Source organism: Biomphalaria glabrata, chromosome 2, assembly GCF_947242115.1.
Source record: "Biomphalaria glabrata chromosome 2, xgBioGlab47.1, whole genome shotgun sequence".
Taxonomy (NCBI): domain Eukaryota; kingdom Metazoa; phylum Mollusca; class Gastropoda; family Planorbidae; genus Biomphalaria; species Biomphalaria glabrata.
This window is the reverse complement of record NC_074712.1, coordinates 2,197,447-2,269,535: the sequence shown is the minus strand read 5'-3', so window position 1 is coordinate 2,269,535 and position 72,089 is coordinate 2,197,447. Positions and strand designations below refer to the sequence as shown.

The 72,089-nt window shown below is 37.5% G+C and overlaps 7 protein-coding genes across 7 annotated transcripts; 3 read left to right on the top strand and 4 right to left on the bottom strand.

Moving 5' to 3' along the window:
* The first annotated feature begins 4,885 nt into the window (after nt 1-4,885).
* LOC106058103 (melanopsin-like) lies at nt 4,886-6,043 on the top strand. The gene has a single exon (XM_013215477.2). The coding sequence runs from the start codon at nt 4,886-4,888 to the stop codon at nt 6,041-6,043; it is 1,158 nt and encodes a 385-aa protein (XP_013070931.2).
* A 1,628-nt stretch (nt 6,044-7,671) lies between these two features.
* Nucleotides 7,672-8,688, bottom strand: LOC106058113 (uncharacterized). Its single transcript, XM_013215487.2, has one exon. The coding sequence runs from the start codon at nt 8,686-8,688 to the stop codon at nt 7,672-7,674; it is 1,017 nt and encodes a 338-aa protein (XP_013070941.2).
* Nucleotides 8,689-24,935: 16,247 nt separating this feature from the next.
* Nucleotides 24,936-25,952, top strand: LOC106076552 (proto-oncogene Mas-like). The gene has a single exon (XM_013237377.2). It carries the CDS (start codon nt 24,936-24,938, stop codon nt 25,950-25,952), a length of 1,017 nt encoding a protein of 338 aa, XP_013092831.2.
* An 8,003-nt stretch (nt 25,953-33,955) lies between these two features.
* On the bottom strand, nt 33,956-34,984 carry LOC129924839 (neuropeptides capa receptor-like). The gene has a single exon (XM_056022140.1). It carries the CDS (start codon nt 34,982-34,984, stop codon nt 33,956-33,958), a length of 1,029 nt encoding a protein of 342 aa, XP_055878115.1.
* Nucleotides 34,985-41,721: 6,737 nt separating this feature from the next.
* LOC106051298 (fibrinolytic enzyme, isozyme C-like) lies at nt 41,722-56,292 on the bottom strand. Its single transcript, XM_056018731.1, has 6 exons — nt 56,124-56,292; nt 51,552-51,700; nt 50,256-50,477; nt 47,925-48,138; nt 44,255-44,371; nt 41,722-41,858 (listed from the first exon to the last, which is right to left on the bottom strand). The coding sequence occupies exons 1-6, from the start codon at nt 56,188-56,190 to the stop codon at nt 41,794-41,796; spliced, it is 834 nt and encodes a 277-aa protein (XP_055874706.1). The 5' UTR covers nt 56,191-56,292; the 3' UTR covers nt 41,722-41,793.
* A 788-nt stretch (nt 56,293-57,080) lies between these two features.
* On the bottom strand, nt 57,081-58,109 carry LOC106080010 (tachykinin-like peptides receptor 86C). Its single transcript, XM_013241289.2, has one exon. It carries the CDS (start codon nt 58,107-58,109, stop codon nt 57,081-57,083), a length of 1,029 nt encoding a protein of 342 aa, XP_013096743.2.
* Nucleotides 58,110-63,406: 5,297 nt separating this feature from the next.
* On the top strand, nt 63,407-67,350 carry LOC106064606 (homeobox-like protein HDP1). Its single transcript, XM_056022139.1, has 3 exons — nt 63,407-63,449; nt 63,585-63,796; nt 66,883-67,350. The coding sequence occupies exons 1-3, from the start codon at nt 63,407-63,409 to the stop codon at nt 67,348-67,350; spliced, it is 723 nt and encodes a 240-aa protein (XP_055878114.1).
* The last annotated feature ends 4,739 nt before the right edge of the window (nt 67,351-72,089 follow it).

Genomic DNA, 72,089 nt, shown 5'->3' with positions numbered 1-72,089 from the left:
TATGTTCTACCTCCAGACCCCCCCCACCCCACCCCATCCCCACACAGTTCACAAAAGAGATTTGACCAGAGTACAATGAGATGTGACAGGAGCACGGATTAGAAATATGATTATAACAGCAATACAGCGTCCCCTAATTAAAGTTACTGTAACGACTCTCAATGACGAAAGTACGGATCGAGGTCACCATTCAGACCCAGTGTCCGTCCTGTCCAGAGTGAAGTCGCTCCGGAGCAGAGAATCGAGTATAAACCCGAGATGGTAAGGCCAATTAACTTTGATACGGAGGTACAGTGTTGATACGGCGTTACAGTTTTGATACGGCGATAAAGTGTTGATACAGAGATGCAGTGTTTATATGGCGATACAGTGTTGATACGGCGTTAGAGTGTTGATACTGCGATGCAGTGTTGATACGGCGGTAGTGTTAAGTAAAGTGAAGCATTTGTACAGTCAGTGTTTTGCTAGCAAATTGTATAGTATTGGCTGCTGATTTATTGGACATTAAAGAGTTAATGTTATTTGACTTTGAGCATGGCGTTGTTACGTTCTTTGAGTTGGTAGTGTCCTTTCGTGTTGCAGAGAGCCTGGATAGAGAAAGTCTTTAAAATGTGAATATTCTCTTTCTTTTTGACCAAATCTTTATGTCTTCAGGCACGTACAAACCAACGAAAAAGCAAGTCTACAAGGACATTGTGTTTGAAAATACAAACTCAAAAAACACTGAAGTGGTCCACCCAGGCAGTTAAAAAGGCAGGTTTCTATATTTTTAGAAAAAATATCAGTATGAAATTCTACCAAAGGGAAATGACAGAGAAGAATGGAAAAAGAAGGTTGACAGATCTTGTGTGGTGCCCCAACAATCCAGCAGACCAAGGGATAAGTGAAAGTGAGGATGTAGTTGGATGTGAACCTGGACTAATGTCTTATAATGAATATCTAATTGTTCTGAAAAGGGCCAATCTCTTATTCAAGCCTTAAGAAAAAAACAACATTTTTGTAAAAAGAAAAAAAATTCTTCTTCCTATGTTCAGTGTCTTCTAACATACAGTTCACTCTGTAATATGAAAAACTACTCACTCATTTTTGTTTTAAATTATGTTCCACTTATATGTAAACCTTTTTTTTTTTGTTTGTAAATGTAGTAGTTAATATGACAGAACTTACTTTAACTTAGCAATTCATTTGTACACAAAAATTAAACTGATGGCTAGTGGTGTTTTTATCTACATATCATTAAAGTATTGATTTGCACGAAAAATAAAAGAATTTAAAGTTACTATACAATACACCAGTAATAACTATCGACTACAATTTGCACATTACAAAGAAATATACTTCATGTTTATAGCTCACAAAGCCTGGTTTCCTTTACATAAATTTGTAGTATATAAATTAGGTCATCAAAGTACGGGTACATGACAGGAGAAGAACATCGCTAGGGCTTGTAGAAAAATGCATATTGAATAGACTGTTAATTAAACGACTAAACATCAGTTGAAGTCTTCATAAGTATATTTAATGGTTGTGTCCCTTGGATGTGTCCGGACTCGCGTTTAGAATAAGTGAAATAGAATCAAACAGACACCACACAAAATCCAAGCCAGGACACAGTCATAGAGATACTTGACCTCTATATTCAAAACATACACGGGTCAATTAAAACAACAACAAATGATCAGAACATTGAGGGGTCATTCATAACAACGGTCAAAAGGAAACCTCCACATATTTGGTTGAATTCAATAATATAAATGTACCAAGTTAATAAAAAAAAATGCAACATTTGTGAAAGTTAAAAGCTTTATTACAGAATATAAATAATAATAATAATAATAATAATAATAATAGTAATGACGAAAATAGCTTCAGCAATTCTACAGGTCAAGACACAGACGTGCAATAGTACACAATCACACTTGAGTTCACCAATGTAAACATAAGCAGTACTTTTTGCTGAGCTGATAGGTGGTCGACGTAACAGAGGTGCCCCACGGAAACGCTTTAAAGACCAACTTAGGCGCAACTTGCTTCAAAAGACATCGAAGAGACCACCTGGTTGCAGGCGGTTTCAGAACGAGACAGCCGGAGGTAGCTTACAAAGACCTCGGGATACACATTTGAGACCAAATGAAAATCCGCTGCCAAGGACAGGCGTAGACGGCGAAAAGAAAATCTAGATCAACCACCGGCGGACAATGGTTATGTCTGCGCTGCGTGTAGAAAAATATGTAGGTCACAGCTGGGGCTGCGTAACCAAAGAAAATACTGCAATCCTTATTATTATTAACAAACATTAGGGGTGACAATTGATATACTAACATATTCACTAAAATAGATAATAAATAAGTATGAAGATAACTGACACTCATTAAATTGTTAAGTTAACAATTACTTGAGGGTTCGAATCCCGCTGGCTTTCAACCCATTCCAAACAGCTTTGGATTTGTGCAATACGAGTTGTAGAAAAATAAAATGTCTTCGCTAAAAAGCACACAAAATGTAAAATGTTTTACATGTTTCGGATGTTCCTTCAGAGTTGAAGATAATTACTTCCTAGTCCAAACCTCCCGCAGGACGACGGGGGATGGGAGCGGGCAGGGTTTGAACCCTCGACCATCGATAAATGTGAACGACAGTCCAGCGCGCAAACCGCACGACCAGGCAGCCATCCATTAAACAATGTTTAATACAAGCAGCTAGGACGGATTTTAGGAGTGGGGTTGTCACCGTTCGTCACTTGAGGTTTGCGGGACATGTCCTTCGACAGATTGAATCACGCATTCCCAGAGTTGCTAAGACATGGAGGCCGATACGAGGAAAGCGCAAACAGGGAGGCTCCAGTTCAACACGGCGCCGCACCTTCAAGGGTCAAGGCCACGCCGAAAAGAGGCTGCAGACATTGCTGGAGACAGGTTTCTATGGAGACAGCGCCCCGCCTTATGCGCCAAACCGCTTGTGCGGATCTAAGTCTAAGTAAGATGTCTATCTCGTATTGTTTTTGTTTAGTATCAGAATTTTGTTTCGCTGAGATAGCAATCCTTTTTAGAAATATTAAACACATCATGTGACTTATCATGCCATCTGCGTGGCTTCTAACCGTGATACAAGTTTTATAGCAGCTCTTATCTTTCTAAGCCTAATGTCAAATATTGATTCATTGACACAACAAAGTTTGAGGCAGTAACAACACAAATTTCATAAATTATTGTTTTATGAGGTAGCGATTGTAAATTTCTACCAATAACTAAAAGCTACTATAATTACTAAAGCAAAATTCTCCCATTGTATTCTACGTACTTACTAAACATAATTACAGACATCATGTTTCATTGATCTTTTGTTACTAGATTCCTACACTACTAAATAGTCTACCAGAATAGTTTGATTCTAATGGAAGGTATATAATTTTAAGCTGCGTTCTCACAGAATGTACAGTTACTAAGTTTTAATAACCACCTCAAAGACGTCGTGAACTTAGGAGCCATTTGTAGATAGAGTTATCTTCCTTGTCTTTAACGTACCACACATGAATGCGCTATTATGATCAAAATACTGATAGAAAAGCGGAATTTGAGACTCGGTATTCATGGAAGTATCGATAATTAGAAAGCAGCACCTAGCTGTTAAGTTTTTCTACCGAGATTTTGATTTGTAGGAATGTAAACATCTCGGTCTCTGATTAAATGTGTGTGTGTGTCATAAAACTGTTATAACTGTGTCTCCTGTTATAAACTTGAATTGAGTTAGTTTCTTGATAAAAATTTATATATAATTTACTGTTATTAGCATTGAATGTATTTTCTTTAAAAAAATGTCGCTATTATAGGTGACAGTTTTGTCAGTCTTCTGCTTTTCTTAAAGCAGATTAACAACGGCTAAGTTTTAATACTCATATCTGGGTGTAGGCGTTTTGTCGCAATATTTAAGAGGAGTATTTCATTTCTGATATATACACCTTATATGCTTATTAAAAAAGGAAAGCGTATTTTCCATGTTAATTGGCTACTGTAAAGAGATATGACTATGAATGCATTCAAGTACAGTGAATATAGCTTCTATCTCCTGTTAGATTAGCTATGCTACAGGCTGGACAGCTGTTTATTATAATATACCATTCACTAGAAATGATCTTTATATTCGTCAATATGAGGCAGGGTTTCGTACAATTTTGCTTAAATATTGAACTTTGTTTCAGCGCAAATTTAAAACTCACTTTTTGGTTTTGTGCAGTCATGTGTTTCAGAACCACGCTTAGTGATCTACTTCCTGTAGTGTTGGTCGGAGTTTTTGGCCTGTTTGGACTTTCTAAGTTGACCTTAATTAAAAGTCATTAGGTTAGTGCTTGAGGTGAATCTAATTATTAAGAGTGCAGTCGTGTCAATGATTGACCTCTTTAGCCATATGAAAATAACGGGGAACAACTGGGAATAACTATTTCCAGAGACATAAAATGCTACAGAATTAATAAGAAAACAAAGGTTCTTTTTAACAATCAATTAAATTCAATTCGTTTGGATTTTTACTATTTGAGAATAAAGACAATGGGAGCGGGCAGGGTTTGAACACTGGACCATCGATAAATCTGAACGACAGTCCAGTGCGCAAACCGCACGACCAGGCAGCCATCCTTTGGGAAGTCATATGTGGTCAAATTAATCTGGCATCTGACCTGGTCTTTATACGTGAACTCAATAAATAATAACACTATATGTGTTAAGTTACACATTTTTTATATCCGTTTTTGTTTCAAGTTTATGCTGTTAATAATTTGATTTATAAAACGTAACAAAATGTGGAGACCAGCTCAATATTAATAAAGCCGAACTATTATATAAATTATATATTATGCATTGAAATAAAAAACAACACTTAAAAAGTCACCATGTTTAGTATGGAAAGCTTTGTCAGTAACACTGATAGCTCCAGCATCTATTTCAACACGACTGTGTCTCCAAGCCAGAGTCCGAATAGCCTGCACACACTCCACCAATCAGAACTGATCAGCTACTATGAACGCGTGGTCATTGTCACGGTGAACCGAGTTGGTCTCAGCACTGTGTTGGGGCTGACGGGAGTGGTCTCCAACGTCCTTAACATCTACGTGTTCCTAAAGCAAGGTCTACACATCGTCATGAACATCAGCTTCTTCGTGCTGGCCATTTCCGGCCTTCTCCGCACCATAAACTTCCTCTGGATGACCGTGTGCAACAATCCGGAGATTGATTCCCTAGATGTTCCCTTCTTGTTTCAAGATGTCCAGTTTTTAACTAGCGCCTGGATTAGCGGAAGTCTGGCCAGAATAAGTATTTTTATAACCACATTCATGACCATTCAGAGGTGTATCTCTATTCTAAAACCGATGGAAATTAAAACAATAATCACGCCTCTGAGATCTGTCATCATTCTGTTTTGTATATTCCTAGTGAATAGCACGATAGCCATACCCATATGTTTGTCGTGGTATCTGGATCATAACTTCTACCCTAGCAAAAATCGTACTTTGCTGGGTCTTGTCGTTAGGGATAACTCTGCCGAGGCCCAGAGTGTTGTCTACATTCTACATGCCGCACTGTTTGTTATTTCCCTTGTCGGCTTAATATTCTTTACAGTTGTGTTGATACTCAAGATGGAACAACTCTCCCAGTGGAGGCAGGACGCACTAAGCAAGAACCAGAACCAGGCTATCTCCAAGAGGGATAAGAAAATGTCCAAAATTGTCTCCCTTCTGGCAATCTTCACCATAGTGTTAAGTACGCCAACCGTCACCGTCTCGATCGCCTCGACCTTCGTGTCAGCTTTTAGCGTCTCCGGAAATCAGGTCAATTTATATTTTGCTGTTTGGTCTTTTGCTTACGCGTTTGGCGCCATCGAGGCGAATGTCAGCGTCTTCATCTACTACAACATGAGCTCAAAGTATAGAGACACTGTCCAACACATTGGCTGGTTTTGTTGCACGGACTGCAAGGCCCTTTCAGCCAAGCCTAGGCCAGTGACGGACAGTCGCAATTTGGATCGTACTGTATCTCAAGTTAAAAAGTAGAGGCAGAAAAAAAACAACAACAACTTAATTATTGGTAGTAGCATCTGTTGGAGATTTTCCTGAGAGGCCCATTGATAGATAGCAGGATTTGTGTATGTATCTGATAAGCAGAGAACAGAAGTATTGATAAATTTGACATTTGTTAAACCCATCAATATTTTTTGCTAATATTTAGTGTTGTAGAATCAAGTTAAAATCGAACAAGTAAACACTGATCTCTCTCTATATATATATTTCCCTCTATCTATCTATCTATCTATCTATCTATCTATCTATCTATCTATCTATCTATCTATCTATCTATCTATCTATCTATCTATCTATCTATCTTCCTAGCTACCTACCTACCTACCTATCTACCTATCTATCTATCTATCTATCTATCTATCTATCTATCTATCTATCTATCTATCTATCTATCTATCTATCTATCTACCTACCTACCTACCTACCTACCTATCTATCTATCTATCTATCTATCTATCTATCTATCTATCTATCTATCTATCTACCTACCTACCTACCTACCTACCTATCTATCTATCTATCTATCTATCTATCTATCTATCTATCTATCTATCTATCTATCTATCTATCTACCTACCTATCTATCTATCTATCTATCTATCTATCTATCTATCTATCTATCTATCTATCTATCTATCTATCTATCTATCTATCTATCATGATCGACTCTAAATATTTCTGAACGCCATAAAATAGTGTGTTTCTAACGCTTCTAGTGGTGCAACGTTTTTCCCTTAAAAACTACGGTCTGCGGGCTTTTCAGTGTACGGACCAAAAGTTTGGAACTCACTCCCCACTGATCTTAAACGGACAACATACTACACTACATTCAAAAAGAATTTTAAGACCTATCTGTTTACAACTTTTTTAGATTAGTTTGTCATTTTAGCTCTCGTTTTTATGTTTGTACTGTTATCACAGCCTTGAGCCTACATTTTTTTTAGTTAACAGCACTTTTTAAATTAAATTATTATTATTATTATTAATATATTAATAGAATCAAACAATTAATAAAACGTCCATTGATTTCGATATGTCCCATATGCTAGGACTAATTTGTACAAAAGCTCCTTCTTCCCTAGTGCTATTAGAGCATGGAATGTGTTGCCTGAGCTAGCCAGGAAAACCAGTGACTTGGCAGAATTTAGGCTAAGTCATTGGTTAATATGCATGACTAAATGCATGACTTGTAGGACGTAATCATCTTCTTTTTTGAAGTAACGTCTCTATTAAATAAGATAAGATAAGATGTATAATTCCTATCATTTCAAAGCGACCAATAGAAAAAAAAATTATTCATTTTTGTTAAAACCTGAATTTGGATGAATTAAATCTTAGATATGTAAACAAAAAACTAAACTTTTGAATGGTGGGACTAGAATAAAACCTGTTGTTTAAAAAAAAAAACAACACATTTCCTTTCAATATTTATTTGGTTGGTTGCTGATTAAGAACATAGACATTTTAAAAATTCTAATTTTTCAAAAATATTTTTGTCAATAAGGCCTGAGGAAACATTCAGCTTACACCTAAATGCCAACTATTTTTTTTTTATCTTGTATGATGTTGTGTATGCAGAAAGATACGAACCAAACCATAATTCATTGCTTTTTGCACAACAATTCCCTGAAGGTCTGTCTATATTTGGAAATCATTCCGTAGTAGATAAAAATATTTGCGCTGGCGTTGGTCATCCCGACCAGCATGATCATCGCCCAGGTGTCACGAAATATTTGAAACAGTTTCCCTCCTATGTAGAACTCGGACACAAAGACAGTGACCAGGGACACGGACGTCAACGGAATGTAGGAGATGACCACGAAGGTAGCCACCGCGACCACGAGGACCACCGACTTCCGGTCACGTGAGGTCAAGGTGGGCCGGAGCTTGTTCTCCGCGCTGTTCTTCATCCGCCATTTCGTCTGGCGCCGCAGGTGGATGACGAGCACCGACGTCAGCACGATGACGCTGAAGAGACCAACCACTGTCAGCACGACATGAAGCAGCCACGTGACCCCTTGGGTCTGGTCTCTGTTGCTCCTGAAAGCAACCCCTAGTATTGTTTCATTTCTCACCTTGTTAAAATACCAGTCCAAGTAAATAGATGAATACTCCGGAACCAGAGTGACCGCGTTAAATACACAAATAAAAGCGATAATCGCTTTTGTTCTCGTCGGGGTCATCATATTTTTAATCTTCAACGGAAACAGTATGCAGAGACATCTCTCAGTCGTGACGTAGACTGTTATGTACAGCGTGATCCGGCAACACAAACCGGACGGCCAGCCCCCGGTGATGTAGTAGAGCTCGGCGTAAAACAGCGGCGCCCTGGTGTTGTCGATGTAGGGGTTGAAGCAGATGTTGGCCCATTGGATGAAGAGGATGGTGAACGTGTCAGAAATGGAGATGAAGAAGAAGCTGATGTTGATGGAGCTGCTCAGACCTTGCCTGTAGAAGACGGCCATGTTGAGGGCGTTGGCTATCATCCCGAAAAGGCCTACGCCTGTTGAGACGCAAGAGTTATTCACCAAAGTAAACACAAGGGAGGTCAGTGAATACAAGGCCACGTCTTCACTGGACATATCCTGGGAGATGTCGCCGTATTTTGAGTGATTCATTTCAAACTTTTGTTATGCAGACACAAACTAAAGAAACAAGCAAATATAGAAAAAATCTATTTAAAGATGAAGAACTCCATCCTTAAAACTAAATATACCAATAATGTACAAGTCACAGCACCCATCCGATATCAAACAAAATATTTAATTACCAGTAATTAATTGACTAATTGAGTATTTTTGATCATTGATTCATGTTTCGTTGCTTACAATAAGTAACTGTTTAAAGTATCAACTTGATCGGATAGCGCGTGAGGGAACAATAGCTTTAATAATTATTTAAGGGGACTAAACCCAACAAATTTAGCCACATATGGGACTACTGAAGTATTAGTTTCCCTTGTTGCTATTAATTGTCTAATTGGTTACTTAAATAAAAAATATTCCTGTCTTGTCTATGTTAATGAATAATTGTGCGAAGTTTCAATTTGAACCGAGAATGGGTGTGTGAGAAATAACGTGTACAAACTTTTTACCAGACAGACAGACAGACGGACGAAATGAGCTTTGTAAGAAAAAAAAAGATAAAGTTTAAAAAGAAAGAAACTATCATATCTTTGGATTCTAAAATCAATCATTGTATCATTGTATCATTGTAAATAGTTTGAAGATCCACTTCGATCTGTCCAAAGATCTGTCATTAGATACTAGACCTGCTACCTTAATTTGTAATGAAACTTTGGAAAGACATCTTAACTGTTTCTCTCCGTAATTATTTACCACATTCTGATGGAATCAACGTTTTGTATCGTCGGTTAGGAAAGAAAGAGTTAAGAAGACGTCAAGAACTGCTGACTCCTAGCAGCTTGCAGCATACAAGTGTTAGAGTCAAGATCTAAACTCTGGTCAGAGCTTGTGTCACTTCTGATTCTAAACTGGACACATCAGCTTTGTGGAGAGGGAGGGAGAGCTACTGTGTGAGCAACAATTTCCAAACATAAATAATGCCGAGACTATTTCTGTGTCATTAGAGATAGTCCAGTTGAGGGAGGTCACTCAAATCCACATATATCTTATTTTAGCTTCGTTGTGTGTATACGTTAGTGCGCGTGTGTGTGTGTGCGCGTGAGCTAATGAGAGAGGAACATTTTTACATCTACAAAGATGCTCTCAAATATTTAACAAATCCACATCGAATTTCTTGAATCTTAAACTATTTAAAAATTGAAATTTAATTGAATTCAAGGGAATTAATTCAGCTCCGATTCCTTGAACATATAAATGAATTGCTGTCTGTTCGTGGCTCTCTTTCATCTTGATGACCTCAGGTTTGAACTTTGGCCTTCACCCTCGCCCTCAATGAGGGCTAGAATTTAATAATCTTCGATTCCAAAGGAACATGTAAAAATATAATATACAGTTGAAGTATAAATAAACCCAAAATAAAACCGAGATCCAAGGATTCCGTTAGACTGCGAAACTTTTTGTATACTAATGAAAATCAAAGTTTCCCCTTTCCGAATCCTTGAACATATAAATGAATGGCTGTCTGTTCGTGGCTCTCTTTCATCTTGATGACCTCAGGTTTGAACTTTGGCCTTCGCCCTCGCCCTCCATGCTGCGGGAAATTAGGGCTAGAATTTAATAATCTTCGATTCCAACGGAACATGTAAAAATATAATATACAGTTGAAGTATAAATAAACCCAAAATAAAACCGAGGTCCAAGGATTTCGTTAGACTGCGAAACCTTTTATATACTAATGAAAATCAAAGTTTCCCCTTTCAGGCCTTGCGATAAACAGGGAAGATGATGTTAAGTTCATCTGTTTCTGTGGCCCACGGTTATCAAAGGTGTCATGCGGCCAGCACAATGACCAACCGCTTTACTTTCCCCAACTCATGTCAGGTAATAGAGTTGGATGGACTCAGGGTCGTCCTGAAAGTCCAGAAAATAAAAAAAAAACAGCCTTCATTGAGATTCGAACCTGAGAACCCGTGGTTTGGAAGCCAAGCGCTTTACCACTCAGCCACCAAGCACCGTATTTTTGTATACTAAAGTCATTCCTATTGTTTGTACATTCTTAGGAGTGGTGTGATTTTCATAGCTTATTTGAAGCACATGGGTAGAGACATTTCGTTTTTTTACAAGTTGAATATCATCAAAATATCAAGCATGATGCTGTAAACATCTTATTTTTCCTGTGCATCCACCAAAAAAAAAAAGGGCCGCTTCCAAAACATTTGTGGCCTGAAAAAAATACCAAAAGGCCTACCTTTGCTTTGCTAATGGACCTCATTCACCAATCGTAAACTAAACAACATTTAGCCACGTGATTCTCTATCTCTTCTATACAAATTACGTCATCCATAAAGGCTGTCACGTGATACTTTTTTCCCCCCATTGTTTTATCAATATTATCACGTGGCTAAATGTTGTTCCTTTACGATTGGTGAATGAGGTCCATTATATACATATATACGAGCATGACCTGTATTTTCTAAATTTTTTGCAATGGAACGGTTGGAATAGAAAAAAAGTCTTTTTATTTGACTGTGAGTAGTGAGTGACGAGCTTAACGACTGACGTTGTAGCTTTTACCACAGTCCAAGTAAACGTGTGACAAGACAGAAGCGAGATAGGGTTAAAAAAAGACAAACTTGTAAAATAAAAAATTTTTGAAAAAATAAAAATAATTAAAGCCTCTCTCTCTCTCTTTTTTTTTTTTTTTTTTTTTTTTTTTTTTTTTTTTTTTAAAGGTGAGAACTCCACATTTACAGCTAAATTTCTCAACACTGTAAGATTTATTTCATCTTTGCGATATCAAACCAAAAATCAATTAATTCATTCTCGTGGGTCGAATCCTGGTCAAGACTGTGATTTTAATTCCGGGTCTCTAGGGTGGCTCTGGGTCCACCCAGCTCTAATGGGTACCTGACATTAGTTGAGGTAATGAAGTAAAGGCGGTTGGTCGTTGTGCCTGCCACATGACACCCTCGCTGACCGTGGGTCACAAAAAAACCAGATCGCAACGCCTGAAAGGGGGAACTTCACTTTTATTTACTAGTAGTCAAATCGCAAGAAATTTTTATTTTGAAATTAGTTTTTTTAAGTTTCGCATTTCCTTGTAATTTGCTGTTAGGAATGTTAGTATGGTGCGCAAAGGTGCACGCGTTCAATATAATAAAGTATCATTCTCCGCCATAACACTAATGGTTGTTGTTTGTTTATTGCTGACTGTGAACCTAGATCTTAATTAACAAGGTGGCAGCGGTGTATTAATGATCAGAGGTAATCATTAATCAGTATATAAAAGTTTATTGTTTGCAATAATAAATAGGCAACAATTCAAGGCTACGCCGTGCAATGGCAGCTAGAAATTTCCTTCCTGTACCCGAGCCGCTCGAGGTAGAAGGAAACATGGCCGCTAATTGGCAAAAGTTTCACCGGAGCTGGCGAAACTATGAGTTAGCCATTAAATTGTCGGAAGAATCAGAGGAGGTCAGAGTGGCCACCTTTCTAACAATTATAGGAACAAAAGCGATGGACATATATGAAGGTCTTGAAATTGAGAAGGGAAAAGAAAGAAAGATGGAAGAAATGGTGAACAAATTTGAACGATTTTGCATTGGAAAAACGAATGAAACTTATGAGCGCTATGTTTTCAATACTCGTGAACAGCAGGAAGGCGAGGACATTGAAAAATACATAACAAATCTGAGAAGACTAGCAAAAACGTGTAGTTTTGAACGCCTGGAAGATAGTTTCATTAGAGACAGAGTAGTTCTTGGTGTTAGACATGAATGCCTCAAAATGAAATTGCTACAAGATAGTAGTCTCACATTGGAAAGGTGCAGAGACGTCTCAGTAAGGTCAACTTTCCATAAGGTCAACTTTCCACAAGGTCAACTTTCCATACGGTCAACTTTCGATACAGACAGTGCACGTTCAAATATTTTCGTGTGCTTCTTATATAGGTCCTGTCGCTATGAAATTAATGGCATAACAACTACTTCCGGGTTAATTCTTAACTCTTTCTCTCCTAACCGACGACACCAGCGTTGATTCCACCAGAATGTGGTAAATAATTACGTAGAAATGGAGTTAAAGCTGAAACATGTCTGAAACTTTCCTCGTCCTGAACTCATTACGACGACGTCGCACAATTATTCACTGAGCTTTTCAATTCACACACAAGACAATTTTAAAAGACATTCTTTAGGAAAAGCTCCAATCCATTGAACGAGATGCCAGAACCAAGATAAACATGTCGGATTGATTGACTACTAGTTTTAATTAAAAATTTAATTGTCCCGATATGCTGGAACAGAATTGATTCTTTCTCTCCTGTTTAATTACTACTTCAGAAAACTGTTCACACAAAGATAAACACCGCTAGTATGATTTTTATAATGCATTATGAACCGTCTAGCACTGACATTGATCTGCTCATTAGAAGCAGAGAAGTTTTGAACATTTTTGTTTACTTTACAAAATATACTTCTGAGTGAACATGAACCCTTTTACTACGAGATTTAATTAATAATTTACATTTTAAAAAAGTAGCTTAATATGTGTTAAATATTGAACATAATTGACGAATGCATTAGTTATATAGTTTAATTGAGGTTTTCAAGAAGACCTTACACTGTGTTCTAATATCACAGTCTCTATTCAACTGACGACCTCTTTTAAATAAAATATTTCTATTTATAATGTAAATAAAATGCATATATGTAGATTGCGACACAGCTGTCAGAGAGGCAAAGAAAGGAAAATTTGATACTTGCAAAAAACAGAAGAGGGGAAATCACCCTGAACGCAAAAGATAAATTTAAGAATGGAAACATTTCTGATCCTTTTCGGTCACTTGATAGTTGACCTGGTGAAGAAAAAGAGAGATATAGATCACCAAGATGGTGGTTTAGTGTCTGAAAAAGTAGATATGTTTTGTCAATCGACTGAAAGGTTCTCTTAAAGCGAGGTGAAAAGAAAGAATTGACAAAGACAATTTGTGTACATCTATTACTAGTGAGTGAATCGAACTTGTTGGTCTGCTGAAGGATCTCTGTGATCTAAGCCTCCAAAAGAGTTACAAAGGACAGTATGAAGCAATCCTTCACTAGTGAGTGAATCCAACTGACTGGTCTGCTAGAATCATCTAAAAAGTAATCCCATGGACACATGCAAGCTCTTAATAAGATAAGATAGATAAGATAAGATAATTTTTATTGATCCAGTCAAATGGAAATTCAATTTGACAACAATTGACAACCTCAGCGTAACTACTGTAACAATAACAATATAGATGCAAATACGAGCAACATTCACACACGAAACACATACACACTCACAACTAGTGCTTTATGAATTAGACTTCTATGAACTTCTCGGTGATGACAGATGATCTTGTAACACTGTGACCGACAGTAAGATAAAGGAGTTTTTAAATCTTTCTGTTTTAGTTCTAATGGAAAGGAGACGACCACTTCGTTCAGATCTGATGTAACAGTGGTAACAGTGAGGAAAGCTACATTTGACGTTTCCGAGTTTATTATTAGAAACGTTCTGTTATTGCAAACAGTTCATGCTAGCTGATTCCAGAATATTCAACCATGTATTTGACCTGGAAGTAGAACAAAGAGCGAAGCATGGTCAAGTGTAAACCTTAATGTGAGAAAAATTACATTCACGTTTTGAAGCCTAGAAACTGTATTGGGAATGTTCTGAAACTCAGTTCTTACAAACAGTTCACACGAATTTTTCTTTTTGACACTTTTAAAAAGTGCATATTTCTCTTACTTAAAAGTGCACCAAATAGCATTTTTTTAAAAATATTCGCCGAATATGGCCGGATAGTAACACAAAATATTCGGTTGGAGCCGGATGCCGTACCTAGGACTACCTGTCTAGTAAATAGCTATATACTAAAGATTTTACAAATAGTCCTAATAGCCGTCAGGGGGGAGGTATGGCGAGAATGAATGTTAGTTTGATATTTTGGTATGATTGTTATATATCCTTGTTATGAATGCGAAGTGTTGCACGTGTTATGAACTGAATGATTTAGTCTTTGTTGAGTGTTGAACCTATGCTATATTTTTATTCTACTTTTTTTTGTCACGGTATTGTTTAAAACTCAATCACTCATTGATGAATTAAAGTTGATCAGCATGTATTAACAGGTACGTGAAACTTGTTTGTCGATGTACAATATGTACATGTGTAGTGGGCTAATTTTTAAGCTCCTAAACGTAAAGGGTTGTATAGTGGGCAGATTTATGTGTCCATACATTTCAGACTGGTCATCAGGATCGTGTTTTATAGGCCACTAGCCGCTTCTTGTCCTGACCTCTAGGGACACAGTACATAGTGGCTAAGTACATATCGTAAGTAGTTACCGTAATAACGAGGAGATACAAGAGACTTCTAAATTATTAAAGAGTAGCGTTATGATATTAAAAGATACACAACGCAGTAGCACGATTGGAAGTTTACACGTAAGGAAAGATAACCCATCAGTAATATTTAATTACAGTGTCAGTATGCTGTCTAAGCATGTTGCGTTTATCCAATGTGGCTTACAAATGGTCAAGATCTTTCCATAAATTCAATCACTGTCAGGGACTAAACAAATTAAGTGTAGTAAGTGTTTAGCTCTTACTTTAAATATAACTCTGGTCTGTGTTTCTGCGCTGATGGACACAAATATGGGCCCTGTGCTATTATCTACATGAAAATAGGTTACCGGCTAACTGTGTTTGTTTGTAAAATGTTTTACTTGTTTCGGATGTTCCTCCAAAGTTGAAGATAGTTTACTTCCTAGTCCAAACCTCCCGCAGGACGACGAGGGATGGGAGCGGGCAGGGTTTGAACCCTCGACCGTCGATAAATCCGAACGACAGTCCAGCGCGCAAACCGCACGACCAGGCAGCCATCTGCTATAGATATAGTAATATACTAGTGATTTGTGTAGAGAAAGATCACTGGCGATGGTGTGTGTTGAATGTGTTCTGTAGTCCAAGCTTCTAATGGACCTCTTGGAACTCAATGCTTTGGACTAAAGAAATAAAAAAAGGGGGTGGGAGTTGTTCATCTCTACCTCTGGAGATATACCCGCACAGCTAGACAGACGCCTGGTCAGCGTGACGGTTACCCGTGTAGAGGTGTGAAGTCCAGCCTCACCCCCCCAATTAAGATTTATAATCAAGTAAACAAACTCAGTTCCCTCGGTGTCAATATATCTTATCTTATCTTATCTTATCTTATCTTATCTTATCTTATCTTATCTTATCTTATCTTATATAATACAGACGTTACTTCAAAAAAAGAAGATGATTACGTCCTACGCGTCATGCATTTAGTCATGCATATTAACCAATGACTTAAATTCTGCCAAGTTACTGGTTTTCCTGGCGGGCTCAGGCAACCCATTCCATGCTCTAATAGCACTAGGGAAGAAGGAGCGTTTGTACAAATTTGTCCTAGCATATGGGATGAGGAATGTGCCTTTATCTTTGTGTCTTTCAGAGTATTTTATTAAATTTTGTTTTTGTATTTGAAGATTATGGTTCAGTGTTTTATGTATAATTGCTACTTTACTTTTGAGTCTTCTGTCCTGAAGGCTTTCTAAATTTAGTGATTTTACTAAAGGTGTTACTCTAGTCAAATGTGAATATTCGTTTGTTATGAATCTCACTGCTCTATTTTGTGCCTGTTCCAGTTTCTTAATGTTTTCTTGAGTTGAGGGGTCCCAAACGGAGGATGCATATTCTATTATTGGCCTAACCAAGGTTAAATAACATTTTAGTTTTATGTTCTTATTTGATTTATAACTCTATTTCAATGAGACCTCACTTTCCAAAGCCCTAGATAGAATTTCTGTAGCGGCACTTAATGTTCCCCATGCAAATCAAGAGCATTTGGCTTCCTAGACCTGGCGAATACGAGCTCAGTAAGTCTGAAACAGTGAAAAGAATTTAGAACTGTCAAATCTGATGAAATGTTGAACCCCGATATTCTTCAGGTCTTTAGATGTTTTGATATGTCTTATTAAAAAAAAAATTGAGGTCTTAATGTTGAAGACAATAATACGAAGGTTGAACACCTTCTCTTACTTCTTACTTAAAATATTTCAGTTTTTGAATAAATTGTCATTTAACTTGGTCAATCCTATACTCTTAAGCAAGCAATTCTTGTATATATATATATATATATATATATATATATATATATATATCGATAACGACTCTAACGGTTTTCTTCAAAATTTCAAGGCCTACCTATATAAATAAGAAAAAAATTCTCAACTCGTTGGCCAAATGGGAAAAACTCAAGGTCGACCGTTATATCGGTTTGAAAATGTTTCATTATCAAAAACATAAATTTTGGCTAGAATGTTTTATGAATGAAAATTTTCTATGTGACGTCAAAGGGGAAAAAAACCTTGACACCGCTTATGTCACTAGGCTTAAAGCAGTACACAAAAAACATTTTTTTGCAAACATGAACAACTTTTAATGAATCAATAGACCTAATTAAACATTTGCGCACCATCTTATTAGAGGCTCTATCATCCTTGTCAGCAAAGTAAAAGCCATCTACATGGCTCTCCGCTATTCAAGTGTAAACAATTTATAAAACACTTAAAACACAAGCATATAATCTTATATCTGCAAATATAATTAATAATTTTTTTCTTCCATAGTTACATAATTAATTAATCTACATAAGTGTTTGTGAGAGTCTGTGCATGATTAAAGTACAAAATAAAAAGGATAAATATTTACGAATTGCATCGTAAAACTTTAATAGTGAATATCTTGTTTTATAGCATTCACAGAGCGCTCTGATAAACGAACTTCACGTACGCTGTCCGCCTCTTTTCGTTTTACTATAAACTTTGGAAAAAGGAATGTCAGGTACCAGAAGTCACCCAATAAAATCTACTCAGCGCCAAAAATCATCGCGAATGGACAGGGCTGCCCTTTAACGTCAAAGGCCACTTTAACATATCTGGGGAGCAAAGTTTCAAATGACGCATTACTTTTTAAAGGAGGTTGATCTCCGCCAGTAGTGAACTTGGACGCCTCCAAGGGAGAGTGTGCCGAAATAAATCGCTCTGCCTGCCTACAAAAATCAAGAATATACGGTGGCAAGACTGCACTAGAAATAGCGATGTTGTTGCGAATGCCTGGAATGGACAGTATAGAGCAGCGGTTCTCAGCCTTTTAAGCTCGGTGACCCCTTTTTACAATCCCCAACTCTTCCGCGACCCCCTTCCACACACACACACAGCAATAGAAGAATAGACAATAGCAATCCATTTTTTCGATGGTCGTTGGCGACCCCTGGCAAATCGTCAATCGACCCCCAAGGGGGTCGCGACCCACAGGTTTATAACCCCTGGTATAGAGGGTCTTTTTTTATAGTGTGACAGTTACGCTTGGCTGGACACGTTTCCCGTACGAACATGTGCCAAAATTTTTTAGTGAGCTGAAAGGTGGTCTCCGTACCGTAACAGAGATGCCCCACGGAAACGCTACTTTGCAATACTAACGCAATGTTTTAAGTCTCTTAGGAAAAAAAACTTCCCTATTTTACTTTGTTGCAGAGTGCTTATTGTAGTAGCCAGAGATGGGAAACGAACCGAACCCGAACTGAACGAACCAAACTCGAACCTCACTTACGAACGAACCGAACCAAACCTGAACTTTAAAACTGATCGGTACGAACCGAACCGAACGAACTGTCTTTACCTTGACCGAACTGAATCAATATTTTTAGTAAGAAAAAATAAAAACTTAGTTTCAGTGAGATGATTTGACAGTTATTTTTAATTTTTGGAAAACTCAGCTGGATCATTCTGGATCATCTTTTGTTTCACCGCGAATGTTACCGTAACATTTAATATGTGTGCGTTAATGAAATGGGGGAGTCGAATAAACGAATTGTAGACTCTGAATGTAGAAATTACCAGAGAAAATGGACTGTGACAAGAGGGACAATAAGGGTAGCTACTTTTGTTTTCAATAAGAGTTAGTCCCCTTTTAATACTTTATTTAAGTCCCTGTTAACTGTTTACAATGGCCACTCTCTCTTGAGTCTTTGAGCTGACCAGTGTAGTTTGAAATAAATCTCTATAATGTTTAACTAATATTTGTGTTGTTGTATTATTACTGTGTAACTCAAGAGGAATGCGCCACTGTCATGGGGAGAGTGTTTCGATAATGAGCTAAGTAGACTTTATTTGTTGTTAATAAGTTGGTTTATGTAAATAGTATGTCTACTTAGTCTCTTATCCTTTCCTGTATGTGTTTTTTTTTTGTAAAAGACATCTTTTGTTTTGATACGAGACAGTAGTGTGTCTCATGGATGACGTCATTTCATTGTTAGTGTTATTGTAAACCATCGTTTTGGTTTTTGAGATGAGACACTATTGTGCCTCTGTGATGCTGGTTCTTTAATTATTTTGAACTGAACCTGTCCAACTAGCCTATTTTGATTTGTTTCATTATTTCATTTTCTTTGGTTAGCTTTTATTTCCATTTATACCTTCCATGATCTTTTCTTTTGTTTCTAAATAAACTCTTTTTTTTTTGTTGTAACTGAAATCTCAGTATTATTACTTGTCTGTCTCAGTAATCATGTATATCTAGAGGCTATAGTTAATAGCCTAGATAATATAATTTTGGGACCACAAAGTACCACTGGACTAACTTGCCAGTACAGCAGAAGTCACTGGTCTTATGACCTATCCTAATACAATGTCACATGGACAGATCTTTGCATCTTAATAGAGCAAGAAAAATAAACCAGTATGTTTTTATCGGTATAGAGATGTTTGTGGCTGTTTTTAAAGAACGTAACCTTGAAACAGCATTATGAAATCAAAAACATAAACAAATGTTGCGGCATTTTTAGTCTGAGCCACCAAACAAATTTGCAAAGAAACTCCTAGGGATTAGCAGCGGTTCTCAACCTTTTAGGCTCGGCGACCCCTTTTTACAATATACCACTCTGCCGACACTCCCCCCCCCCCCCCGCAATAGACACACACAGCAATAGAAGAATAGACAATAACAATCCTTATTTTTGATGGTCTTAGGCGACCCCTGGCAAATCGTCAATCGACCCCCAAGGGGGTCGCGAACCACAGGTTGAGAGCCCCTGGATTAGAGGATTGACGAGAATATTTACCACGAAGGGACAAGAGAAAGAGTCGGCGGTAAGGGGATGGTAAAGAGTTGGTCACATTTTAAGTAGTGAATTTAAGCCTTTTTTTTTTTTGACATGCAGTGAATGCTTTAAAGGGGATTACTATCATAGATGTAATAAAATGTAACATGAAAATAAGAAGAAACCGTTGAAACCGCAAACTCTTTTTTCGCATGACAATTAGAAATTTCAATTAAAATGTAAGAGATAGAGCAGCAGAGCTGGAAATGTTTACCATTAGCGCCGACATATCTGATAGCGTTCAACTCATGCTACTTGTTTGCAGAATCACAGAAAAGATATCTGCTATGAGGAACATGCATTAGGGCCACCGCTGGCAAAGAATCTGTTCAAAGTAGTTTCAGACATCATTGAGGAGGAGGCTTCTTTCCTTTGGGAGAAATTAGTGGGAGAGACTATTGATGCCGCCAGAAGTATGTCTGGATGAAATAGCGAACTGGCAGCAAGAGGTATTAGAAAAATTGTCAAGTCAATCTGAACCTCTGTGTCAAGAAGTTGAATCAGGCTGACATACGCGCCTACTAAACGAAATTGTGACTCTTCATTTAGCTGGTGAAGAGGAGAGAAACCATAGTGACGTAATCGCTTCACAGATGAGCATCTCGATGCAGTGCTTTAACTTGGAGTCTCATCAATGCTGTGGGATCTTCAGACGTTGGTTTTGGATAAACTTCCTACATCCCATGACTTAGTGTTAATATTGTATTCACGTGGGAGGCGCGGTGGCTGAGTGGTAAAGCGCTTGGCTTGCGATCCAAATGGTTCCAGGTTAGAATCCTGGCGAAGACTGAGATTTTAAATTTTGGGATCCTAAAGTCCACCCAGCTCTAATGGATACCTGACGTTAGCTGGGGATAAGTAAAGGCGGTTGGTCATTGTGATGGTTACATGACACCCTCGTTAACAGTGGACCACAGAAATAGATGACCATTACATCATCTGAACTAAAAATCGTAAAGTCTAAAAGGGGAACTTTTAAAAAAAATATACCAACGGGTTTCTAATAAAAGTGTTTTATTTTTTTTTATAGAATATTTTTTGTATCTTTTCTGTTATATGGCCCGCGACACGCGTGTTGGAAATTAAAGTGGCTCACGGGCCGAATAAGGTTTGACATTGCTGTTTTATCTAATTAATAATCGAATTAAACTTTATTACATATACCTAATTTTGCAATTACCTAATTTCAAAACATCAAACCGACTCCGAACTCGAAATTTAAACCTGACCGAATCGAACTGAAGCCGAACTATACTCGTCATCGAACCGAACCAATCCCGAACTTAAATCTGACCGAACCGAACCGAACCCGAACTTTGAAAGTTGGGTTCGATTCCCATCTCTATGTTGTATCCTTTTTACGAAGAGACTTTGCATCACTTGATGTTTCGTACTACTGAATATACTCATTGCGATATTGAATGCCTGAACGTAACCATTTGAGAAGTACACACACTGCAAAGACTTTCTTCCAAGCCAATAATAGCCCAATAGTTTTTCGCAAAAGATGCAATGTAAAACGTTACGACGTGAGCTGTGTTTTTTTCTACACTTTTGGGAGGACTTAAGAGACTTTACATTTGATCGCCTTGTACAATTGCATTCAAAACTAACAGAACACAAAAGCGACTCTACAGATTGGTAGTCTTTGCCCGATCGTTCATTTTCTTAATTACAAAAGTATTCCCAAAATGACTTCGGGAATATGTCCTTCTTTAATCGATTATTCATCCGAGCGGGGCTCGGTCACCTGGTGCTATTTAAATATTGCTGAAACAAAACTAAACTGACCGGTTTCGTCACAGTCCCGTGTGGTTTGTGGTATACACTCTAGTAAGAAAAAAGTAAAGTAAAGTTCCTCTTTCAGACCTTGTGGTCTATAGGGCAGATGATGTAAGGATCATCTAATTCTGTGGCCTATGGTTAACTAGGGTGTCATGGGGCCAGCACAACGACCAACCGCCTTTACTTTTCCCCAACTAATGTCGGGTGCCCAATGGAGCTGGGTGGACTCAGAGGCTCCCAAAGATCTCGAAATTAAAAATCCTAATCTTCACCAGGATTCGAACCCCGGTCTCCGGTTCGGAAGCTAAGTACAACAATTATAACCGGGTGCACCATCTTAATAATGGTGGTAATCCATATTGGCATAAAAACAGTCGCCAGAAAGCTTTACAAAGTTTGCATAAAAACAAAATTAACAAACAAAAAAAAATTTTATCGAATGATTTATATTATTTTGCATATGCATATTTGTCTATGACATCATCAAAGTTAGTTGGTTTGACCAGTTCATTCTCTATACTTAGCAGTGTAACGTCAGATAAACACGCCTCGGTTTCATCTCTACCAGGAGTCCTGCTTAGCTTCCGCCGGACGTCATGTTTGGAAACATTGTTCAGGAAAGCCTAGAGAAGAATCTTCCACAGCTTCCTCATCCATTTCAGCCTGGTCACATTCTTTGTTGAACCTGATGTTATGGCTGCTGGACATGTTGAGACCGTCAGTATGGTCTTCGTGTATCTGGAAAGTTGTTAACGGTTTGATTAATAGATTGATGTTTTAATTGGTTCATGCTTTGGTAGGTACAATAAATAATTGTTTAAAGTTCCAACTTGATCCGAGAATGAGTGTGAGAGAAATAACGTGTACAAACTTTTTACAGACAGACAGACAGAGTGAGTTAATATAAGCTTTGTAAAAGCTGTCTCGAGCGAAGCTGTTCACAGTGGAAGACCATCTTTCTTTAATCACGTATGTTTTAGGGAATTCCCCAAAGCCCATTGTGCTTCCATCTCGCATCTTAAAGGGCAATCATACTGTTCCAATTCTTGGCTCAATCCTACAGACTCATCGCGTGTTTCAATTACACTTTTAAGACTCAAGAAATTCCTTTTGAAAACAACGTCTGCATCACAGACCTATATATACTAAATATAGGTCTGTGGACTTCATTTTCATTTATGCACAAAGAAACTATAGATCATTATTACAGGCCTATTTATATTAACTTATAAGCATCGTCTCATGAACACTTTATATGTAGAGTATAGTGTATCAATATAGATCCTGTGGTAGCCATTTCTTTTAAATTGATTTTAATGGCTAGGTTTTGAGTAAGCACTTCTTTGAATACAAATCTAAATATATGCTGATATTAAGGCCACCGTTTTAAATATGTAATTACATATTGAGAGCACTATCATGGTTAAGGTTTTAAGATGTCAGGTTTGCAATTACTCATTGAATCAATGGACGTTTAATATGGAATATCATAGAAATTATAGAGTTACTTGCCATTGACAAGAAAGAAAACAAACAACAGCATTTTCACTATCTACTTTCTGTCTAGATATAGATTCTGACTTAGTTAATAGTTGTTTGTCTGACCCTAAGATGACGAGTCAGAAAAGATTGAAAATAACACATGACTTTCAAATTATTAACAAGTCTATTAATTGTCTGTCAGCTCTAAAATCGAGACCCACTACTTATCCTGTATTGAAACAGATCCTCATATTAATTATGGAAAATGAAGAACTTTCTTTCACTATACTTTAAAGATATTGAAGTATACTCCTGCTCCCCCCCCCTTCTCCCTAATCTTCAGCGCCAGACCTGGTTACTCGTGGAATAAAGGGAAAGAGTTGGCTGAAGACTGGGGCCAAGACTGTATACGTTTAATAATTTGGATATTAACCCATTTCCCACTCTCATACATTGGCAGTGAACGTTAAACTGACTTGTGAGAATAAGAAAAGAGTTAATGTGCTGCAGATTTCCATGACCTGTGACTTAAGTATTTACCTTAAAGGTATGAACAATTAACTCAGGTAGCATATGTAAGTAAATAAAAAAGAAAAATTGCTCCTTTTAGAAATTGCGATGTAGAGAAAAAAAAAAGGGGGGGGGAGTTATTTGAAGTTTATCTGGTGGTTGAGTGGTGAAGTTCTTGGCTCTGAACCGGAGGCTCACAAGTTTGAATCCCAATGAAAGTATGGATTTTGAAGACAGGGATATTTTAGAACGCCACCCTCGTCAACGGTCAACCATCCCAAATGTGAACGACCATAAAACAAACAGACACAGCCTAACCATTTCAGACATATATAAGAAATGAGCACACTGTTTTCATTCATCTACTAACAACTTTCAAACTGAACGGGAAAACTATAAATATTTTTTTTGTGTGAATCCGGTATACAAAATAAAGAGAGTGTTGATATCAAGTCTGAAAAAGTATATATATATATCTTTCATATGCTTATAGGATGCTCAGAGCGCTATGGTCCAATCTCATTTGTGGGGGGAGAGATTAAGGAGAGTATCATGTGGCCAGCACAACGACGTATGTAAGATAGCCATTTGAGTTGAGTGGACTAAGAGGCGCCCCCACCCCCAAAAAAAAAATAAAAATCAAGATAAAAATTCTAGTCTTCATTAGCCTTCACCGAGATTTGAACTCGGACCTTTCGGTTCGGAAGCCAAGTACTTTACCACTCGACCAACTCGCGACAATTATATAATATATTTGATAAATATATAAATATGTATATTTGATAAATATATACATATATAAATCACTAAACTTAGAGACACTTCGGGACATAAGAATAAAAAGTAAAGTAGCTATAATACATAAAAATCTGAACCATAATTTACAAAAAGAAAAACAAAACCTAATGAAATGCTCAGAAAGACAAAAAGATAGAGGCACATTTCTTATTCCATACACTAGAACAAATTCGTACAAGTGCTCCTTCTTCTCTAGTGCCATTAGAGAATGGAATGTGTTGTCTAAATCAGCCAGGAAAACTAACAACTTAACAGAGTTTAAGTAATTGATTACAATGTATGACTAGATTGACATATGAAATGCATAAGACGTAGGCTATTGTCTTCTTTTTTTGAAGTATCGTCTGTAATCTACTCTGTAATATAAAAGATAAGATAAGATAAGATACGATAATAATGGTGAAAAATAAAACTTCATTGAGAAGCTTTGCAAATGAAATTTGTCATTTAGGTTTACAATCTTATCTTATATTTCAGTGACGTCATAAGCAACCATGGAACTCAATCACTCCAATCTTGTGGTCAACCAATCGACGTCAAGCTATTCTCCACCACTTTTCCCATCATTCCTTTTCAGCCTCGTTATCAACTCCTGTGTCAGCACGCTCCTGGGAATCATGGGAATGACAGCTAACGTCATCAATATGGCTGTCTTCATCAAGCAAGGATTGAACAGCTCCATCAACATCAGCTTCTTCACCATCGCCATGTCGGACATGTTGAGGATCGTCTGCATACAGTGGGCGAACATTTGTTTTAACCCTTACATTGACAACGCCGGGGCGCCGATTTACTTCACCGACCTGTATGGCATTACTGGGGCGTTGACGTCAGGCTTCGGGTGCCGTGTGACGCTGTGGGTGATCGTCTACATAACAGCAGAGCGATGTCTCTGTATTCTGTTTCCGCTGACAATTAAAAATATCATTACTCCTACAAGGTCGAAAATTATCATTGTGATGATAAACGCCATGAATTCACTCACAGTTATTCCTGAATATTCGACCATGTATTTGACCTGGAAGTATAACAAAGACAGAAACATGACATTTTTAGGAGTTGCTTTCAACAGCAACAGAGCGCAGACGCAGGGCCTCTCAGCTCTCATGCACGTCATTCTTGTCGTCATCGGCCTGTGCTGTGTGATCGTATTGACGTCAATCCTCGTCATACATCTTCGACGTCAAACAAAATGGAGGATGAAGAACAGCGCAGAGAGCAAGCAGCGCTCATCCGTGTCGTCACGTGACCGGAAGTCGGAGGTGTTGGTGGTCACTGTGGCCACTTCTATGGTCATCTCTTACATTCCGCTGACCTGCACTTCACTGGTCACCGTGTTTATGCCAGAGTTCTACATGGGCGGGAAATATTACAGTATATTCAGAGACACCTGGGCTATGATTTATTTGTTTGGTATTGTCAATTCTACTTCCACCATAATCATCTACTATACCATGAACTTAAAATATAAAAATACTTTTAAGGAACTATTTTGTTCAAAGATCAATTAACTTCTAAATCTAAAAAAACAAAAGTATACTTTAACTTGCTATTTTGTTTACCCGGGTAATTGTTTTAGTAACCCATTTTAACAATATTGTTATATATCGACTTGGTTATGAAGTCTATAGCAGGGGTGGGCAAATTACGCCCCGCGGGCCACATGCGGCCCGCTGAAGTGTTTTATGCGGCCCGCGAATACCTACAGAAATCATGTGTATTCACAGTATATACATATAAAAATGCTAATCTATTAAAAATAATTCTAAATTTCCCTACAAATTATCGAAACTCTCTCATTATATAAAGTCAAAGACACAATATCAGGCCAGTATTTCTTCAATGCTTTGAAGAACTGTGTTGAATGTTGGGAATGATTGGAACAAGATGGCAAGTGTAACAACTGATGGAGCTCGATCTTTGACTGAGAAAAACTTTTTTTTTAAAGAATATCCCAACCATAAACTCTAAACAGAAAAGTTTGCATAAAGCTGCATGAATTCTCATCCAATTATAAGTGCCATTAAAAGTTAATAAAAACATCAGACTTACGGTCATAACCACAGGCAGTATCGTATAGAAAAGTACTTGTAGATATATAAACTAAATATTCCGACGCATCCGCTGGCTTAGCATGGGCAAGGTAATGAGAAGAATATAAATTCTCAAAGTAGAAATGTCCATATTCTTAGAAGGATATTGACTGTGATTTTGAAACTAATATTTCTAATGAAGAGTGGAAGACATTTTATGTTTTTCATGGTAGCTATTGCAATGGGTTGCTTGCTTATGTAATGCATGTTAAATTTTTCAAACAAGGCGTTCCCATTTCTCCAGGCCAGCGGGGAAAAATAGGTTTTGTCATTTTCCTTTGTTGAAAGGTGAAAATATTTCTAGTGAAATGGTTAATATTACCAGACTTATTTGGATTCCTTAATTATGAAATTTATGAAGGCAAATTTTAAGACGTCAAGAACCAGTTTTCAATACCATCAGCTCACTATTTAGTGCAGAAGCTGATTCAGCTCCAGAGAACATAACGCCATGCAAATTATAACCTGTAAGAGAAGTCAGTACTTCCACGGTAGCTTAATGGGTGCCAGAAGCTGTATTTCCACACTTTAAAAAAACTTTGCAGCTAAGTTTTAACATTATTTTGGTACACATACATATGTGAACAAGTATTTTTCTTGTGGAAAATAAACAAGTGTAATCACAGGTCGGTGGTGAATGACTATAATTTGACAGCAGTCACAAGTATAACAACTAGAAAGCTAGTTCCACAATTCAGGAACATTACGCACGAGTGTAAATAGTTAAATTCCTCACATTAAGTACAACTGTACATTTGTGGTGAAATGTAATATGAAAAGACAATAGCAAATAAAAAAAAAATTGTTAAATTGGTTTCAGAAATTGCTAACTCTAGTAATTCCTCAATTTGGAATGTGAAAAAAAGGAAAAGTGAATGTATGATACAGTATAAATATGAATTAAAAGACATTATACAGTTAACTAGCGTATTTTTCTAAGGTGTAAGTATATATATATACACACACACACACACACACACATATAAAAAATATATATATATATATATGCGGCCCCCCATTCCCAAAATTTTGTTAATGCGGCCCTTGATACAAAAAGGTTGCCCACCCCTGGTCTATAGGATTGATGATGTAGAAGCAGATCTGAAGCAGCTTGGGGTCAGGGCGTGGAGACGAAAGGCCCAGGTGAGATCTGAATGGAAGGATGTGTTGAAGCAGGACAGAGCCCTCCATGGGCTGTAGCGCCACTGGGATGGATGGATATGAAGTCTATAAGATCAACTTCAAGTCAAATACAAGTTTTATGATAGATTCTGTATTGTTTCTTGCAGACAATGTGGGCGATATTGAAAACGTGAAATATTGAAACGCTAGTTGTAAGGGGTCATGTTAAGTTGTGACATTGGACAGATTGCTCAGGGCCGGTCTTAGGTAATTGTAGGTGAAGTGAATAGGGTAATAGGGCGTCTGTCACATCATCATTTATAGCTGTTGTGAATGTATTAGTTCGGAAGCAACTTGGCTGACATAGAAGAGAGCACCTGGTTGCATGCGGCCTCAGAACGAGACAGCTGGAGGTCACTCACGAAGGCCGCGGGATACACATTTGAGACCAAGAGAAAATCAGCTGCTGAGGACAAACGCAGACGGCGAAAAAAAATCTAAATCGACCACTTGCGGACAATGGTTATGCTTGCCCTGGATGTGCCAAAATATGTAGGACACAGCTGGGACTGCGCAACCACAAGAAATACTGCATTCCTCACTGATCTTCGGACTCGAACACAAGCCTTATTAGGTGGGCAGCACGAAGTACATGGTACATTCCTGCTCATGATGTGTCACGTGAGAGACAAGATTCCACAGTTGAATTGTGGGGTGTCAATAACATGGTCAAGCAGTAAACCCTAGAGATATTGAAGGATACAGACGTGTGTTGTAATACGTTGGAGGTATTGCTAGATGTGTACTTTTGGAATTTCATTTTGGATGACGTGGAAGATATATTATATGATTCATTGATGGCTGAAGTTGCCAGTACATTGTGAACCTTTTATTTATCATAATTAAAATAATGTCTGCTACCAAATGTGTAGTTTATTTGAGTACAGAGTCACATGACAGAGCATCATGGCGTCGCGCTGTGGAAACTGGCGCACAGGTTGCTGAGGAAAAAAGAACAACGCTGGCAGAAGAAAAACGCCAGAGAAGAAAAGCAAGACCAATGACACTAGCTCCAGCTGGAATAACCTGCCCAGTGTGCGGCCGAACATTCCGGGCTCACATGGGTCTCACCAGCCACACGAGGAGGCATAAAACCCCAGTGCAAAGCCCTCAGCCTCCTGAATGACAAAGTGGTCTTCATCGAACCACGATGGACAAACTATATATATAGTTTATTTCAGTCTATATGTTGTGGTGACGTTACTCAATAGCTCTAGTAGATATACGCAACAAAAAAAATTTAGCATGAAGAAGATGTATTTACACCATGAACACTCTAATAATACCAGAAAAGGTTTTGGGGTGATACAACGAACATTCGCGTAATCAGCACAAATAAAGTACATGACAGTGTGCCCAAACGAAATAGACACACATTAAGAACGAAACCTACTCAATGAATTAAAAGCCTTCCTGTACCTATAATTGAACAATTTCTTATAGCGCCTATACCACATCTACAGCAGACTAGCAGACTACAGCAGACTAGCAATTATGTTCGACGTTTCACCAAAAGGAAGAAACAATGGTCTTCGAACATAAGTAGGCTAAGAAGTAGATCTTAGCATTCATGAATAGACCCTGAACAAAGAAGAGACATATCGCTTTGCTATTAACATAGATCCGTAGAATTCTGCTATGTTCGAGATTTGATCCATGTTTCGCTAAATTTTATTTTCCAAAATATGTGCCCCCTACGGAATGACAAATATCAAACATTGTATAACATATATTTATTTTTATTGTTATAAATTAGCTTCCCAACATCTTAAATTTCGTTGTGTTTCCTGTCTTATGTTTACTACAATTGTCATAGGATAACATCTTGGTTGAAAAGTAAGAGTAGTTCTATGTTTATTTGATGTGATTTTAGTGGTCTAATGGTTATGTGGAATAACAACCCTTCAAGTACTACCATGTATATTATAGTCCTGTGCGAGGCCCCCATCAATCGGATGCTCTAGGCAGCTGCCTAGTTTGCCTAAATTAAAGCCGGCCCTGGATTGCTGGAGGACCCCATATAAGGAGGCCCTGAAAATACGAAAAAAACAATTATGTCATTAATCTCATTATGCAACATATTTAATAAAATGAGTGAATTCCTGAAACTGTGTATGCTAGTGTGTGAACTTTAATGGTCAATAAATCAATTTCTACTAAATATTTTTATATGAAGAAAAGTGAATAGAAGCTGCGAATTTGATAACCAGAATAAGAGAGAAAAGAAAGAAAAAGAATGAGAAGAGAATATTTCGTGTCTACATTTGTGTGTGGATAGAAGGGAGGCAGGCTTAGACACTGTTGGACCCAGGGCCGCTTTAATGCCATCAAATAAAGCTTTGCTATTTAATGGTCAATAAATCAATTTCTACTAAATATTTTTATATGAAGAAAAGTGAATAGAAGCTGCGAATTTGATAACAAGAATAAGAGAGAAAAGAAAGAAAAAGAATGAGAAGAGGATATTTCGTGTCTACATTTGTGTGTGGATAGAAGGGAGGCAGGCTTAGACACTGTTGGACCCAGGGCCGCTTTAATGCCATCAAATAAAGCTTTGCTATTTAATGGTCAATAAATCAATTTCTACTAAATATTTTTATATGAAGAAAAGTGAATAGAAGCTGCGAATTTGATAACCAGAATAAGAGAGAAAAGAAAGAAAAAGAATGAGAAGAGAATATTTCGTGTCTACATTTGTGTGTGGATAGAAGGGAGGCAGGCTTAGACACTGTTGGACCCAGGGCCGCTTTAATGCCATCAAATAAAGCTTTGCTATTTCCTGAGTGGAGACTGTCTTGGATTCTGTTGCAGGTATCCCTCCAAAAGTTGAGAGTAAGAGACAGACCCCTTTACATTGTTTTTGTTGATCTGACTAAAGCTTTTGACATGGTCAGCAGAAGTGGCCTTTTCAAACTCCTGAGGAAAATAGGTTGCCCTCCGAAACTACTGAAGTTAATTGAGTGTTTTCACGAGGAAACTAAATGTACTGTCAAATTCAATGGAGCCCAATCAGCACCTTTTGAGGTTTGCAGTGGTGTCAAGCAGGGATGCGTGCTCGCACCTACTCTGTTTGGCATATTCTTCTCCTGTCTACTGCATTATGCGTACAGCGACATAAACGAAGGTGTGTTTCTCCATACAAGATCCTCTGGAAAACTATTTAATGTATCAAGGCTGCGGGCAAAAACCAAGGTTAGAAGCTACTCGTCAGGGAACTCCTGTATGCTGATGATGCAGCTATTGTGGCTGATTCTGATATTCAGCTACAGTCCCTGGTTGACAAACTATCTGCTGCTTGCCAGAAGTTCGGCTTAAGCTTACTGATAATAAGGTTTAGCAAAGGCTTGGTTATAAGATAGACATCGGAATTGTATTTATGAACTATTTTTATTGTGTTCTAAATACTGTGACGTATTCGTCAATTACAAAGGATGTGGTTTTAACGCTTATGTTTGTTTCCTACCGGCGAAAACGAATTTTTAACATTGTATAAAATATATTTATTTTCATTGTTATAAATTAGCTTCCCAATATCTTGAATTTCGTTGAGTTTCTTGCCTTATGTTTAATACAATTGTCATGGGATAGCATCTTGGTTGCAAAGTAAGAGTAGTTCTATGTTTATTTGATGTGATCTTAGTGGTCTATTGGTTATGTGGAGTGAGAACCCTTCAAGTACTACCATGTATATTATAGATAGAGATGGGAACTAAACTAACTTTTAAAAGTTAAACTAAAACTAGTTTTCAACTAAAATAAAGTAGTTAAACTATTAGTTTATCATGGATTTCAAAAGATAGTTAAACTAAAGAAAGTTAATTAAACTATTACAAACTTTTTTTTTCGGGGGGGGGGGGGGCGGGGTTGAACTAGACCTATATAGATATAATATCCGACTGTATGCCTACGGTTCGATCTTATTCTTTTAACATTCTAGTAATATTTATCTATGATAAAATCAGTATTAAGGAATATGTTTCTTACATAAACGTTAATGCACAATAAAATAAAAATGTCTAAATAAATATGTGTGCTTGTATTTTTGCCTTGAATTAAAACCTTTAGAAAATAATGGTACTCTTTTTTTTAAAAACATTATATTAACTTATTATATAACGGAAAAGTTTAAAATCTCATTAAATAACATAAATTTAGAATTTCAAATTTAGATATAGTATCTAAAGAAATAGAAACGAAATCGTTGGAGTTTTAAAAACATTTGACCTGTATAACTATTTTATAGTGTAAAATACATGCTAACCATGCCGATGTGCTATTTTCTTGTCCTAACCCTAAAAATACAACTAACACTATTGCATAACCGTTAAACGCGCAAGGGAAAAAAAACTGGGTGATCTTGTCATTATGGACTGCACACTCAGTCCACTATATAGACCTACACGTGTACGTCTATCTGGCCAGGTTGTTAAAATCAGTCAGACACACTGTCTATTTACTTTCTGGGCAGGGAGGGTGTATAACTATTTTAGTGTAAAGATGTATCTACGAACATGTTTGACTAGCCACTCCAGTGTGTTATTTTCTTGTCTGACCACTCCACATTAAGCAAACACTATTGTATAACTCTTAATGCAGGGTAGTCTTGCAGTATTATCGACTACACACGTACAGTACACTAGGCCTACACGTGGTCATGTGTATTTCTAGCTGACCAGGTTGTTAAAATCAGTTGGACACAGTCTATTTACTTTATGGTCAGAGAGGGTGTGGATTAAGATTTTTTTTCTAGAGTTGGTTACCCTAATGCTTTTAAATCTATATAGGCCTAGCTGTTGATTTAGACTTACTAGATCTCAATAATAAGTCTTAAGACTATAAAAGGGTGTACTTGATGTTCCTGCAGTTAAAAAAAAATTGTTTGCTGCAAATGAATTGATTAAAACCACTAAATATTGACCTAACTCACTAATCAGACTCCCACGAGAAACAGAAATTAAACACCACGTGACTCACAAAAAAATTTGGAACAATCTCATTCATAATACTGCATAGAAGCTTTTGGCAAAAAATGTTTAACATTTTATAATACTGCTACTTTCAAGTGCAAATATTTACTCCCATAACTTCTACCAGGATCTTACTTTACCCTCTTCAAATGCAGACTGTCTAAATAGTTGTTAACTGCATCATTTTTTTGATAATCAAAGTTAGTGATATCACATGACCAGAAAACAGGGAGTGCGTTTCAACCCTGACCACATGTTGAAAAGTTTTACAAATTTTAATTAAACTTGTTAGTTTGTAACTAAAAAAAAAATTAATTCAACTACGATTTTATATAAACTTTTTTTTTCTAGTTAAACAACGGCCTTAACTAATTTTTTTTTTAGTAAAGCTAAAAGTTTCTAACTTTTTAGTTAACTTTTGCCCATCACTAGTTATAGACCTGAGAGTTCTAGAATCTATGGTTGTAAGATGCTGTTTTCTATTTAGCTATGTGGTACTTCAGCATGTGATTGTTTTGACACTATAATCACTATATATTTACTTTGATTATTGTGTATTAAATATACATTTTCGCTTGATAATCAATCCCTTGGGTCTTTTGATAGACACTGACTTGTTTTTCCATAAAGTGTAGTTCAAGAGTTCACAACAAGTACCATCTTTTCCTTCCATTTTTGAATAGTAGAAACAGGGCCGGATTTAAGCAAGTTAAGGCCAGTCCCCGGCGTAGTATTTTAGTAGAAGCCCATACACTTTTTTCCAAAGTTTTAAGAACAAATTCACATATTATAGACCTAATAGTCTACTTATATCTAAAAGCATGGCATAATTTAGATCAAAGAAATAGAGTGGCTATAAATTTAATCTCTTTTCACTTCTTTTTTAATATTTAATATGCCTATTTTAGTTGTAAAAATATCTATTATATAGTTTGTGGAGGATAACGCCCTGGGTGGGAGCACTGCCGTAAATCCGGACCTGCATTTATATGTTACCAGCACGCTATAATCGGACACCTGTTAAGCACGACGGTGTTGCCAACTTTGAGATTTAAAGTATAGTCGATAAAAATGCGAACAAAAAAAAAGATGTTTACCAAAAAAAAAAATCTGTCGAAATTATGATATTTTTTTTTATCTCTATTGTGAAGCCCTTCTCTTTTGGAGTATCCGGTCCAGCAGCCCCTTCTGCCCTCCATTAAATCCGGCCTGAGTAGAAATAGAAGGGGAAAAAGGTGGTTACATGAAATAAGCTTTTGATACAAGCGTCGCTTAGAGACACAGCTTGCTGCAAAAGAGTTCTTTAAAAGTATTTCTGTATCGAGAGCTCATCTTGTAATATATAAACATGTTTAGGGTTGAGTTTATGGACAGACAGAGTAACGAAATGTTATAGAGGTAATGAAACAATGAGCTGTAACCTTCCCAGAAGTAGTAGTCAGGTGTTAGGATGACTATCATACTGTCCACCACCGTGGGGGTGAAGCAGACGATCAAGAGTGTTGCTATGACAACGACAAGCTTCATCGTTTTTCGATCCCGCGCCGAAAGGCACTTCCGTCTGTCGCCGAAATGTCTTGCAGCGGTCTTGCGCCAATCCGATCTCCGGGTGTATTGGTCTACAAGCAAAGCCGTGCACACGACTAAGGTTCCTAATCCACTGACAATCAGCATGGAGTGAAACAAAAATGTGTTTTCTATCGTCTCAGACCAGTTTTTCAGGAAGTCGCTTCCGTCGCCGGAACTGTTCCGCAGGAAGTAGAAATCCCATGATAATGAATACACCGAATAAATTGGATACAAGGTGACTCCATTTAAACCAATAATAGCTAAGATGATACACACCGTAGTCTTCCTTGTTATAATTCTTTTAATTTTTATAGGGAACACAACACACAGGCATCTCTCTATGGCGATATACACAGTAATGTGAAGAGTGATTCGAATTGCGCTGCCTAAGGGACTTGCTACAGTCACATAGAAAACTTCAAAAAGCGATTCTGGGACTTCCATGAAGTCAGCAAACGGTTTTAAATAAAAAATGGATATTAGCAAGAAAACGATTCGAACCAGGTCCATTAGAGAGATGGTGAAGAGGCTGATGTTGACTGACGTCTCAAGACCTTGGGCAGCGAACACCAAAATGTTGATCATGTTGGACATAAGGTCCAGCATTACAACTAGAGTTGTCGGTATGGTGATAACAATGATATCTAAGTCAAAGTCATTGACATTGTCATTCACTGTGCTGATAAGTCTTTTATAAACTGATATGTTAAGAAGTTCGTCGACTTCTTCCATTGTCCTTACAAGCAAATGTTAAAAAGTTCCAGATCTTAGTCTTCTGTAATGTCTGTTATTTTCGTTATACAATAGTTCTGGTAGCTGAGAGGTCAAGCGCTTGGCTTCTAAACCGAAGGGCCTTGAGTTCGAATTCCGTGTGAGGACTGGGGTTTTGAACCCTATTCTAATGGGTACCTGACGAACGTTTGGGGATGTATGGTTGGTGGTTGTGCTGGAAAGTTGACACTCTAGTTATACGTCATTCAAAGATACAGATGACCTTTTCGTCGTATTCTTCCATTAATAGATTGTAAGGTCTGAAAGGGGGACCTCTGATACGGCCTTTCACTATGGCAGTATATTCAGACAGTGACCTTTCGTTTATCATTTCATCTAGAAAAAAAAGGCTTGACTAAAATCACTGTCCTGTTGATTGATTCATCTTAAATTTTCAAACAGTGAATGTTAATGAGTGTTGTTTTCATTACTCTGTTTACATGGAATGTTATAACGGTGTAATTGCTAGTATCAAATCTCCTACACCCATCAATCAAAGTCATTCAGAATTAGCATGTTCACTATTGATCAAAATGTTAATACCACATTTGTCAGACGTAGAATTTCAGGTTACTGTATCAACTGACATGGTTTGCTTTCTAATTGCCTACTAAAAGTACTCCATTAAATTGTAAAACGCAGCAAGTTTCAAATAAAATAATAAGTTATTTGAATAATTAGGTGATCTACATATTTATTGTGGAACAAGTTAAGAACTAGACTTTGAAACACATAAGTTTAGGTTTTGAGCTAGTTAATGCAGGCAGCAATTAAATAAAAAAACAAGATTACAAAGAGAGTTTGTGTTACACAAACTCAGAGGCGGCCCCCGTCGAAGTCGGATCCCTGTCGGATCTGCATATTCGCAAATAATATTCAAGAGGTGATTTAATTTTGATGTAAAATGTTTTACACGTTTTGGATGTTCCTTCAGAGTTGAAGATAATTACTTCCTAGTCCAAACCTCCCGCAGGACGACGGGGGTTGGGAGCGGGCAGGGTTTGAACCCTGGGCCATCCATAAATCTGAACGACAGTCCAGCGCGCAAACCGCACGACCAGGCAGCCATCCGATGGTCAAAAGTAATAATGTTTCAAAGATTAATTTGCCGTAAATTTAAATTTAAATTTAATAAAAAAATAGTAGATTAGTTTTAGTATATTAAAACATTACAATATTGATCAAAACGTTTGGAAATGAAAATCTACACTTTTTTTTTTACACTTTAAGTTTAGAAATTGAAATTCTACATCTTAATCTAGTCTATTTTAGTCTAAACTAGATCTAGAAATTCTAGATCTAGACTCTAAAATAATTTTAATTAGAATATAAATCCAGATCTAGATATACTGTAATAAAAATCTAGATCTAGTTTAAAAAATCTAGATTAGATCTAAATCAAGATATCATTCCTTTTTTAAACGCGAGTCACATAACGAGGCTTAATAAACATTACTATACCGAGTTCTTTTTTCATTTCATTTGAAGAATTAATTCCATATAACGTCAGAGGGAAAAAAAACACTACGTCACACGGCCTAGCTAGACTAAAAATCGCCTTCATCTATAAGAGCCATTTATCGAGTGTTCATAGACTTTGGTGCACCGAGTGCGTTCTTTAAGCATTTCATTTAAAGAATTCATTCCATATGACATCAAAGGAAAAAAAAACACTACGTCACACGGCCTAGCTAGACTAAAAATCGCCTTCATCATTACGAGCCTTTTATCGAGTGTTCATAGACATTGGTGCACCGAGTGCGTTCTTTTAGCATTTCATTTAAAGAATTCATTCCATATGACGTCAAAGGAAAAAAAAAACACTACGTCACACGGCCTAGCTAGACTAAAAATCACCTTTATCAACACGAGCCATTTCTCGAGTGTTCATAGACATTGGTGCACCGAGTGCGTTCTTTTAGCATTTCATTTAAAGAATTCATTCCATGTGACGTCAAAGGAAAAAAAAACACTACGTCACACGGCTTAGTTAGACTAAAATATGTTTTCATTAATACAAGCAATTTTTTCGAGGGTTAATAGACATTGGTGCACCGAGTGCGTTCTTTTAGCATTTCATTTAAAGAATTCATTCCATGTGACGTCAAAGGAAAAAAAAACACTACGTCACACGGCTTAGTTAGACTAAAATATGTTTTCATTAATACAAGCAATTTTTTCGAGGGTTAATAGACATTGGTGCACCGAGTGCGTTCTTTTAACATTACATTTAAAGAGTCCATTCATATGACGTCAAAGAAAAAAAATTCCATTACCTCACAATAGGCTAGTACCGGTACCATAAAAAAAAATGTCTTTATTTACACGAGATATTTAACGAGGGTTCATAGACATTGGTGCACTGAGTTCTAATAGATATTATTTAAAAAGGATCAAAGCCACATTGTTTTTGCGTTTTGTCTGTCAGTCGGTCTGTCCGTTATCTTGATATAAAAAAAACAACTAAAAGTTATTAAAAATTGATTAACCTTTATTTTACGTTTCAAAACATCGCAATAATTTTTAGGTATGAACACAATTGAAAAGTTTATATAATAGATTGATTGTTCCGGATGTTTGTATAAATAGTAAAAGAAAAAGAGAATTTCAGATAAATGTAATACCGTTAATTAAATTTTTTGGATGGTCTCGTATAAAAATTAGATGTACTACAGCCACGTGGAGAGATTTTCATACCTTACTTTGGTGTTTGGATTCTGTTTTCCTTAAAAATCGGAACATAATATTAACGATAATTAGATTTTTTAATGTTTTAGGTAGAAAGTTAAATGTACTGTAAGAGAGTAGTGAGTTAAAATATTTTTCATAAAAATCCGTAAAAACATTATTTCGTAAATGAGAAGATTGTTTGTTTATTAATTAGAAGAGGGAGTTCAAACAATTATTTGGCGTTAGTAGATTTTTAAATAAATTCGGAAATTTCTGGCGACGATTTGTAAGAAACAAAATCCGGAACTTTCTTTATCGATTACAAAACTTCTATGTTATGTTTTACAAGAAAATTAAATGTCTAAAAAGTAATTTTCAGTAATTAATTCTAGTAAATTACTTTTTTTAAAAGCCTTATGCGATTTCAAACAATCATTAGGCATAATTCATGTTTTATAAAACAATATCCGGAACATTTTTACACTTAATGAAATATAAGTCAGTATAGAGATTATGATTTAGCATTAATATGCTATTTACATAAAAAACGGAACAACATATTATTGATAATGTGTTTTTGCAACGTTTAAGCATGGAAATTGAATGTAATATAAGTTAGAAGAGCAAACAAACATTTGTTGGCGTTGATTAGTTTTGCACAAAAAAATCCGGAACAATCAATTTTAGATACTTAAAACTATTGAGATGTTATGGGAGGAACATTAAAGGGTAAATCAGATTTTCAATAGCTTTTAGAGTTCTAGTTTTTTAAATCTAATCGTGACGGACAGACCGACCAACAGACAAAACGCACAAAAATAAGCTTCTTTTATTCGGATGGGGGCACTAAACAAAAAATAAATAAAATCTGATTTTTAAAAAAAGTTTAAGGAATTGGTTTAGCACCTGATCATGTTGCGACGTTACGCTACTGCACGAAAATCGCTGCATAAAAAGTCCATTTAAAAAAATGTGCGTGATATTTACATACAAAGTGCATTATTAGCCTTTATAAACAAACAGAAATGTTTTCTTTTAATTTTAGCTGCTAGTTGACCAGAAAAAACGTCTTTAACTATTATTTGTATTTGTTGTAAACATTTCCTGTACATTTAAAAATATATTTGACTTAGTGATACTGAAAATACACAAAAATTGTCCATCTTTGTTAGCATATTGTAACATTGCCTCCCTTACATTTACGTAATTGTTTTAGAATTGGTGTATTTTTATGAAAAAATCGCTTGCATAATTAATTTTATAAATTAAACGGTTTGCTTTTAGAAAACCAAAAGTAGCCGTTGCACCTAAACTTTTCAAGCCGGATTTAATGATGAAATAATATTTTTCATATCTCTTCTAGTTTTCGAGATCTGAGTGTGACAGACGGACAGACGGACAGACGGACAGACGGACAGACGGACAGACGGACATTTTGCACAAACCTAATAGCGGCTTTTTCCCCTTACGGGGGCCGCTAATAATATGTCTATAGAAAAAATTGGAGTAATATGTAATTTCTTTTAATACAATCTTTTTATATATGGATACATATGACCGACAGATGATGATTAACCTGGCATATTACTAACAAAAGCTCCAGAACACCTAACGTATGCCAGGTAATACTTTCATCTTATTTGATGTAGATTGTCAAAGGCCACGATATATTTTTTAAAACACTTTTTTTCTTTATGAGTTTAAGTCTTGCAGACTACATAATGGCGACTGCTTGTCTATTTGCTATGTGCTACTGAATGTTTTTCTGAACGTTCTCGAGATTGAATTCACACTCACCCCTTGCCCACAGGAGTATTAAATTTAATTTAAGTTACATTTCTTCTCCACTGTGACGGTACTGATTTCCTCCTAGACAAGGGATACGGTACGCTAAGGGCGAGAATTGCAAGGTAACTTATAGCGATTAATTGAACAACACTATATCTTGTCTGCCCATTGTCTTTTGTCGCAGGGCTGCTGTGACAGTTCACGTAACCAAATCCCTTCATTTTTTTTCCCAGGTCAGCAGCTGTTCTAAGCCGGATATCTAGAGAGTGCTCGGCCCATTCTTGTACACCACTAATAAGACAGGGGTTCTCAACCTGTGGGTCGCGACCCATTTAGGGGTCGATTGACGATTTGCCAGGGGTCGCCTAAGACCATCGAAAATATGGATTGTTTTTGTCTATTCTTCTATTGCTGTGTGGATGGGGGGTCGTCGCAGAGTGGGGATTGTAAAAAGGGGTCGCCGAGATTAAAAGGTTGAGAACCGCTGCTATAAGAGATAATAAAGTCTCTCTTACAGCATTTTTCACTTTAGACAATATAAAATGTACATTTCAAAATAAGCGCTAACTTGTATTGACATTGTCACGCTTAAGCAGGACAAGGTCAAGGCTAGTCGCAAGAATGTGGCGTCAAATAATCGGATGATTATAAATGCATATCCGCGTGCATGTCAGGTGACAATAAAGCGCGGGAAAGGGAAGGTGAAGGCTGGACAATAGCGTGAGCGTGAGAGGAAGACTATACACGATTTAGGGATCAGATTATAAGGAATATAGTTGAACTTTTTTTTAGCCAGTTGTAGGAGTCACAGTCAGGGTCAGTTAGACTTAAGGACTCAATCTCTCAAGAGAGTGAGAGCTAGAAGTCCCTATTGTAAGGGAAATAATTGTACACACGAGTCCAACTTGCGGAAATAAAAGAGTTATCTTTCCATGACTTTTTTTTTCATCGTCGTGTCCCGTATGGTTGGGCTACAAGGAGAATTATATATAGAGATTACTTATCCTGTATCTGAATCCAATTTACAGTCTATATATTTGTTTGTTTTTACATGTTTTACATGTTTCGGATGTACTATCAAAGTTGAAGATAATCTACATCTTAGCCAAAACCTCCAGCAGGACGACTGGGGAATGGAATCGGGCAGGGTATGAACCCGGGACAATCGAGATGACCGAACGACAGTCAAGCGCGTATACCGCTCGCCCAGGCAGCCATCCAGTCTAGTGTCAAGCTGACATTTTGGACAATTATTTTTTTTACCTCACAACACAAAAATCAACAAAACACACACACACACACACACACAAACAATGACTTAATCATGAAGCGACTAAGATTTTCTTCCTATTTTTTTTATGCTTTAATATTTTTATTTATTTTTTAACAGAATATTTCCATAAATGTGCTTTCATATCTCGAGTTCATTTTATAATAAATGTTTATAGTGGTCCTCGAGTTCATTTTATATATATATATATACTTCGTCCATCGTGGTTCGATGATGACCACTTTGGTTGTGTTGGGGGGGGGATGACAAGTGACTTGCGCTGGAATTTGGATTAAAGTGAGGAGGATTCGCGCAACACGTCGACCTCACTCTCTCGCCCTAAAGCCCGTCCTTTTCCGGAAGCAAGATTTGGTCAAGACGTCCGGGGACAAGTTTGGGTGCAGTGGATGACCAGAGACTTTCTGTGTGTCTTGTCCTGCTCATGAGTACTCCACAGCACTGTGCTGGTACTTGCCATTCTGTCCGATTAGTCTAGTTTTGTGACGTTACGCACAGGCCGCCAAGTCCAGACTTCACATGCTAGGTTTGATAGAACCTTAGTGTACTGAGTGCCATGGACACGTCAGATATCCTCTACCTGGTTTAGCCGGCCAGTCAAAGCCGTTTCCGGGGTGTGGCCGCTGCGCATGCTACAGCTTCTGGGAACCACAGGTGAGAGTTGGGTACCGAGTGGGGACCAAGAGTGAGCCAAGCTACCCTCAAAAAGAGGGTACGACTGCCTGTCCACTAGAGGTGCTACCCCTCCTAGATACCCCATACACCCCAGTATACACGCAAAAACAGCCAAGTTTCTGTCCAGGGCTTTTACAAGAGAAGATTTGAAAAACTCAAGCCCTCACTCAAATAGAGTTTGATTAGGTTGAAGCTAAATAGAACACTGAATAATATTTGCACCACCTCCACTATCAGATTTTTTACAATATGTTAACATTTAAACAAAGTACAAGATGGCAAATTATATTTTCTGTTTTATTTGTTATTTTGTGATGGCATCAAAGAAAGTCTCAAAAAGAAACAAGCTTTACAATCTGTCTGCCAGCCAGTCTTTATACGCTGCGACATTTGTGAAAAATTGAGGAAATAGACCTGAAACAATTATTAAAACAAGTTTTATTTTGAATTTAAAAAATTAACTATCATTATTCAAATACATAATACCTTTTCGTCATAAGATATTTAGAGGTAGGCCTATACAAAGTTAAAGCGCAATGGCTAAATATATGATACATAGAGGAAAAGTGAAAAAAACTGCTATTAGGTTTGTGTAAAATGCCCTTCTTTCCGTCAGTCACACCCAGATCTTAAAAACTAGAAGAGAAATACAAAATCATATTTCACAATACGTTGTGGCTTGCAAGGATTAGGTGGTGCAAGGATTAGGTGCAAGGACTACTTTTTCTTTTCTAAAAGCAAGACGTTTACTTTTCAAAATTAATTATGCAAGCGATTTTTTTTCATAAAAATACATAACTTCTAACATAAAACATATATCTAAGGGAGATTACATGAAGGATATGTTAACAAAGAAATATACTTTTTTATTTGTGTATATTTTCAGTATTGAATAAATGTACTTTAAAAATAAGTGATTATAGTTTCATTATCAATATCAAATTGTTCCAGATTTTTAACTTGAAACAAATTTATGCCCAATGAATTATTTTGTTAAAATATCGACAATAGTTTTATCGGGATTTGAACATGAGAAAGTCATGTACTACAAATGATTGTTGGAAATCTCTCATTCTACTTATTTGACATTTAATTTTCTTACCAAAACATCACAAGAGAATTTTAATCGTAAAAGATTGTTTCGAATTTTGTTTTTTACCAAAAAAAAAAAATGCTTAGTAATGGTTTCAAAAGTTAAACTTTAATTAACAAAGAAAGATAGTTCCAAATAGTTATGAGAATTCTACTTCTACAATCTGGCCTGTGTTGAATGGCTCCAACAGCCTTTGGCAAGTCTATTTTGTGCTATGCTTAGCCAGCGCTGTACTAAATAAAATATTCTACTCACAATGCTATAAGAGTCAAGTCATGAATTGAAAGATACAATCTATGTGGTTATGCTGCCAAAAGAACCATTCGTTTTTAATCAAACTCTAAGCGAAAATACACCATTTTTACGTTATGTTAGACACCTTATTTATAGATTAGTTATTTAGCGACGCACCATAGAAGACGCATATTGAACGGGACTAGTGACGTTTGGGATATGTTGGGTTAGAGACCGGAAAATCAGTTAGCGATATAATCCTCCAGGGTAACGACGTGTTTAGTGACAGAGACTTTTACTGTGGCCTTTTCTTAGAATAAACACATGGTACATTGTTCTTCAGCGTTGACTACATCTCTTTACTAGTTAAAACCGATGTGTTTGTTTTGTCTGGATTGTTGATCAACTACACGGAATACACCCGAACAATAACACCCAAACGCTTGCAGAGTAATTGGTTGAAATTCAACAGTCATCCATAGTTGACCTCAAGACAGTCTGAACAAGCAACATCACAGTTATTGACAGAAAATTATTGAATACTTTTTCTATTATTATTGCTATACATTCTTGCACAGTGTTACAAAAACAGTTGAGTCACAAAAATCCAAATTCGGTAAATCGATTCCTTCATCCTTCTTCCCTAGTGCTATTAGAGCATGGAATGGGTTGCCTGAGTCAGCCAGGAAAACCAGTGACTTGGTAGAATTTAAGTCATTGGTTAATATGCAAGACTGAATGCATGACGCTTAGGACGTAATCATCTTCTTTTTTGAAGTAACGTCTGTATTATATAAGGTAAGATAAGATAAGAAAGACTTTAATCCGAAACCAACTTTGATAGTCAATACTTCTTTTATTCTGTAATTTAAAAGAAATGATTAGATGTAGATTAAAATGCTAGATCTAGATCTAAAACTAAAAATCCGATAAAAAAAATATTGGGTCGAAATAGCGAATAGAGCAGCGGTTCTCAACCTTTTAGGCTCGTCGACCCCTTTTTACACCCCCCCCCCCCCCACTCTGCCTCGACCCACCTCCGCATACACACACAGCAATAGAAGAATGGACAAAAACAATTCATTTTTTCGATGGTCTTAGGCGACCCCTGGCAAATCGTCATTCGACCCACAAAAGGGGTCGCGACCCACAGGCTGAGAACCCCTGGGATAGAGAATCATTTCCGGTAAATTTCACCTCTGCGGTTTTGTTCGTGAAAGTGCTTAATTGGAAATGGCAAACGGAAAGTAGTAACTAATTCAAATTTCCTTTTTTTTTCGTCCTCGGATAGTTGGAGAATCACTGACATGTCATTAAGTTAATTAGGGCCTTTAGGAAGCGCAATACGCCGATTCATGTACTGGATAGGTTCGAACACTCGTTTAAAGTTTCTCTTTGCTTCTTCGCAAAATTTAACAAAACGAAACATTCAAACAGAGACTAAAATATAAGTGCAAAACAAGAAATAATAATTAAAACAAACCTTTGCATTTTCCCTCATTACTAACTGCAGTTCCCACGAGTATGTCATTATTAGGCCCGCACAACAAAGGGCCGCCACTGTCTCCTGCACAAATGCTGGTAGGTTGATCTGACTTACCTATAGAGAAGCACGGATATTTTTGTACAATTGACGAAAATTACATTTTGGATTGTGAAAAAGGTGCTTAGTTGTTTTAAGGTCAATTTAAGTAAAATTATATTTTTTTGTATGTTGGTCTAATAGTGATGTCTAATGAATGAGTACATTCATGGGTGTAGTCGAAGAGGGGTAGTGGGGTTCAAACCACACCCCGAAATGAAATTCCCCCCCCCTATTCTATTACATTATTTTCTTATATAAAACACATAGCATCACCCACCGGCTTCGCCCATAGATTTTTCTCTAATTAGCAAATTTTAGCTGAATGCTCAAGACATCACTGCTCAATTTTAGCTGAGTGTGCAGCTCAAGACACCATTGTTCAATTTTAGCTGAGTGTGCAGCTCAAGACACCACTGTTCAATTTTAGCTGAGTGTGCAGCTCAAGACACCATTGTTCAATTTTAGCTGAGTGTGCAGCTCAAGACACCATTGTTCAATTTTAGCTGAGTGTGCAGCTCAAGACACCATTGTTCAATTTTAGCTGAGTGTGCAGCTCAAGACACCATTGTTCAATTTTAGCTGAGAGTGCAGCTCAAGACACCATTGTTCAATTTTAGCTGAGTGTGCAGCTCAAGACACCATTGTTCAATTTTAGCTGAGTGTGCAGCTCAAGATACCATTGTACAATTTTAGCTTGAACAATGCAATCGAGAAAATGACTAAACGACTTTGCTACTGCTTTCAATGCGTTGTAGCTTTAATCTCGAAGTCTTGTCTCTTGAGATCTTGGAATCTTTTTTCCTGAGGATCAAATGATGGAGAATTCGATGCCGAGAAAAAAAGGAGGGGGGGGGGGGCTAGAGATCTACCACTTCTAGCACAGTTTAGTCAGAATCGAGTCTCTGATATCTGACTTTGTCTGCAATGTATTGAGTAAATACTTCAAAGTGCAAGGTATTCTTGGTCGGCTAAACCAGGTAGCTACAAAAGCACATAAAAATCATCATCACATTTGTCTCTCTCTCTCTCTCTCTCTCTCTCAATCACTCTTACCTCGATGAGATTCCAAAAAGTTTCGAGATAAAACGAATCCCTTTAATAAACCTTTGATCCGGGAAAGGATTTTATCTCATGGCTAGGATGAAGGATTGTCTCTTCACCGACCCTTCTGTCTGAAGGCCCCCATCAACTACATGATCATTTCATCACATCCGTTTGTTCATGGGTCGCGGTACTTAAGTCAACTCAATGGGTTCCCCTGACCCATGCGAGGTCGGAGTCCAAGCCCATGAGAGGAGACTTCATAGTTCTATTATGTACAATTACGTTCCGTGGTGGGAGAGGGGGCTTTACAATTTGTATGGACCCCACTAGGGAACGGTAAAATGAATGCCATGTGCCATTCAGGGTGTCAAGCGGCCAGCACAACGACCAACCGCCTTTACTTTCCCCATATAAAGTCAGATACCCATTAGAGTTGGGGTGGACTTAGGAACGCCCGAAAAATCTCGAAATTCGAAATCCCAGTCTTGACCGAAATTTGAACCCAGGACCCCAGGTTCAAAAGCCAAGCGCTAAATCACTCAGCCACTGCGTCCCTGGCCCTTCAGTAACACCACCTAACACACTGAACTTTTTAACCACTGTGCAGGTACAATAGTACGTGTTAATAGCTACATCAGTGGTTCCCAAACTTTTTCTTCAACGGAACACTTCACACATTCTGAGTAATTAGCGGAACACTTTTCTTAGTTTTTTTAGAGAGATTTATTCACGTGGTACCCCACTACTTAATTATTCCAGTAGTTTCGTGGAACACCTATTCAGACCTACTGATCCGCGAAACACAGTTTGGGAAACACTGAGCTAGATGATGAAAATGACTCAACCAACACTTTGTTTGTTTGTTTGTTTGTTTGTTTGATTTGAGGCACATCGGCACAATTTAGGCCATGTCGTGCCTGCAGTCCCTTAAGGACTACTCTCTCTCTAAACAACAGGGCCAGATTCTATACAGTCATATCATTAAAATCAAGGTCTATTCACAGTTAAAATAGTAAAGGTAGTACAAATTTAAATATTTGGTAAAAATCTAATGTAAATAGTGCATGTTCACAAATTCATAAATCAGATCTTCGTAGATAGCCCCACTTCCCGGATAAAGCCCAGTACCTTCCCAGGGTCGACATTATCAAATAGTGTATTTAAATTAGTAGCTCTAAAATATTTCGCCCTGACATCCTGGTATCTGGGGCAATCAACGAGGATATGTTCCACGGTGAGGCGAGAGTCACAGTACTCACAAAGTGGGGGCTCCTCTTTCTTCAGTACAAAAGAGTGCGTGATGTAGGTGTGGCCAATCCTAAGTCTGGACATGGTCGTGCTACCACGCCTTGTCAGACCCTTAGATGTGGGCCGCCACCTGACATCCGCCACAATCTGCCTGAGTTTACTGTGAGTCTCAGCCTCCCATCGGTTCTCCCACTCTCGATAGGTGACAGAGGCAATACTTTGTCTCAGGTCCGAGTAGGGAATTTGGGTTCCTGACACCGCATGATTTAGGGCTCTCTTTGCTTCTCTGTCTGCGGCTTCGTTTCCCCAACACTTTGAGTGATCAACTAAAACGAAAGGTAGTTTAATAGTTAACAAGTTGCGTTCCTGGCTGCCTCCATATTTGCATGGAATCATAACAAACTATATGAACATTAAGATAAGGGGAGTCGAAAAAACCATGTCTGTATAGTATGGCTGTAGTCTATAACCATTCTTTTCTTATATCTGTCATTCATTGTGACTAGGACTTGTGCACGCCTGGGAGACTTAGATGGTTCAATAATCTCATCCTTTATCAGTTGTTGAATTTCCTTCTCTATAAACTTTCTATCTGGAACTGAGTATCTGCGAGACCTTGTAGCCACTGGGGTACAGTATGGTGACAGATTACTAAATAGGCTAGGAGCTTCTACCCTCGCTGACTGGAGAGTACTTAGGCACATTGATGGTTTCTGACCATCGAAAGGAATAAACAAGTTTTGGTGCAAGCTTATAAAGTCAAGTCCAAGAATGACGTCAGAGCATATTTATATATAATTGAAGGGAGACTACTCCAACAAATACGTATCATTTTAAGCATTAGACTTGATGTTCTTAACTAACTTAACATAGACATAAATAAATATAGACTGGCCGAAGGAAGTAACTTCATGTAACTTGAAAACATGTACATCTATTGTATTCGGATTTCCGAATTATGTAAAATTGCATGATCTTCATTCTAAGAGATCAAACAAAACTACACTGCCATGACTGCCTCCTTATTTACAATATATGTATAGGTGTTTGGCTGAAATAGATATGAATACTTAACTTTTATACTGCTCATAAATGCTGCATAATAAAGTACACACAATTGCAAGTCACACATTTTCGTTTCATAAAACTCTTTTATCGGCCAGTCTATACTTATGTATGTCTATGTAACTTAACTAGTGAGAACTCTAACACAAAGGTAATCGATTTTCTCTATAAATAAATAAAGTTTAAGCTTGACACATTTATGGTCTGTTACCTTTCTCGTTATGGACGCAAAGAAATAATTCTTCATCCAGTGCGTCAGCAAATTGTGGCCATTCCATTTTGCACTCTGTATTGGAGATAATCATTGTTACCGCTTTCTGGAGCCCGTTTGGCCGTGCCATTAAAGTCTTGTTAGTGTAGCCCCAGCCACTAATGATACAGGTCGTGTTGACATAACTCTCACTTTTATCTGCCAGTCTGGCAACCTTAGAGACAAAAAAAAGCCCACATTTTACAAGCTATCAACAATAACAAAATAAATATTTCAGATCAACTTGAGTGATAGATTTAAAATTATTAGAAAAAATTTTTTGAATAATATTTAAAATAATTTTTTTTTTCGAATGTTATGACATGATTAGGAATTAGTTATTTGTTTCGGGAATAGGGGAAAAGTTTTTACTTAGCGACGATGATGTAAAGTTGGTTAAAAAGTAAGAACGCTCTAGGAGTTGATAGAGACAAGACGCTTTTCCTACCACAGCAAAATATAAGAAGTAGTTTACAGACCTAGTTGACATCGGACGATTCCCTTCTTGATCATTAAACATATTTGTTGACCAACATCAGCGTCGACTACATATCTGGATTGTTTTGGCCTTTCGCCGGTGTTTGAAGGTTACCTCCTGTTTATTTCATTGTTTGTATTTGACACGGCGGAAGAGCCATAACAGAAAATAGGCTTCTTCTCACGTATAATACGTTCAATAATACAGAACTTTAAAAAAAAGTATTAGAAAGCTAAAAAAAAAAAAAAAAAGATTGGTAAAAATATTTTCTAATTGCCCAGATTCACTAATGACTGTCCAGATCTATTACAAAGTTAACAACATGACTGAACCAAACAAATTGATATAGCTACTCTTAATATCAGCTGTCTTATTTTTTAAATTTGTATTTTGTTTTTTCTCCTTATGTATTTAAAAAGTGTTATTTAAACGAAAGTGTTATTGTTACTCACTATTTCAGTTTTATGAAATTTTCTTGGCGCCAAGACATGTTAAAATAACAAAGGCAGTCACTACACAATTTTTAATATTTAGATTTTAAAACTTCAGCTAGATTCCCTGGAATCGTGCTGGTCTATAGTTTATGCTGGTCCATAGTTTATGCTGGTCTATAGCTTATGCTGGTACATAGTTTATGCTGGTCTATAGCTTATGCTGGTCTTTCTAGTTTATGCTGGTACATAGTTTATGCTGGTCTATAGTTTATGCTGGTACATAGTTTATGCTGGTCTATAGCTTATGCTGGTCTTTCTAGTTTATGCTGGTCCATAGTTTATGCTGGTCCATAGTTTATGCTGGTCTATAGTTTATGCTGGTCCATAGTTTATGCTGGTCTATAGTTTATGCTGGTCTTTCTAGTTTATGCTGGTCCATAGTTTATGCTGGTCTATAGTTTATGCTGGTCCATAGTTTATGCTGGTCCATAGTTTATGCTGGTCTATAGTTTATGCTGGTCCATAGTTTATGCTGGTACATAGTTTATGCTGGTCTATAGTTTATGCTGGTCTATAGTTTATGCTGGTCCATAGTTTATGCTGGTCTATAGTTTATGCTGGTCCATAGTTTATGCTGGTCTATAGTTTATGCTGGTCCATAGTTTATGCTGGTCTATAGTTTTGCTGGTCCATAGTTTATGCTGGTCCCTATTGCAAGCCTCATCCTAACGTGCCTCTTCTATAATTTGTGTAAACCCATATGCCAGGTTTATTTAAAATTGAAAACTAACTTTATTTTGTTTATTCATACTCAAAATATTCAAAAACGAAAAATAAAATTGTGTATTATAAAGTATAAATAAAAATTATAATACAAATAATATTTCAGTGGTCCTATGAGAAGGATAATTATTTGTGATGAGATGGCATATCATCATCGCTGGTGGGAAGCGTGGTCGAGAGGCTAAGTGCACTTGAACTTGGCTTGACTTGGCTACCTAGAAGGGGGCTCGAGGTTCGAGCGCCTAAAGGCAGCACGGAAAACCAACTCCTAGATACCCCCTCCCCCCACTGGTCCACACCCTCCCCCCACTGGTCCACAAATGAGATTGGACCAAAAGCGCTCTGAGCATGCTATAAGCATGAAAGTAGCGCTATATAAAAGCTATAATAATAATCGCTGGTCTGTGTAATTTGTGTTACACACACACCATTACTCCTGTCCGCGTTACTACCAGGGTTATAATATACGAACCCAAATGTTACATTTGCGAGACACTCAATACTATATACATTTTTTAAGAACAATATCATTTACACGAAATGTAGTCGGTCATGTTCTTGAAAAAAAAAAAAACACAAAGGGAGACAAGGACTTACCTTCACGTGTATGCTGGGTACGACTGGAGTGGCCAGTGTCAGTACAGCAATGTCGTACACGTTTAAATTAAGTATGGTCCGGTCGTTCTCATGCACGTTTATTTCTGAGATCGAGGCAATTTGTTCGTAACCAGTTAGTGGTTCGTTATAGTTTAAGAACCCAACCACTGCCCGGATGTCACTGGGCAAACTGTCATCCACACAGTGGGCGGCTGTAAGAACCTATATCCATCAGAGAAAAAGTTGTTGGGTTTTTTACAACACCTCTAATCCACTCATATCTTTATGCAAACTAAAACATTCTGTGTAAGCTTAAAATCCTGGATGGACACGGATCTCAGAAAACGTCTCTATTCCAAGAAGTTTGATAGTGGATGTATATCGTTGGGCAAAACAGGGAAAACTCTAAGTGTGGCCGTTAAGATTTTTAAAATTAGGAAAAGGAACTAGGAAAAGAAATACATTTGGCTTTATCAGGGGTGGCCATCCTTTTGTTTTCGTGCATCATTTTGTTTTCACATCGAGTTCAGATATGCCAGTGGCGTCACTAGGGAGGGTGCGGAAGTTGGGGGGGGGGGGGGTTTCGGACCGCACATTTCCAAACTGCGACTTTTAAAAATATAAATTACTACCTCGAATGTCTCTCGCAAATTAGTATCACAACATTTACCAAACCTTCTTAATTCCATTCTATTTGACTTGTAATTATCTTCCTATTATGAGAAAAATAAAGCGTTGCAGACGGCACGTAAATAGTCTCTAAAGCACAGGAATGTAAAAAAAATAAAAATAATAAACAAAAAACGCATGGCGCCCAGGGAGGCTTATTGCTAGAATTTTGAAGGTGCTTGTGAACTTTGCTTTAAATACATAAAACAAATCAAATTGTTTAAAAAAATCTTTAAGAATGTCAATTCCTGCTTCATACAGCTGACCAATATTTATACGAGCATTTATTTAGCTTTTAAAAACTTAGGTGTTTTTATTTAGCATAATAGTTAACGAATATGGCCTCAAAGAGAAAAAAAGACATCAAGCCATATTGAAATCATTTTTTTTTTAATTATTAAAAAAAATGTAACGTTGAAACTATTTTGTTTATAAAATGGTCAATTAGCTATTTTTTTTCCTAAAAATATACAATTATCAAATTTGTAAGAAATTCGTTAGAGCCATTTTGGAAAACTGTGTCAAATGTTATATTTGTTTTAGTAGTTTGTTATGCTTTTTGACCTGATGAATTTGCAATCTTATTAAAAATCGTTATACTGCTAAAGATAATTTTAAAAAACTTACCTTATTCCAAGCGATCAAAACAGCTCCACACCATCGATCCCAAACACCATCAAACTTTCTCATGAGGGCTACTTGAGATGGGATATCAAAAAGTTGGGCATCCTGGCCATTGACTATACGTTTTCTTGGCTCGTCGATGGAGCCTATTGCTGGGAATTTCAAAAATGTAAATAAATAAATTAATAAAATTAAACCCCCCAAAAATAGTTTAGTATATAGATTCTAAAGAAACAAATTTTAAAATTCGGGCTGTGAAGAAAAATTGCAGATTTTGGAATGATGGAGTCAGAAACTCTATAATGCAGAAATTCTGTTATTTTTATATAGAATGATTTCACTGTAAGTTGGAGAACAATAATATAAACTTATTAAAATAGAACTAAGATAAATTGTAATAGAAATCACCTTGTGATATATTTCGGTGCGAGATAAAAGGAAGAAACGTCTACGAAAGTAAATTATTATTATAGCTTTTATATAGCGCTACTTTCTGCCCGAGTCGGGGTGTCGAACCTCGACCCTCCTTCTAGGTAGCCAAGCCAAGCCAAGCCAAGTTCAATCGTACTTGGCCTCTTGACCACGCTTCCCACCCTGGACTAGAACTAGATTTACAATAACTTGAGCTTGAGGAAGTATACGCTCTGAAACTAGAGATCTAATTAAATGAAATAGGATTAAGTATATAGACTTACGCTTATATAGACCTAACATCCCATAGTTTGCGTTGAACTCTTGCCTGATATCTAGGTTTTTAAACGTACCAACTTCTAGGCGCTTTATATGTTTGTGTTCTGGGGGCCGTCAACGTGGTTTAATGCGTTTAAAAAAAAATTTAATTCTTCTTCTTCTTCTAGCCAGCTTTTTTCTGCTGAGCTGTGAGCTCTTTTGCAGACAGTGCCAAGGAAAAATAGTGTGCTGTTCTCTTCAGTTGTTCAGCACTGCCATACAGGGTGTTGGTTATGTTGGGCTGTAGTGGAATTAGGGTCTGCCTAAGGTGGATTAGGAAGGGGCATTCAAAGAGGATATGGTTTACGGTTTCATAAGGTTGGGCGCAGTGTATACAAAGGGGGAGTTGTGTAGGATTTATTTTGTTCGGATGGTAATTTAACAGTGGCGTGTGTCATGTTCTAAGTTGGAAGATTGTTGCTTGTTCTTTGCGAAGGAAGAAGTTAATGCTGTCCAGTTTGTTAGGCTTAGTCATTTTTTTTGTACATAGCTCTGCCTGAGTTATAGCTCTGCCTGAGTTATGTTTAATCTTTGTGATGCTTTTTCTCTTAAATATGCCATAAAGTGTTTTAGAAACAGTCTTGAGTCTAATTCTACACCAAGATATGTTGAATTTTCTTCATTATTTATTGGCTGCGTCTATTTTTAAGATGTAGTTTCTTTTATTACTGGTTTGTTGATGTGGCTAAAGATTGAATAAACCAAATTTTCTTTGTTTATTTCCATTTTCCATAATTCTGAATACGAATATTTAGTTTGGATCTAGTCAGCACTGGATATTTCTCTGAGGTCCAATAATATGCCATCTACCTTATCGACCGAAATGAGGTCCGGGAAGTCATTCATGAAAATTAGATTGAGAGTGCAGGCTAAGGGCTGAACCTTGTGGCAGGCCTTCTTCCAAACTTTTTTTTAAATAGAGATGGCATCTTCGAATCGGGTTTGGATGCCCTGATCCAGCTGTACATTCTTCCATGGATGCCCTGATCCCTCTGTACATTCTTCCATGGATGCCGATTTCTCTCATCTCAAACCTTTCTCAATAATCAATATCATAGGGTTGTTACAAGCCTATAAATACTGCTGTAGTGTGCTTGTTTTCATGAAACCCTTCTACTGTGTCCTGGATAAAACGAAAGAGGTGGTCTTCTGTTCTACTTGCTTTCCTGAAGCCCAGCTTGTGCATTGCAGAGTGACCAAATTATTTATTAAACATTTCGTCCATTTTAAGGTTTTCTGTTATTAGGTCATCAGTGCCTTTATAGGTTGGGGGTTTCTTATTTGTTTCTTTCCTGCTAGCCGGTGCAGAAGGTTTCAGGCCATTCGGCCATTCTTGGTTAGATCTAGTTTCTCACATGTTGTGGTCCACTTTTTTTTGTTTTAATTTTGTATTTAATAAGCCCAGTCAATTTGTTGTACGTTGTCTAGTTCTCTCAAGTAGGTTTTTTTTTTTCTACAGTCTTCCTGGCCATGTTTCTTTCTTTTACTAATTTATCTAATTCTGGTGTCCCTAAGGGTTTGTATTTCCTAACTTGACCTCGAGGGATGTGTTTTTTCGCTGCTGCTAAGATGTTAGAGACTATAGTTGCTTAGGTTGAGTTGACATCTGTCTCCATTACGATCTTCTCAATCAGGCCTTCTGCAAACACTACTTAACAACACAACCCAGCACATCTAACTCAACAACTTGACAACAAGAGCTTCAATAAACAATGTGGCGATTTAATTTACAAATACATCGACAGCCAATTCAACACAATTGGCTACATCAATTCAAATGATTTCTTGTACTTAACAGAACTGCCTAACTAAACATTACTAGTCTCTCTAGCTCGTACAGCTACATTCTCGAGGACTCAAAGGTACCACAAGTCCTTACTGCCTTGCTGTCCTGGACTCAACTGTCCCTTTTAAACACACTGTCTCTCGACCGTGAAGGCTCTTGATCACATGACCACAACACAGGTCATACTTGCGCGAACTAGCAGTACTGTCCCTTGTCTATCGACAGCCGTTGACCCGTTGACCTGTGTGATTGGCCTGAGTCGTGTGTATCAGTAGGCAGCACACACATTAACCCTTTCAGTCCGCCACTAGAGTTACAACAATAGTCTTGAGTCTGTTTCTTGTGAAAAAGCTGCTCAGTTAACTTTTTATAGTTCCATCTAGTTGTTTTGCTGGGTTGGTTTCTACCTGGTGTTCCAATATTGAGGAGTATAGGCCTGTTGTCACTACCTATGTCTTCTAGAACTGTGATTGTAGAAAAGTTGACAATGTTTGGCCTGTTGTCAATACCTATGTTTTCTAGAACTGTGTTTGTAGAAAAGTTGATAATGTTTGGCCTGTTGTCAATACCTATGTCTTCTAGAACTGTGATTGTTGAAAAGTTGATAATGTTGGGCCTGTTGTCAATACCTATGTCTTCTAGAACTGTGATTGTAGAAAAGTTGATAATGTTTGGCCTGTTATCACTACCTATGTCTTCTAGAACTGTGATGGTAGAAAAGTTGATAATGTTGGGCCTGTTGTCACTACCTATGTCTTCTAGAACTGTGATTGTAGAAAAGTTGATAATGTTTGGCCTGTTATCACTACCTATGTCTTCTAGAACTGTGATGGTAGAAAAGTTGATAATGTTTGGCCTGTTGTCACTACCTATGTCTTCTAGAACTGTGATTGTAGAAAAGTTGATAATGTTTGGCCTGTTGTCAATACCTATGTCTTCTAGAACTGTGATTGTAGAAAAGTTGATAATGTTTGGCCTGTTGTCAATACCTATGTCTTCTAGAACTGTGATTGTAGAAAAGTTGATAATGTTTGGCCTGTTGTCAATACCTATGTCTTCTAGAACTGTGATTGTAGAAAAGTTGATAATGTTTGGCCTGTTGTCAATACCTATGTCTTCTAGAACTGTGATGGTAGAAAAGTTGATAATGTTTGGCCTGTTGTCACTACCTATGTCTTCTAGAACTGTGATGGTAGAAAAGTTGATAATGTTTGGCCTGTTGTCAATACCTATGTCTTCTAGAACTGTGATTGTAGAAAAGTTGATAATGTTTGGCCTGTTGTCACTACCTATGTCTTCTAGAACTGTGATGGTAGAAAAGTTGATAATGTTTGGCCTGTTGTCACTACCTATGTCTTCTAGAACTGTGATGGTAGAAAAGTTGATAATGTTTGGCCTGTTGTCACTACCTATGTCTTCTAGAACTGTGATGGTAGAAAAGTTGATAATGTTTGGCCTGTTGTCACTACCTATGTCTTCTAGAACTGTGATGGTAGAAAAGTTGATAATGTTTGGCCTGTTGTCACTACCTATGTCTTCTAGAACTGTGATGGTAGAAAAGTTGATAATGTTTGGCCTGTTGTCACTACCTATGTCTTCTAGAACTGTGATGGTAGAAAAGTTGATAATGTTTGGCCTGTTGTCAATACCTATGTCTTCTAGAACTGTGATGGTAGAAAAGTTGATAATGTTTGGCCTGTTGTCACTACCTATGTCTTCTAAAACTGTGATTGTAGAAAAGTTGATAATGTTTGGCCTGTTGTCAATACCTATGTCTTCTAGAACTGTGATGGTAGAAAAGTTGATAATGTTTGGCCTGTTGTCACTACCTATGTCTTCTAAAACTGTGATGGTAGAAAAGTTGATAATGTTTATTGAGATGAAAGAGAGGTCGAAAAAAAAGACGTTCGACCCCCCCCCCCACCCCCCAGGTTATTTTATTTTTGGTAGATTTAGAATGTATAAGAAATGTTTCAGTATAAGGCCAGCCCTGCAAAATAGCGGCGTATGCTACGCCGCGGGTCGACTAGTTTTATATATTTTATATACATTTCACTTACCACGTCCATTGGTCACGTTGTTATCAATGAGTAAAATAAGCAAACAGGTAGAGATGAATAAATTCATTGCAAAATTGCAATTTGATTATGAACATAAATGTATACAAGCTAGCTCTGGAAGTTAGGGCAACTAACAACCAAGATCGTTTATTCTGAATTCAGAGACTAAAATGTGTCTACTAAACATTTTTTTTTTCTGAAGTCGAGATTGGTATAAGCTGACAGTAATCTGTAGCTTATTCAGTCAGTCTGTTCTGTTGTTCAAATGGTTTCAATTGAATGTGGTAATAGAGTTCTGAAATGAGTTGATCTCAATATAAATCCTGTAAATAAAGCTTGTAAATTACCCCAGTTGTAACAAATGGATGATACAAGTGTCTCATGTGTCAAGCAATCGATGAAATAAACCTTTGTACTCAGATTAAATTGTGACCCGACAAAATAGCGCCGACAAAGTAGCGATGACAAAATAGCGCGGACAAAATAGCGCCGACAAAGTGGCGCGGACAAAATAGCGCCGACAAAGTAGCGCGGACAAAATAAGGCCGACAAAATAGCGCCGACTAAATAGCGCCGACAAAGTGGCGCGGACAAAATAGCGCCGACGAAGTGGCGCGGACAAAATAGCGCCGACAAAGTGGCGCGGACAAAATAGCGCCGACAAAGTGGCGCGGACAAAATAGCGCCGACAAAATAGTACCTCCCTCAAAACGACGAGGGATGGAATCGGACATGGTATGAACCCGGGACAATAGAGATGACCGAATGACGGTCAAGTGCGCATACCTCTGGACCAGGCAGCCATCAAGTCTAGTATCAAGCGGAAATTTTGAACAATTATTTCCTTTGCCTGACAACACAAAAATCAATAAAAAAACAAAACAAAAAAAAAACAACAAAGAACAACAAAAAACAATTATTTAAACTTAAAACGACTTAAATTTTCTGCCATTTTTTTTATGCTTTAATGTTTTTGATCTTTGAACAGAATATTTCCTGAAACGTGTTTCTATATTTCGAGTTCATTTTATAATAAATGATTATAGTGGTACTCGAGTTCATAATACCAAATAAAAATATCATGGCCCAGGTGTCTCTGAATATACTGTAATATTTCCCACCCATGTAGAAGTCTGGCATAAACACGGTGACCAGTGAAGTGCAGGTCAGCGGAATGTAAGAGATGACCATAGAAGTGGCCACGGTGACCACCAACACCTCCGACTTCCGGTCACGTGACGACACGGAGGAGCGCTGCTTGCTCTCTGCGCTGTTCTTCATCCTCCATTTTGTTTGACGTCGAAGATGTATGACGAGGATTGACGTCAGTACGATCACACAGCACAGGCCGATGACGACAAGAATGACGTGCATGAGAAATGAAAGGCCCTGCGTCTGCGCTCTGTTGCTGTTGAAAGCAACTCCTAAGAAAGTCATGTTTCTGTCTTTGTTATACTTCCAGGTCAAATACATGGTCGAATATTCTGGAATCAGAGTCAATGAGTTAAAGAAAGTAATCATCACAATAATTATCCTTGACCTTGTCGTAGTGATGATATTTTTAATTGTCAGCGGAAACAGAATACAGAGACATCGCTCTGCTGTTATGTAGACGATCACCCACAGCGTCACGCGGCACCCGAAGCCTGACGTCAACGCCCCAGTAATGCCATACAGGTCCGTGAAGTAAATCGGCGCCCCGGCGTTGTCAATGTAAGGGTTAAAACAAATGTTCGCCCACTGTATGCAGACGATCCTCAACATGTCCGACATGGCGATGGTGAAGAAGCTGATGTTGATGGAGCTGTTCAATCCTTGCTTGATGAAGACAGCCATATTGATGGCGTTAGCTATCATTCCCATGATTCCCAGGAGCGTGCTGAGACACGAGTTGATAACGAGGCTGAAAAGGAATGATGGGAAAAGTTGTGGAGAATAGCTTGACGTCGATTGGTTGACCACAAGATTGGAGTGATTGAGTTCCATTTCCACTGAAAAGAAAACAATATTGTTTTAGAACTAAATGTTAACAATTTTAACAAAACTTTTGCATACTTTTTTTTTACAGTCCATCATCATTAAACTCCATTAGAGTGAGGGCTTGAGAGGCTCAAATCCTCTCTTGCAAAAGCCCTGGACAGAAACCCTGCTATCTTGCGTAGTGCATAAATGTCGCTTTTTTAACAGTTAGCTTAGAGCAGCGGTTCTCATCCTTTTAAGCTCGGCGACATCTTTTTACAACCCCCTTCTCTGCCTCGACCCCCCCCCCTAAACACACACATACAGAAATAGAAGAGTAGACAAAAAACAATCCATATTTTCGATGGTCTTAGGCGACCCCTGGCAAATCGTCAATCGACCCCCCAAAGGGGTCGCGATCCACAGGTTGAGAACCCCTGGCTAAGAGTGAAATGATAAACAATTAGGTGTCTAGCAGAGATGCACGAGTTTGAATCTTAGCATACGTTGAGGACTTTTATTTCCTAATATCTGTATGCAAGGGTTGACTAGCTGACTGATAAGTTATTATGGCGGCATGTCATTGATAGTCCCGTCTATATAACTTTTCTACTATATGTAGTGTTATGGTACGATTAGGAATTAGTTATTTGTTTCGGAAACATCGGAAGCTTTGACTAAAGAGACAATGACGTGACTAGTAAAAAAAAAAAAAAGACTAGATTTTAGTCAGAGCGAAATATCAGCCGATGTAAACAGACAACTTTAGGACGCCTTAGAGATAGAACGCTTTATATGAACGTAGAGAGTTCGCTGACATTCGACGTATCCCTTCATTGCTATTAAACTTCTTGTTCAGTATCAGCGTAGACTTCTTTATATTGATTGTGGAGCCTTTCGCCAGTGTTGTTGGGTTACGTTGAGTTATACCTCCGTTTGGTTTATCTGCATTAAACACCGCGGGAGCGCCTAACAGTAGAGACGGTGCTTGACATATGAGTACTATAATAGTATCGGAAGAATGTATCGTGGTTTCTTTTACTCACTCTGTCTGTCTGTCTGTCTGGACAAAAGTTTGTACACGTTATTTCTCCGACACCTAATCTCGGATCAAGCTGAAATTTTGCACTGTCATTTATTTTACCTGACAACACACAAATCAATTTAAAAACAAACACAAAACAAATTAATTAATTAACTATTGATAATAAATTTCTTTGTTTGATATCTCAGGCAATGGAATGCAATAGTACTTGACAAAAGTGGTGGTATAAGCTGAATTAGTCCCCTTTATATTAGGCTGTCATCCCAGGCTAAGGGAACACAAACCTGAAACAATGGATAACTATATAATCTTCCAAGTTGATAGACTCTTTGCTAGCAGAGTGGATACCGCGTTGGCTTGAGAAGCCTGAGAAAGATTTAAATCACAAGTTCGAATTCAGGTCGGTCTTTTTTTTTTTCCTTATTTTCATAAATGCTTTTTATTGTTAGTCTAGATCTATTACAAATGTAATGACATGACTGATCGAAACTAATCAATACAAGTACGCTTAATATAAGCTTTGTTTTTTAAAAAGTACTTTTTTGTTTTTCTAGTTTTTAGGTTAAGCCTCACACTATCAGACGTATTCAGGCACTGACCTCAAGTGTAAAAAAAAAAAAAGTATTTATTTACTTTTTTTTGTGTGTTAATTCACGAATCGATACATAAACACACAAACACATACATACATGTTTCATAAACATATAGGCACATAAACACATACGTAGATAAACATATAAATACAAAAAAAAAATAGAAATAGAATAAATAAATAAAATAAATAGAAGAGAAATGTTATTTTTTGAACCCCCCCCCCCTTTCATGATTGGGTAACTCAGTACTGTTTTAAGTTTTAACTCTTTCTCTCCTAGCTGACGATACCAACGTTGATTCCACTAGAATAAATACCTGAAATCTATTTTTAGATTTCTATTCATTTCGTTGTCAATGTCAAGGATGACTGTACCCGATGAGATCCAGGGGCATGCAGGCTTTTAACTTTGACTAATGACAATGTCCCTTTGTTATAAGTAATTTTAGACTTGATATTATCGCTTCTAAACAATGGCTTAAAGTATAATTAAATCTTAAAGATACTATTGATCTACTCACACTTGTATGGTCTCTTTTAATTAATGCTTAAAAACACAGCTTCGCATTTAACTCTTTCTCTCCTAACCGACGATACAAACTTCGATTCCATTAGAATGCGGTAAATAATTACGGAGAGAAAGAGTTAAATTATATACTTTTAGTCGGTCAACAAAAAACGATACTTTCGCGAGTGTTTATTTATATGAAATCAACACATACTTCTATATTGACTTTACCAAAACGAAGAGGAATGGACTTATAGTCGACAGATCATGGGTGGTGCCCTAAAGGTCACAAAGACTCGGGGACAGGAGAAAGTGAAGCTGCTATTGACACGGAAGAACGCAACGTATTTAGACAATTCTTCATGCTATTTCCCACTACGATTGGTATACTTTTCATACCTACGTGCCTACATACATAATGCAAAATGGTGATTTAACTCTTTCTCTACGTAATTATTTTCCTCATTTCGATAGTATTATTCCTTCTGCTCACTTGTATTTCACTCTCCTGTTTTGTTTTTGTTTGCTATCAGAAAATGTTAAATTTGGCATTGAATGGTAGGAGAAAGCATGTTCTTTGTACACAACACAAATTAAAATTTTATAAATCTGTTGTGACACGGTTACCGTGTGGTCAACCGCGACACCCGGTCAAGTGTTGGGTATCGAGAGTTAGGGGCGAAGTGACGAGTGTGTAAACAAGAAGAGAGAGAGAAAGTCAGCGAGTGGAGTTGTGTGTCTGTATATAACGTTGCCGTGTAGATATGTTATGTTGAAATGTTACACAATTAAAAAGGCACTGTAAACGTAAAAGGACTTGTTTCTTCACAACTGGCGACCCCGACGAGATAGGAACTCGCAATCTTCTGATTGATGTACACCCAAACTATTGTGTTCATGAAATTTTGATACGATCAAAATTTGTCTCTGCCCTGGGAGGACTGTTGTGACACGGTTACTGTGTGAGGTCAACCGTGACACACGGTCAAGTGTTGGGTATCGGAGAGTTAGGGGACTTTGGGGAAGTGACGAGTGTGTAAACAAGAAGAGAGGAAGTCAGCTAGTAAAGTTGGTGATCTGTACATAACGTTGCCGTGTATATATGTTTTGTTGAAATGTTTTACAATTAAAAGGCACTTTAAACGTAAAAGGACTTGTTTCTTCACAAAATCCAAAAATAAATTTAGTTTAATTGGGGTCAAATCAACGTTGGCATCGTCAATTAGGAGAGAAAGAGTTAAGATGATGAAAACAGATGAGGGTCACAGAAGAAATGACATTTTTACAGAAAGCGGGGAGATCCTAGGTATCACATTCAAAGACCGCATCACAAACCAAGAGATTAGAGACAAGGTTACTGCAGCAATCGGACCCCATGATGACCTGCTAACTATCGTAAAAAAAACAAACGCAAGCTTAAAATCTACGACCGTATTACAAGATCTTCGGGGCTTGCCAAGACCTTCCTTCAGGGAACAGTACCATTAAAAAGAAGAGGCAGACAGAGAAAGCGATCTTATCTTATCTTATATAATACAGACGTTACTTAAAAAAGAAGATGATTACGTCCTACGCGTTATGCATTTAGTCATGCATATTAACCAATGACTTAAATTCTGCCAAGTCACTGGTTTTCCTGGCTAGCTCAGGCAACCCATTCCATGCTCTAATAGCACTAGGGAAGAAGGAGCATTTGTACAAATTTGTCCTAGCATATGGGACGAGGAATGTGCCTTTATCTTTGTGTCTTTCTGAGTATTTTATTAAATTGTGTTTTTGTATTTGAAGATTATGGTTCAGTGTTTTATGTATAATTGCTACTTTACTTACGAGTCTTCTGTCCTGAAGGCTTTCTAAATTTAGTGATTTTACTAAAGGTGTTACTCTGGTTAAGTGTGAATATTCACAAAGCGATGGGAGGACAACAAAAAAGAATGAACGGACCTGCCATTGAAAGAAGTTCTAACTAAGGCAAAAGACAGAGAGGAATGGAGAACGACGGTCGACGAGTCTTGCATGGTGCCCCACCTGTCCAATAGACTAAGAAATAAGTAAAGGTAAAAGTAATGGAGAGCATTCAAAGTCACTATTACGTGTCTCGTAGGAGATACTTTTGCTTCACATTTAAAGTTAAAGTTTCGAAACTATGTCATGCACATTACAGTTCAAACTAGTATCTAGATCTAGACAGTAATCGTCTATCGACATAAGAAAAAAAAGTGTGAAACTAGGACTAGGCCCAGCAGTCACTGCAAATATTAAGTAATATGTGACCTAGTTTGAAGATGAAAATGCGATGCGATTGGTTAGAATTGAAGGGGAGTGACGTAAGCATGGCTTAAAATAAAATATCGTACCCCTCCCCCTTCTTTTTTTAATGTGAAGAATTTATTGTGTATTTTATTAAATAAAATTATTTCCAAGCATCTAAATAAAAATGGTATTGTATTATGTTTAAAATGACACCTTTTTTTTAATGCAGATTGTAAATATGTCTGTGACCTTGTATTATGGTTCGGTCATAAGACCAGTGACTTCTGCTGCACTGGCAAGTTAGTCCAGTGGTATTTCGTAGTCCCACATTATATTACCTAGGATATTAATTATAACCTCTAGATCTATAACTCACTGAGACATACAAGTCATAACAATGAGAGTTCAGTTACAACTCATAAAGAGTTTATTTAGAAACAAAAGAAAAAGATCATTAAAAGAAAATGGACAAAAGAAAGTCAAATAATGAACAAAAAAACAAAATAGTTGGACAGGTTCAGTTCAAAATTATCAAAGAACCGCCATCACATAGGCACAAAAGTGTCTCATCTCAAAAACCAAAACGATGGCTTACAATAATATAATACGGGTCCTAACAGTCAAATGACCGTCATCCTTGAGACAGACTACTGTCTCGTAGCAAGACAAAAGTTTGTCTTTTACATACTACGCGACCCAAATCTGATATTGATAGAAAAAAAAAACATATACAGGTAAGGATAAGAGACTAAGTAGACATATAATATTTACATAAACCAACTTATTAACAACAAATAAATTAAGTCTACATAGCTGGTTAGTGAAAACCAAATTCCCATAACAGTGGCACACACCTCTTGAGTAATACAGTCAGAGCACAACAACAAACGTACTATATAAACATTATTGAGATTTAGTTCATAATAATGTACACTGGTCAGCTCAAAGACTCAATAGAAAGTGGCAATGGTATACAATTAACAGGGACTTAAATAATGTATTAAGGGGGACTAACTCTTATTGAAAAAAGTAGCTACCCTTATTGTTCCTCTTGTCACAATGTCAATAATTCAAATTTGAAAAACTAGCATCCGTTGTTTCTAGACCCGCCAAGCAGTCAAAGATCACCTGAAAGTTGTAACTTAAAGTACAAATGGTTTGTCTTTCTGAGTCCAGCGTCTCACACTAAAGACATAGACTTGTTTCCAACGCTTGTGACTGTCACGGAAGAAATTGATAATTTTATTGATGACACTAATAACATTAAGTACTTCCGAGACATCAATGACAACAACATTAACTCTGTGAGATGGGCAGTAGGAAATGGCTGCGTTTGAATATTTTTCCACAAATCCTGACCTGAACACCTGGATGCTAGCCATTATGATGCACCTAGTCCATGTGTAGACCACACTTAATACATTCGCTGATTGTAAAGTTTAACACAATCAGTGCGTCTCTCTAAACGACAGGGAAGAAAAAAAACAATGAATGCAGTGGCCATCAACAAACCGAACGCTTAAAGACATAATCTGTGTGCCTGAAATAACTGCAGCTTCATCAGTCCATTTGCACTGTTCACTGCACAAACAATATCCTTTCCAATTATACTTTCGCATTCTGTGAATAGATCTTTTCGGAATCTATACGATGTTTAGCGAGCACTTGAATTACCGTTTTCTTTCAGCAATGTGTCACCAGCTTTGATTCAAAATTACCAAAGTTTCTACCAGACAAAATTGGTTATAAATGTTGTCGATGCACTGCTACTCAGCTGTGGAGTCACAACCGTTTCTAGCTCATCTAATGTGAGTTGAAAAATTGAAGCAGCTTGGTTATAAATGTTGTCGATGCTCTGCTACTTCAGCTGTGGAGTCACAACCGTTTCTAGCTCATCTAATGTGAGTTGAAAAATTGAAGCAGCTTGGTTATAAATGTTGTCGATGCTCTGCTACTTCAGCTGTGGAGTCACAACCGTTTCTAGCTCATCTAATGTGAGTTGAAAAATTGAAGCAGCTTGGTTATAAATGTTGTCGATGCTCTGCTACTTCAGCTGTGGAGTCACAACCGTTTCTAGCTCATCTAATGTGAGTTGAAAAATTGAAGCAGCTTGGTTATAAATGTTGTCGATGCTCTGCTACTTCAGCTGTGGAGTCACAACCGTTTCTAGCTCATCTAATGTGAGTTGAAAAATTGAAGCAGCTTTATCCTGACTACGGTTTCATGTAATGTCTTGCCCATTCATTGAAGTGGTGCTTTGTGTGTAGGGTAGTGTTATTAAGTTGCCTTGCTATTCACTGAGGAAGCAGTCGACAAGTTAAGAAGAGTAGACCTTTCGAAAGAGAAGACTACGCAAGCCACGCTCAGTACGCAGAAAGTCAATCGTACTAGTATGTTCGATTTTTATTTGTCGAATCGGTCTGGAACTTGTAGTTTCCTAGAGGTTTGTCTGTCAACAACCTGAACCTCACAGAACCGTCATTCCTTAACTTTCACCAACTAATGGTAGGTACTCATTAGAGCTGTGTGAACTCAGAGGTGCCGTAAAGATCCCAGTCTTTACCAGGATTCGAACCCTGGACCTCCTGTTTGGAAGCCAAGCGCTTTACCACTCAGCCACAGCACCTCTGTCCGTTTAAATGTATAGACTGAAACCTATATCCGGGCAAGCAGGCTGCAAGGTTTCTGATTGCTCCACAGTTGCAGCAGTGACTGCTGTACAAGAATCAACAAAAAACTAAACAAACAAACAAGTGAAACTGAACAATTTGTTTCGTTTCGATCTATCTTTATTGTTCTACCTTCCTTTTCCACTTTCGACAAATCTAACGATGGTCTCAGGTTATGGAACACTGCCCGACTCTATCCCCTGCCGCCTTGCTGAAATTTCGCAATAGGACGGAATCAAACGGAATCGGCCGGAATGCTCCTTATTTCTGAAGTACGACTGAAACTGTCAAGTCTTCGTTCTTATCATGAAGTGAAACGGTCTAAATAATTTGTCCTATGTCTAAGATAAGCAGCTCTCCTTCTAACGAAATGTTTTGGGTTTCTGGCCGCTTCCTAAAGTAGTCAGCTTTAAGCCAAAATAAATCCTTCTCCGCTAACATTCTACCAGGGCAAGCTCGCAAGATTCAATTTTTATCTTATTCTTCGACAAAAATAAAACATACTCCGGGCTATCTTCCTATACTGAGTACTCATCTTGTAGTAGATAAAAATGTTTAAATTTGCGCCACAAACACCAAACAGAAACAGAAATGACCAGATGGCATGAAATAAATTAACCTGCTTCCCCGAGACGCTAAAATCTGGCCTGATGGCTGTGAAAAATGAAAAGACCACAGTAGGAAAGAAAAATACATTTTGAAGTATCGCCAAAAGGGAGACAAGTTTTGAAATCTTTTTGTCCTTTAAAGAAATAGCTTGGTGCTGGTTCTTGGACATTGTGTTCTGTCTCCGCCTGGACTGTTGGTTTATTTGGACTATAAGCAGTGCTGTAAATATAACGACAGTCAACAGAGAGATACCGTAGAGTGCTGCATGGATTGTAAACACTATTCCCTGGGTTTCTTCGCTGTTGCTTCTTATAACAAGTCCTAACATTGTACGATTTCTATTCGGGTAGAATCTGTATTCTAAATAGAATGATAAACAGAGCGGTATAACTATAATGCTATTCAGTATAAAGATGAAACACAGAACGACTGAAGTTCTTAAAGGAGTGAAGATTCTCTTAACGGTCCATGGTTTCAATACAGACATATACCTGTGGGCAGTCGTAAAGCCGGTGATAAATATTGACACTCTAGAGAGACTGGCACTCATCCAGCCGTTCAGTAGATATTGGATATCATCGAATACAAAAGGGACATCCAACGTCTGAGCTCTTGGATTCAAACACACGGTCATCCACAAATAGTTGACTGACCTAACCAGGTCAACGGTGGACAGCATGAAGAAGTTAATGTTTATGGTGACGTGCAGACCTTGTTTCAGAAACACACACATGTTGAGGACGTTGGATACCGCTCCCGTCATGCCTAGCACAGAAGTGAGAGCCACTCGGTTGACGATGACTAAAATAAGAGATTCAAAGTAACCGAGGATTTCAGTCTCAGGATCTGTTGACTGTATTCTTAGACATAGACTTGAGGTCACGTTGACAGCAAGAGACTTGTTACAACTTTGGGAGTAATCCATCCTGAAATTAAATTATGTGAACAAACATATTAATACACTTTAACCCTTAAATATCAAAGATTTAGATTTAGTATAGATGTGTATGGAAATAATATTAAATCAGTCTTAAAATTCTTAACTTTTGTTGCATGACGTGGATCTGAATGACCTAAACGACTTGAATGATCTGAACGATCTGAATGACCTGAATGATCTGAAGGACCTAAATGATCTTGTTGACCTGAATGACCTAAATGACCTGAATCATCTGAATGATCTGAATGACCTAAATGATCTGAATGATCTGGATGACCGGAATTATCTAAATGATCTGTATGATTTAAATGACCTGAATGATTTGAAGGACCTGAATGACTTGAATGATCAGGATGACCTAAACGACTTGAATGATCTGAACGACCTGAATGACCTAAATGATCTTGTTGACCTGAATGACCTAAATGACCTGAATGATCTGAATGACCTGAATGATCTTGATGACCTGAACGATCTGAATGATCTGGATGACCTGAATGATCTAAATGATCTGAATGATCTGAATGACCTGAATGATCTTGATGCACCAGACAGTGATCGGAATGATCTGGATGACCTGAATGATCTGAATGATCTGAATGACCTGAATGATCTGAATGACCTGAATGATCTGAATGACCTGATGATCTGAATGACCAAAAGAAGTATCTTTAGAATGCACCAAAATAATATGTGGGGGCGAGGTGGCTGAGTGGTTAAGCGCTTGGCTTCTGAAGATATGGGCTTGGGTTCGAATCTAGGTTAAGACTGAGATTTTGAATTTCGGATTTTTTTTGGCACCTCTAAGTCGACCCAACTCTAATTGGTACCTTACTTTAGTTGGGGAAAGTAAAGGCGGTTGGTTGTTATACTGGCCACATGATACCCTGCTATGTTAATCATTGGCCAAAGAAGCAGATTACCTTAACATAATTTGCCCTATAGATTGCATGGTCTGAAAGAGAAACTTTACCAAAATAATGTCACTATTTAAAAAAAATCTTCCTTTATGAAGTTATTGTTGGTCTAAAATTTCTAAATCTATTTCTTGTAATGCTTTAAGATTTGCATGCATATATGCTTGCGAATCTTGGAAACTGACTGCAGATCTCGAACACAGGATCCTAACTATGGAACTTAAAATGCTACAGAAAGATGTCCCTTACAAAGACAGCATCACGAACAGGATTGTTACAACGATTGGACCCCACGATGACCTGCTAACCGCTGTATAAAACAAAACGTAAACTCAAACTCTATGGCCACATCGCAAGGTTCTCAGGTCTCGCCAAGACCTTCCTTCAGGGAACAGCACCAGGAAGAAGAAAAAGAGGAAGACGGATGGGAAGACAGCATCAAAGGATGGACAAGCCTGTCAGTGAATGAAATGGTACCCACGGCAAAGGACAGAGAGGAAAGGAGAGAGACGTTGACAGATCTTGTGTGGTGCCCCAACGGTTAAACAGGCTAAGGAATAGGTAAAGGTAAATATGAAGGAATGATTTTAAAATTTGCAAGTAGTCTTACCACTGAGCTAAAACGAACAGTTTCTTGTAGTGCTGTCAGGCTGCGTAAACTGTTCATATACGTCTATTTCGTTCAGTTTCTTACTGACTGCAAGAAACATGTGAATCAATTGTAACAAGATCTGCTAAAAGCTTATAAAGTATAGCCATTTTTCAATTTTAAGACAGTGGCATAGCTAGGTTTTGGCATGGGGGGAGGGGGTCCTAATTTAAAAGTCCCCACCCAGGCGTCCTCTTGAAAGGGTCCCCCCAAATGGATGTCCTAATTTTTTAAAAAAAAACTAAATATTATCTAGATCAGCGGTTCTCAACCTTTTATGCTCGGCGATCCCTTTTTACAATCCCCCACTCTGCCGCGACCCCCTCCCCCCCCCCCCACACACATACAGCAATAGAAGAATAAACAATAACAATCCATTTTTTTGATGGTCTTAGGCGACCCCTGGCAAATCGTCAATCGACCTCCAAGGGGGTCGCGATCCACAGGTTGAGAACCCCTGATCTAGATGATGTTATAGATGACCTTTGACCTTTGCTGCACAGAAAGCACGATATGAAGCAATATGAATTGAGATTTGTCACTTGTGCAAACTATCGCAAATAAACAACGGTATTTTTCATTAATAGAGTATTAATAGTTATTTTTTTTTGTTAATTTTACTTATATACTGTACCAGTTAGAATTTAGAATTATATATTTATTAAGTACATTATCTTATATCATGATGTCAAATGTCAAAATGCATGGGCCACTAAAAAGGTCAAGCTCCCCGGTCCCCCAAATCACTTGCTACGCCACTGTTTTAAGATGATTATATTTTTGAAAACTTATAATAAAAGTCAAACCAATAGGTCAATATACACAAAATAAACGCCAAGTGTCTTGGTTCCAGTGTCCTGGCTCCAGTGTCCTGGTCCCAGTGTTCTGGTCCCAGTGTCCTGGTTCTAGTGTCCTAGTTCTAGTGTTCTGGTTCCAGTAACCTGGTTCCAGTAACCTGGTTCCAGTGTCCTGATTTCAGTGTCCTGATTTCAGTGTCCTATTTTTTTCCACCCTTAAAGACTTTTGAAGTTTGTGGAGGGAAGAGTAAAAAGGGGGAATGTTTTAGTGTAGATTTTTAATGAAACAATGTAAAAGTGTGGTCATCAGATGTAGTTGACAGTGAGGAAGAGAGTTATTGCAGGATCGCTCTTGCACATGCTTTTAGGGCAAGCAAGGGTCACCCAACGCTCTTGTCACGTAGTCTATTCGGTTGTTAGACGTTCAGGCTGACACAGCTAGTCATCAGTGTGTGTTGCTAATAAGTATAACAGCAAAACAGGCAATATATTTATAATATATATCTTATCTTAGAGGAAGAACCGCATAATCACTGCCATATATCTGTCAGTTCTAAGTTTTAAATGCACCGTCGCGTCTCTAAGGAAATCCCCGATTTGTCCAAAATTACACTCATCTTACTATTTAGTCAATCCACTATCAAAAGGAAAATGAGTTGGAATCCCGACTAAAGCTGAATTATGTTTGCTTTGTATTTATTTTAAGTTATTTATTTCTTATTTTAGGCCTGGTACTTGCCTGGTAGGAGCATGAAAGTTGCGCAATACAAAATATATTATTTTTTCTTTAAACATAAGAATATAATTTTAAACATCATTTAATAAGTGCTTCATATTGTTGTAAGCCTATTGGCGACGCGTTAGAGTTAACTGTGTACGATCAGCTGACACCTGTGACACAGGCCAGTAAGATAGTTTAGCATGTAGATGGACGAGGGATAATACTGGTATGAACTTTGCACGTGAATAGGACCCGTGTTATGGTCATGTGATCAGAAGCCTTGGTGGACAAGAGACAGAAGTGTAAGGCCAGTTCAAGACAGCGAGGAGACCGGGCTGTTAGTCGGCCATGAGGTCGGTCCTGGTGGAGACCTCGAGTGAAACGTACGAGTCCAGGTAGAGTAGAGTTTAGTACGGCAGTTCGGTGATATACAGTGTAACATTTGCAGTAGTTTATTGTGCTACAAACTGTGTCGTATTGGCTGTTTTAATTTACTTAAAGGACCAGATGTTTTGGAACTATGTGCTATGTTCAACAGTGTTTACCGATTAGGAGAGTGAGAGAGAGAATTGTAACAATATTATGCACTTGCAGTGCAACCTAACCACTGGTGAATAAAATTTAGCTAAGGGAAACCTTTCTTTTTGTATTACCGGAAGAGTTCCAGTCCATTAGAAAACGATCATTTAAATATTTATTCAATAACATCCGATAAGCCAGGTCCACAAAATAAACATACATACCTAATATTTAAACCGGAGCGTAGTACTGGTATCAGCTAGTTAAAGAGCATAAAAAAAATTAAAATGAAAAAAATAAGCAACATTTGTATTAAAGATCATTTTTAAAAAGACCATTTATGTATTACTACTGTTTGCATTAAGTGTAGGAGCTTATGCGCAGAGTAAAAAAGTCGTTTTAATACAAACAGTTGAAATTTATATTGAAAAAAAAAAATGATTGATTTAGCTTGCGGCAACATTTGCACAATTTCTGAACATATTACAATGAAAAGTACAAATGATTGTCAAGAGCGGGGGTGTGCAAGATGTGAGATTGTGTGTGTGTTTGTTTATTTTGTTGGTTGGTGTGTGAATTGTTTTTATCACGGGATTTTCAAGGGGGGACAATAAGGTTTTTCTAGCGGTCAGTCTAGCAGTTGGAGAGCTGACCTGGTCTGAGTAGGGTGCTTGTGTTTTGTTTACCAGTTTTATGCCTAGCGTAAGGAGATGTTATAACTTATATTTCTATTCATTGTTATGTATGAGAACTGACTATTTGTGAGTAATATTATGTATGGCATTGATAGCCTTTTGTTCAATGACTCTAGTCTAAGCGCCCTGTAGTATGTCAGTTGGGCACGTTTTAGTATCTCAGTTATTAATGACTATGCATTCAACTTATTATATGTGTACTTGCTGTTGACTGTAAATAAATACTAATTGTATACTCCTTCGTTGAGTGATACTGTGTAATATTTACACATGTTAAGGTCTGCATGTGAGAATCATACCCTAGATTATCGAGCCATATGCATGTAGTAAAGAACTCACCCCGAGTTCCCTTACAATGATCATGACCTATATACAATTTCTCAATAACCTTGACTGTTCAACAGTGTTATATGGTCTGGGTGTGGATGCGTTAACCTGTTTGTCTTGTCTGTTATTGTAAGTGAAAGTATAGTCTGAATAAACCGCAAAAAAAAAGTAACAAAATTATATGCACATATATATCTGCGACTTTGACTTTATAATTAATGAACTGCAGCGGGTATATTACATTGAACAGTGTAAATGATCAGAACTATATACAACTTCTCTATAACCTTGACTGCTCAACGTGGATGCGTTAACCCGTTTGTCTTATGTGTTATTGTAAGTCAGGGGTTCTCAACCTTTGGATCGCGAACCCCCTTGGGGGTCGATTGACGCTTTGCCAGTGGTCGCCTAAGACCATCGAAAATATGGATTGTTATTGTCTTTTCTTCTATTGCTGTATGAAGTGTGTGGGTGGGGGGTCGTGTCAGAGTGGGGGATTGTAAAAAGGGGTCGCCGAGCATAAAAGGTTGAGAACCGCTGTAATGAAAATGAATGCGTTAATCTGAATAAACTATGAAAAAAAATCTTCTATAAATACATCCACAAAGATAGTCAATGAACTGTCGACTTTTGTGAATAAGTAACCTTTGTTCCCGGACAAGTGGACTTATTAGACATTCAGTCACAACGACAGCACCCTCGGAAGTCTTTTATTGTCCTCAGTGTTGAGTATAACAATGTTAATGTAACCAATTTTTCTGGGGAA

Coding starts and splice junctions, on each gene's coding strand:
- LOC129924839 (XM_056022140.1), bottom strand. CDS start 34,984: ATGGAAGAAGTCGACGAACTTCTTAACATATCAGTTTATAAAAGACTT.
- LOC106080010 (XM_013241289.2), bottom strand. CDS start 58,109: ATGGAACTCAATCACTCCAATCTTGTGGTCAACCAATCGACGTCAAGC.
- LOC106064606 (XM_056022139.1), top strand. CDS start 63,407: ATGTACACTGGTCAGCTCAAAGACTCAATAGAAAGTGGCAATG. Junction 63,450..63,584: donor CTCAATAGAAAGTGGCAATG/GTATACAATTAA, acceptor CGTTGTTTCTAG/ACCCGCCAAGCAGTCAAAGA. Junction 63,797..66,882: donor TTAACTCTGTGAGATGGGCA/GTAGGAAATGGC, acceptor AATGATCTGAAG/GACCTAAATGATCTTGTTGA.
- LOC106076552 (XM_013237377.2), top strand. CDS start 24,936: ATGGAACTCAATCACTCCAATCTTGTGGTCAACCAATCGACGTCAAGC.
- LOC106051298 (XM_056018731.1), bottom strand. CDS start 56,190: ATGAATTTATTCATCTCTACCTGTTTGCTTATTTTACTCATTGATAAC. Junction 50,478..51,551: donor TTTTGATCGCTTGGAATAAG/GTAAGTTTTTTA, acceptor TGATGGATATAG/GTTCTTACAGCCGCCCACTG. Junction 44,372..47,924: donor TTGCGTCCATAACGAGAAAG/GTAACAGACCAT, acceptor GCTTCTCTATAG/GTAAGTCAGATCAACCTACC.
- LOC106058103 (XM_013215477.2), top strand. CDS start 4,886: ATGTTTAGTATGGAAAGCTTTGTCAGTAACACTGATAGCTCCAGCATC.
- LOC106058113 (XM_013215487.2), bottom strand. CDS start 8,688: ATGAATCACTCAAAATACGGCGACATCTCCCAGGATATGTCCAGTGAA.